This window comes from Diadema antillarum, unplaced genomic scaffold, assembly GCF_040938485.1.
Source record: "Diadema antillarum isolate AM-2024a unplaced genomic scaffold, OU_Dant_1.0 seq00000316_RagTag, whole genome shotgun sequence".
Classification (NCBI taxonomy): domain Eukaryota; kingdom Metazoa; phylum Echinodermata; class Echinoidea; order Diadematoida; family Diadematidae; genus Diadema; species Diadema antillarum.
The window spans coordinates 81,250-153,338 of NW_027271336.1; the positions used below are offsets into that span (position 1 = coordinate 81,250).

The 72,089-nt window shown below is 37.5% G+C and overlaps 1 protein-coding gene across 1 annotated transcript; it reads right to left on the reverse strand.

Moving 5' to 3' along the window:
* Positions 1–20,334: 20,334 nt before the first annotated feature.
* Positions 20,335–55,111, reverse strand: LOC139730483 (vesicular glutamate transporter 1-like). Its single transcript, XM_071641324.1, has 12 exons — positions 54,983–55,111; positions 32,856–33,204; positions 30,314–30,432; positions 29,458–29,572; positions 27,559–27,646; positions 26,085–26,171; positions 25,338–25,483; positions 24,190–24,339; positions 23,548–23,680; positions 22,775–22,885; positions 21,743–21,870; positions 20,335–20,893 (listed from the first exon to the last, which is right to left on the reverse strand). The coding sequence occupies exons 1-12, from the start codon at positions 55,006–55,008 to the stop codon at positions 20,543–20,545; spliced, it is 1,803 nt and encodes a 600-aa protein (XP_071497425.1). The 5' UTR covers positions 55,009–55,111; the 3' UTR covers positions 20,335–20,542.
* Between the last annotated feature and the right edge of the window lie 16,978 nt (positions 55,112–72,089).

Here is a 72,089-nt window from a genome sequence, read left to right on the forward strand (position 1 = left end):
GGCACAAGCGGAGCATGGAACTGATAACCCAAGCCGCAGTGTTCCTAATTACACACGCTACCTCACTGAAAAATCAAATGCTGCCATTAAATCTTAATATCAGGCCCGTAGCCAGGGGGGGGGGGGGGGTGCGTCGGGTGCGTACGCACCCCCCCCCCCCCCAAATTCTGAAAGGTCCACTTTTTCGTAATAACGGTTTTTAGCAATTCTCAAGATAACAATCCAAATAAATACGAGACATGAAACTCGTCACACTGACGAGTTAGGTGATACGCCTGGGGTCATCAGATGTCGGTCATCTGTGATCGACAAAGAAAAGAATGTGATATAGGCACCTTGAAGTTATATTGAGCGTGCATGCAAAACCGTTTCTCTAACCACTCGGCCACGGGACATCCCCGGAAATGGTAAGGCAAAAAAGAAATGTATGGATATTACAGGGGGAAAAAGTCAATGCCCACTCAACAATCGTGGCCGCGTGAACATGTATTGCATTGCTAGACGGAAAAGCGGCCTTCTAACGACTGAGGTCGCTATGCCATTTCTGGCAACTTGGGAAAAATACGTCCCGCAGACATAAAACCTATAATCGGCTGGTTTTGATACCTTGCCTTTAATCACAATTTTCAGTGTAATGACGTCATCAAATTACAAAACAATGACATCGTCTTGAAAGACAATTGTTCAAAGTACAACACCTCATTCGTCGTCATTACATACTATGATCGGTTTGACAAAGTCAACCTGCAAAATTTGCTGCAGTCGAAGCAATGTGGTCTCCAACACACAAAAAAGAGGGATATGGCGTGTGTGTGTGTCTGTGTGTGTGTATAGGTGCGTTTATATACGAACGTGATTTCTACATGGACGAATATGTAATACAAAATTGAAGAAAAAAACAGTGAAGTAGCTAAGTATTTTGTTTCGTGATCTTGTGGGGTTCGAACCCGCAACCTCACGTCTCTGAGACGTCGCCTTTAACTACTCGGCCACACGTCTCGACGAGAAAATATGAGAAAGTTATGGACTTGAAAGACAGTTGTTCAATGTATAACACATTCATCGTACGTTGTCAGTTTGCTCTTGACATGACAATCTATCACATGAATGTGAGGCAGGCATTAGTACCTGTATGAAATTATTATAGGCATGGTTATCAAATTGCCCTAAAATTTCCTTATAATTGCCTTATTTTTACACACAGTTATGCTATCCCTTTAAACTCGTCACAGTTTAATTAGAATCATTAACATCATACATTAGTACCATATTCAATTCCATAGCTGATAACGTTTGCTAATCAATTAAGATTAATTGTCTAGAATGTGTCATATGGCCAACCTGTATACACACGTATATATACACACACAATGCTAAATGTATGTATCAAACATCTGTAACACAACTTTGAACTAACTGTAGGAAGTATCGCTGCACTTATCATCCATACTTTTTATCACTATCTGAAACTCCACAAAAACCACTAATTGACAAATAATCATCAATACAGAAGACTGAATACCTTTTTTACAATGTATAGCTTGTTACATGTATAAATCAGCACAAAGTAACCACGACTACATTGTGTTACTGAATTGATATGAACAAATTTCATTTTGTTACAATATACTATATCAGTTTGAAAGCCCAGCCTGCAAAGTTTTGCAGCAGTCGAAGTAATGCAGTCTCCAACGCAAAACAAAGGTATACTGTGTGAGTGTGTGCGTATAGGTGTGTTTACATGCAAACGTGATTTCTACATGGACGAAGGTGTGGTACTCCATTGAAGAAAAAAAGTAAAAATAAAAATTATATTCTTTCGTGCTCTTGTGAGGATCGAACCCGTATGTGTGCAACCTCACGTTTCTAAGACGACGCCTCTAACCACTCGGCCATACGTCTCGACGAGATAATTAGAGGAACGTAAACTTATGTACGTGAAAGATGAATCAGGAATCGTTTGGTCCGCATTCCATTCTCATTTTCAGTTTTAAATTGCAAAATTGTCAACCTCATGAGGAGATTTCAAAGAATAAAGTGCATGATTACTGCAGCTTATTGTCACAGCTACAACATACTTAAGTTTCAAAGGAAATGAAGCAAAATCAGCTGAGATAAAGGTGCTTAAACGTTGTCAAGTCAATGCATGGTTTCTAAAAAAATCACCTCCCATAGACATAACACGTAAACTTGTCCGATTTTGCGTCTTTACCTTTAAACACAATTTAAAGCATGATGACGTCATCAAATTTCAAAACTATGACTTGGACTTGAAAGGCAAATGTTCAAAGTACAACATATCTGAATTTGGGATAATATTGAGCTTAAACAACAGAGATACGAGCAAATGAATCTCAGAAACAGTACCTTAAAAAAATTAATTCCACTTTTTTGATTTCAGATGACGATATGATGACGTCATAATGTTTTATGGAAATAATGATACTTGAAACGTTATGTCCAATTTATATGCTTTTGTAATATGCAATAAAAACATAGGGTAACCAGACGATTTAAAGAGCTATGGCAAAATAAACAAAGACATGTTTTTTCACTATATTTGCACATAGACGCGCAGGCGAAATTTGAACTTTGACGCAAGTGCAATGCTTTGTTATTTGTCAGAATCGATCAGAAATCAATGGATATTGTTACTCAAAGTATCAGGAATCCAAATCAGTCAAAAAAAGTGCATTTTCATGTTACTGACGCGCTGTGCGCGGGAAAACGCGCGGACGGACGCGCACACGCAAAATCGTTTGAAACGCTTAAAATTGTCTGAAACTTCGAGATTTCCCATTGGAAAGTTGTTTTGAGCCTTTTAAAAGTTTGACGCGCGCTTACGCGTCCTAGATGACGTCCTAGGTAATTAGGATCAGAGAAAGAAAGATAGAACGTGACCTGAACTTTATGTTCACCGAAAATGATACAGAAATGACCTTTAGTTGTGAAGTTATGATCGATCATGTAACATGGTCCGAAAATCACAAAATGGCGCCTAGATGACGTCATAGATATGTTACTGTCATGAAAACCTTATTGTGGCTAGATATTGTCATGAGACATGTTCCCTGAAAATGTCATGTTATTCCGTAATGTCATTCTTGAGATATTGATGACACAAAATTGTCCAGAAAGAAAGAAGAATAAAAAGAAACGAGATATGAAACTCGTCACGCTGACGAGTTAGGTGATACGCTTGGGGTCATCAGGTGTCGGTCATCTGTGATCGACAAAGAAAAGAATGTGATATAGGCACCTTGAAGTTATATTGAGCGTGCATGCAAAACCGTTTCTCTAACCACTCGGCCACGGGACATCCCCGGAAATGGTAAGGCAAAAAAGAAATGTATAGATATTACAGGGGGAAAAAGTCAATGCCCACTCAACAATCGCGGCCTTGTAACAACTGATGTCGCTATGCCATTTCTGGCAACTTGGGAAAAATACGCGCCGTAGACATAAAGCCTATAATCGGCTGGTTTTGATACCTTGCCTTTAATCACAATTTTCAGTGTGATGACGTCATCAAAGTACAAAACAATGACATGGTCTTGAAAGACAATTGTTCAAAGTACAACACCTCCGTCGTCGTCATTACATACTATGATCGGTTTGACAAAGTCAGCCTGCAAAATTTTGCAGCAGTCGAAGCAATGTGGTCTCCAACACAAAAAAGAGGGATATGGTGTGTGTCTGTGTGTCTGTGTGTGTATAGGTGCGTTTATATACGAACGTGATTTCTACATGGACGAATATGTAATACAAAATTGAAGAAAAAAAGTAAAATAGCTAAGTATTTTGTTTCGTGATCTTGTGGGGTTCGAACCCGCAACCTCACGTCTCTGAGACGTCGCCTTTAACCACTCGGCCATACGTCTCGGCGAGAAAATATGAGGAACGTAAACTTATGTATGTGAAAGCTGAATCGGGAATCGTTTTGTCCACATTCCATTCTCATTTTCAGTTTTAAACTGCAAAATTATCAACCTGATGATGAGATTTCAATAAATAAAATGCATGATTACTGAAGCTTATTGTCTCAGCTACAACATACTTAAGTTTCAGAGCAAATGAAGCAAGATCAGCTGAGATAAAGGTGCTTAAACGTTGTCAAGTCAATGCATGGTTTTAAAAAAAATCACCTCCCATAGACATAACACGTAAACTTGTCCGATTTTGCATCTTTACCTTTAATCACAATTTAAGGTATGATGACGTCATCAAATTTCAAAACCATGACTTGGACTTGAAAGGCAAATGTTCAAAGTACAACATATCTGAATTTGGGATAATATTGAGCTTAAACAACAGAGATACGAGCAAATAAATGTCAGAAACAGTACCTCAAAAAATTAATTCCACTTTTTTGATTTCAGATGATGATATGATGACGTCATAATGTATTTAGGGAAATATTGATACTTGAAACGTTATTTCCAAGTCATATGCTTTTGTAATATGCAATAAAAACATAGGGTCACCTGACGTTTTAAAGAGCTATGGCGAAATAAACAAAGACATGTTTTTCGCTATATTTCCACATAGACGCGCACACGAAATTTCAACTTTGACGCCAGCGCATTCCTTTGTTATAGGTCGAAATTGATCGGAAATCAATGGATATTGTTACTTAATGTATCAGGAATCCAAATCTGTCACAAAATGTGCATTTTCATGTTGCTTACGCGCACTGCGCGCGGAAATGCGCGGACGGACGCGAACGCGCGGAACGCTTAAAATTGTCTGAAACTTCGAGATTTCCCATTGGGAAGTCGTTTTAAGCATTTAAAAAGTTTGACGCGCGCTAATGCGCGCGTAATGATGTCCTAGGTAATTAGCATTAAAACGTAAGATAGAGCGTGACCTGAACTTTATGTCCAACGAAAATGATACAGAAACGACCTTTAGTTATGAAGTTATGATCGATCATGTAACATGTTCCGAAAATCACAAAATGGCGCCTAGATGACGTCATAGATATGTTACTGTCATGAAAACCTTATTGTGGCTAGATATTGTCATGAGACATGTTGACTGAAAATGTCATGTTATTCCGTCATGTCAATGTTGAGATATTCACGACACAAAATGTGCCAGAAAGAAAGAAGAATAAAAAGAAAGAAAGGAAGATTTTGACAAACACAATAGGTGATACGCTAAAAGCGTATCACCTAATAAAGAGAGATTTTGACAATCACAATAGGTGATACGCTGATAGCGTATCACCTAATAAAGACACATTATATGCTACGTAAATGTGGAAGAGTACATTTAACAATGTTAAAAATAATTGTACGAAACCCTTTTGTTGTATGAACCATCGGATCGTCCCCATGCACACAAACACAAATGTTATGTATCAATTTGTGCGAGCTATTATTATATTGGCACTGCATGCCATGGCCCTTGGCGCGTGTGACCGGTGTTTTTTTTTTTCCACTGGCCGCCCGAGTACGTGCGATTCGTGGATGACATTGAGGTTGACACTTGCATTTTTTCACAGGAACAGAGGTAAGTGGATGAAAATCTAATAGCCTCAAGTTTACATATATGATAAAAATTAAAGAAATTTCCTCGAAATTACTATAATCGAAAACCCTAGACATTTTATATCTACGTCTCACAAAGATATAGTACATGTATATATAAGTACATGTTGGCATGATAATGCCTGGGGATAGATTATTATGTCAACTATTTTCCATTATGAATGCATGCTCCAATCAAATTGTGAAAAGGTGGTCATGAATTAGCATTTCTTACGAACGATCAGGAGAGACAAAACAAAATGAAAGGCCTGTCTTAAAAACAAGACGTATTAGTACAAACGATTTCTTGAGCCTGCACCGTTTCAGGCTCTGTTCTGGATACGGCGGTAGAAACTCATTCTTTTTTGTTGTTTATTTTATCATTATGTACTAATCTCTTTTCTAACTTACAGGTAGCGGATTTCTTTGCAGGCCAAATTCGGAAATGTACTGTTGATTATTACTTATACATTTTCTCATGTTGTGACAGTTCTATTGGTTCTCATTTTAAAGTGAGCCAAAACCTAAGAACATTCTCACTTATAATTTCCAAAGAGTATTATGCAGGCACGCAAACTCATTTTAGTTGTATTTCATTTAAATGTAATGGGTAAGAGGGTATGAGAGAGAATGGAAAGTGCTGAGCTATGAAGTAAAATGGTAAAGTAAAAAGTTTGTCAGATAGTATTACAAAAGAAACTCATTCTTTTTTGTTTGTTTATTTTATCATTATTTACTTATCTCTCTTCTAACTTAAAGGTAGTGGATCTCTTTGCAGCCCAAATTCGAAAATGCCTAGAGACAGCTAGTAACCAAATATGCTACTATAATTTAATAAATAAGAAATAACCATTCCAGTATGTATCTTCGTGTGCACAGTAAGACAGATCAAATCAAATAGGAAAACATCTGAGCACTAAGCCTGAGGTCTGAATTTGCACTCAACTTCTTCCAATGGCTAACGGATGTTTGATTTTTGAATTTCACTGACCTCCAAATTTCACAAAGAAAACCTTCTTAGCATGATGGTTAATATGACATTTGACTGATATTGGAGATGTTTGCGAATCGGATCTACTACCTTTAATATTATTAAATCTAAAATGATTATTTGAAAGTTCGGAAATGCTGGAAATATCCTACCACAAGGAGGCAAAATATAAATGGTTCACATTTACAATTCATTTTGTTTTAAAAATTTTCTTATTTATTTTCGTTTTTGACAAACTCGCATACCAACGGCTGATATACTGTATAGTATAGTAAAATGAATGTTTCATCTTCCAAACAGCATCCAATGGGATGGAAAACTCCAACTGAAAGGTGGACACCGTGACCATACTCGCTAAAGAAACACGCGTAATAGGGGTCGTTTTTTTCTCACGGATTAGATGGAAAGTGTGATGTACGAGCGTATATGGGTGAGAATTTTGAACGATGTACAATTGCCAATTTTCGTACCTTATGACATTCTTTCCCTTTGAACACGCCAGGATGATCTAAGAAACCAGATTTTTTCATGTCATCTCAAAGATTGGTAAATTTCCTTTCAGGAAATATATGGTTTGGCTGACTTTTGCCTGATATTTTTCATTTCACAAGGACTTAAAGCGTAAAAATACGGTAAAAATGCTATTTTCACAATAATTTTTGTTTTTCAAACTAATGATGTGCATTTTTAATGGTACGTGGCATCTAATATCTGACCATGTTCTGGATTTAACATACCATGGGTATGTACCACAGAATTATAAGAACTTTATGAGCATGTGTAAAATTACAGAGAACAATTAAAATATCAAAGTCCTAAACAGACGAACGTCCGTGATGCTTTTATTTCTATCGCTGCTGCAAATTCTACTTTGTTGTCCCAACTGTAACGTATACGAAAATTTGGTGTTCCACCTAATGAACATATCCTGCAAAAATTGTACGTCTGCTGGCTGTACATGGGACGTAATATTCTTTTATGCAAAATTATACTCAGTTTTCGTCACGGACGTGCTTCCGCTATTTTCTAATAAAGATCGTAGCCCATGAAACGTTATTGGCGATATTGTTCTGAGTCGTAATCAGCTAAGATCTAGCAACAAGATAATATGTTTGTTTTGAGTTTCTGTCCATCCGTTGTCAAATAGGAACCGAAATTATATTTTTAGACGAACCTCCAAGAAAAAAAGAACGTCCGTGATGATTAAAACGTTTTCGAGTGGGACACCATCTTGCTTTGATGGCGAAGGTGCATTTTACCTTTGGCTCTCTAGCCGAGGAGCTGCATGCCATTTTTGGAGCGGACTGAGGTTCGTCCGCAGTTTTTGGACCATGCAATTCACCAAAAACCAAGCAAATAATTAATATTTTCTCTGAAAATTCACCTCCTGATCCCCCTCTGAGCAATACATATGTTGTAAGGATGTCAAATTTCTTATAATTTGCATTGACAATACCTTTTCAAATTTTTGAAAGAGTTAGGAAGGCTAGGTACTCTCTGCCGATTAGTTATCCGTCCTGGAACATGACCCTAGTAGTAGAACGAACGTCCGTGACAATTCCAGCGAACGTCCGTGACGTATGCAATCCCTCCGATAGGGATAACTTGTCTCGAAAGTGTCCTGTATTCTTTAAAACTTTTGGCTCGAATAGCGACAAATAAAGTTTTACAAAGTAAACAATGAGTTTAGAGCAGTAGTTTCAGAATTTTTAAGGCGGTATATGATTATGATGAACAAACAGCTCAAAATTTACTCGCAATTTTACGCTTGTTTTCCTTCTGATTATACAAAAAACAGCTAAACACTTAAAACAAAGTTATAGGAAAATGGAATTTTGCGTAATCTGTAATTTCTTTGCGTTTAAATTTCTTTCTAATGAGGTTCTGGAGACAATTTGTACTGTTACAGGTTCTGAAAGTTTCGCTCACGGACGTTCTGTCCGAGAAAGGAAATTTCTGACCATTACAAATATATCACTGCACATAAGATTAATGTTAGTTGAAAATATTACTAAATCACCGAGCCGCTCATACCCGAAAGTGAATAGCGTTCAGCACTCAATTTACCTGTAATAACGAACGGAAAACGTTTTATTCACGGATGTTCGTTGGTTGAATAAGTGAATGAATTACGTAGTAGGAGAAAGAAGAACAGTGCCACTTTTTAGTGACAGATGCTCCAAGTGTTTATCTTTTGAGTATGGTAGCTGCCGTCTCGAACAGAACACATCCAGTTTTGGTCTCCATAACGGACGTTCGCTGTAATTGTCATGATATCAAATGCCTTAATTCATTCTTATTTTTCTCTTCACGACGATTTTTCTCTCATTCCCTGAGTAGCCTGAACATGCTGCGACCAAACAGAAAACAAAAACAAAACAAAACAAAACAAAACAAATCCGAAAAGTGCTACGCAATCACATTCAGAATAATGACGGAAAAAGTCTGTAATGGGCATGCGTTGAAGAAGAAACGGAAATCGTTTCAAAAGGACGTGGAAGCAGTTGAATGAAAATGACTGAGAAATAGAGAAGGGATCGAGCTCCAACACACAGAGAAAAGAATTGCCAGTGCACTCTCGTTATACCAAATTTCTCTGGAGAAGTTTTTGTTTGTTTGTTTATGTTTTTTATTCATCGAAATGCCGTCACAAGCGAACAAAAATCATGCAGTATACAATTATTGTCTGATGAAAACACACACATCCTCCGCTTATCATCACATGGTGTTGTTTTATACTCATGAATGAAAAGCAATATTCATTTGTAATTTTTTCCAAGATTTTTTTTTCATTTTACATTTAAGAAACAGAGAGATCGTCAATTTGTTTGTGCTTTTGGGCTTACTTTGAAAACACATGTTAAAAAAGTACTGATTAAGAATAGGTTTGAGGTTGCACTTTGATACGTTCGCTCTTCCAAAGATTCGTTACTCTGATGTCCAAAGGTCTGTTATTCCAAAATGAAAAAAAAAATTGTAGTTAATTCAGGAAGTTTGTTATTACAAATGTTCTTCGAAAAATAGATATTAAGGATCATTATTTTTAGGTCCGTTCTTCTAAAAGTGGAATGGGCCTGATATTCGTTTAGGTGAAAACGGTTATTATGAGGTTTTGAAATTGGAGGATTTTAGTTGTTAACTTGTTTCTCCACATTTGGATAAGCGAACATAATTTTTCATGTTCCTATTAATAAGCCTTTCGGTTAACCTTCGGAGATTCCTATCATTTACCGAATAAATAAGCTTCATAATTATACGAACTCTATCAATTTTCGTATTGACAAACTGTATGAATAACGAGCCTCCGAAATGACGCGCTACAAAAGGTTTGTTATAACAAACCATATTGTGTAATATCGAAGTCACAAACATTCATCCAAGTTATATGGACTTATTGTGTCTTTTTATGACGAAACTTCGCAGTATCGAACCTATTATCATTTCTGACTAATATAATAACACAAATTCTCCTCGGTAACAGTGTGTAACACAAGGAGCAAACACAGAGGGATTTTTTTCCTGAACGTATTCGTTTGCCCTCCCCAGCTAAACTTCGTATTTCTATAACGGAGCACATTTCTGTTGTTTTTCTATATTAATTCTTTGTCATAATTTTAGCTGTGACCATGTTCGTTATATAAAAAGCAAATTTTGCATTGTAGACTTTATATAACAAGTATAGGACCTGAATATTTACTTCATGATAACGAAATTTTGATAAATATATTCGTTCTCAAGGATGGACTACGTCACTGAGATTACACGTACGTTTGTACGTTCATTTAGGAGAGATGGAAAATTGTTTTCTTTGATTCCTCAGTATGAGAAGATAAACAAGCTTATATAATTGAGAATTGGTAATATCTATTCAGGATTTTGCAGAGGAGTTTGTTCTCGACATGAAATTGCTGTTTGTTGTGAGTAGAATGCGTTTCCAACTCAAGAGAGCTGCATTGTTCAATATCTTGTTTGTTCCGAACGTCCGTGAGCTACATGCGAACCTCCGTGATGAAAACTATGCTATGTTTGTTGGGTTATAGAGACTGCCCAGATGAGATACATCTTAAAAAGGTATAATATTATTTGGGGGTGAGGATTAAAGTATGGGATAGTGAAATAAGAGGTGAAAATATTGAGTTTCTGTAAAATGCGCGTAAAGTGGAGAAAGTGTTTAGCGGAAGAGCAATATTTCCACAGAAATGACGAATTTAATTAAATCATCAGTTGTCTACCATTACGTACAGGTTAAGAGTACAAGCTTGATATTCTGCAATCACGTACACATGTCCCTTAAGATACTTCGTTAGGATTTTGAACTGAATCAGATTTTTGGAAACAATGTTAAATGGTATTCAAATGTATGTGCAGTACTATTCCTCACGGACGTTCGCTGCTCTGGACATGGTAAACTTCAGCGGTGAATAAAAACTTGTTCCTCTGGCAAAATCCTAGTATAATTGGGTTCATATTAAAGCTTGAGTTATACTCTTTCAGGTAAGATGAATGATTTGGAGAACTTCCTACTTTTTAAATTTTGCCTTGTTTTGGCTCAATTGTACATCGTTCAAAATTCCGACCCATATAATCAAAGGGTATCAAAAAGGCCGAAATTTGGGAAAATGGTATATTGTTCAATCATGATGAAGTACTTCTTTAGGGTGCAGGAAACATTTAAGGAATACTTGTTTTTAAGGCCCGAAAAAATCATATGATCATTACTCGTTTAGGGGCCATTTTGAAAGTCCATGTATGAGCATGGTGTCCACCTTTTAATTGTCGCTACCCCTCCCGGGACAGTATCAAAGGACCGTTTTGTTAATTAACGCAATCCCCCCTTCCTTTAAAAATCCTGGCTTCAGGCCTGCTAACGCGGGTATACAATAGAAAAAATAAAAGTTAAAACAACACCAGGAAAATCACTATTCTCAATTTTGCGGCGCGCTACGCGCGCAGAGTCTCGAACACAATTAAACTTTGCAACTTCCTGGCAAAATGAGTTTTTACTATTTTCTTGATGAAATACCGTAACGCGATTGCATGCAACAGACAAAAATACAAATTTCCTCGAGACTTTAAAACGTCATTAAAACAGTCAAAATTCACAATTTGCGGCGCGCTTCGCGTGCAAATTCTTATACAACTTTTGTAGTTTGGTCGTCCAAAGAATATATATATATATATATATATATATATATATATATATATATATAATTGTGTGTGTGTGTGTGTGTGTGTGTGTGTGTGTGTGTGTGTCATCATTGGTATTGGTACCGAAGGTCCGTTTTTTTAGTGACCGCACCCCCCCCTTGAAAAATCCTGGCTACGGGCCTGAATATTCAGTTGTCAGTTTCAGTTTTCAGATTTCAGTTCAGCAGAAAAAAAAAGTACAACAAAATAAAAACGAATACTATGCATTACTCCAACACATTTGATCAGTTTGGAAAATAGAATACAATGCAAGACAAATGGAAATACAATTTTCTTTAATACTTTTGGACATTTTTGTAATCCCTGACTGTAACATATGTAATTGATTCGCCTAAGCAAGCTTGCCAGGAATGAGACATCACAAGAACACGGTAGTCCAGAGGGACTGTATTACTTCAATGTATACACATTAAATGCTTACTTAAGCAACAAACAATCAAAAATTTGGGTGGTGTTTTTTGCATGAGCCATTCCCAGGCCCCCTCCCCACACCCCCATCAAGTGTAAAATCTAATGTGTAGTCTAAACTCTATGTTTGTTATGAACTTGGATACAGAGACAAGCACGCCACACTCTAGGTTTTGATCTTACTTTAAGTAAACATTCTTTCAACGTGTTGGATTTTTTTTGTCTTCTAATGTGTAGTGGTTTGTTACTTACAGTTGAACGACTTTTATCTGACGGACTGACGTCAAAGCACCGATCAAAATGGAGGGTGTACACTTGTTGTTATAAGGGTGTGGCCAAACCTGCAAAGTCTCCCGTCGTATTTCAACTAAGCAGCCAAAATTATTAGTAATTGCATGCAGTTTCTTTCAAATTTTTATTGCTATTTGCCGTAAAGGTTGTACAAGGGGTAGATAGCAGGGTAAACTTTGATTATGATAGGAACGCCAACAGTTAATAGATATGCCCCACCCCAATGATTCTCTCTCTCTCTCTCTCTCTCTCTCTTTCTTTCTCTCTCTCTCTCATTCCCCACGAGGTGATGCAGGGCACTTTTAGGACATAGATTTTAAAGGTCTGGTAACATGTGGATTAAAGGGTGGCCTGCATGTATGTACCTTCATTCGATGCCCACCGGGGCTCGTCAAAAAGGCAAACAACCAGACGTATGTGTACATTACAAATATACCAAGCATGAAAGGGTCTGGTTAAAACTATGGTCATGGGGTGACGTCAATATTTAGCACCATTTATTAAGGGGCACTGCCCGTAGAAAATTGTGCTATTGAAGCGACCGAATGAAGGCGCATAGTTTACCTCGAACAATGGTCTGGTATATGTTTGTTTTTATATCCCTCATAAATTATTTCAAGATTAACAGCAACAATGTAAGAGGGATTTACTCACTGAGAGACATATAAAAAGGGACAATCACGAAGCATATAAAGATATAAAGATCGTTTTTCTTACTAAAAGTTTTTGTTGAGATCCACACACATAGTTGCACTAATACTTACAACATATCATTCAGTAATTCAGTTCTTGTCATTGTAATCATTATAATTAATGATAACCTGTCTACTGATCTGCGTTTATTGAAATTCTAATGGTCTCACGTGGAATCATTATGTTATACTATGTGAACGTGCATCATAGAAATGAACAAAAAGTTGCACCCCTTGATTTTACGTGAGGGCTCAAAAAAGGTGAAATGGGTAAACCAAGTCAATCTTGAGTTTTTTTTTTTAATTTTCTGAAAGAGATGCTCTTCTTCTAAATAATTTTAAAGTTTGGGTTCATACAATGCATGTTAAAGTGTGTTTTCAGATTAAGCGCTTGAATAGACTTTGTAGTTCAGAGCTTCTTTTCTCGGTTCACACTCTTTTAGAGTGTGTGCCTTCTTTCCAATATTTAGATAGGTTAGAGGAGTCTATTCGTTATGAGTTATATATCATTTTTAAAGCTTAGAGTCTGCTCTTTCGGAATCTATCCTAAACAACAAAAAAAATCCATGTCTGACGAATTTTTGTTGATTCTGTGATGCAGGGTTTCATATTATCAAGTAACATTTTATCTAGAAACGATTTTAAGAAGACATACACATATTTCTTTATATTATTCATTCTCCTGGGAGCGGGAATTTGTATGAATGACTTCTAATTTCTTGATATTCCCATGTATGTCACTGATTTGTTACTTATTTGAGTATGTTGAATTATTCGTTTCACTTTGTTATTCTGTTGCAGAGCCCCAAGAGTACCAGTGTATAAAAGACTGATGAGGCTACCCTGGGTAAAGAATACTAAATGAATGATAAGTAAGTAAAGTAATCGCAGAATTCGTGTACTGTGGCAGTTCCGTGTTTGCATGAAAAGGAGACGTTCATGCATGTCATCAAATACAACGCCTCTCTTCCTCCATTCTTTCAAAACTTTGACGCATACAAGCGGGTGTTTGCGTTTTCCGATTTCGGGACGATTATGTGCATACATGCATTCATTCGTAGAATAAAGCAACAAAGGACCCCCTCCTGTATGGCGTAATAGATTCAGACATAATTCAGACAACTGTTAGACGTTATTGTTCCTCATGTAAAGTGCATCACACAAAGGCACACGACTATGAACCCCAGAACGAGGAGGTCGAAGTTCATCATAACTTTTGTGTATCGATGTAACAAAGGAAACGCTGAACGCTCTTCGACGAAGACGTGTTGTATTTACTTGACACACAATGCATGTTGAGTCTCCACTGTTTATAACTTCCCGGTATGTAGAGGGTAACCCTCAGATGACAAGTCAATGACAATGATGTAGTGGATTTAAGTCCAGATAACGGATATGAAATGAAAATCATGAGTGTGGTTCTTTTCTCTCTTGTGTGACAGTTCTTGTTAAGTGCAACAGTAAAATAACATCTGTTTTGTTTTGTTTTGTTTCTTTACTTAGTCTGCTTTAGGAAACTATGAGAACTTCTACTTTGCCATGATTAGGACTTTGGTGGTTCCATGGCATTTGCTCCTGAGACAGTTGCTCCTATGAAATATTTGCATGATAAGCCAAATAAATAAATTCTGCTCACAAACGTAAGCCTATAAGCCCTAATCCTAAAAGCGTCGCATCAAACGAAACCTAAAAATCTATCACTGAAACCCTAATGCTAACTCTAAGTCCTTGAAGAAAATAAGAGCGGAGCAATTGTCTTACGAGCAATGTCGTGTAACCGACTTTGAGGCAACGGTTCCTTCCTTGTTATGAAAAATTTTAACATACATGTATCTGAAGCAAGTTTGTATAATGATATGTAGTTCCGGATTTGAAGCATTGAGTGTGACATTCGTCACTCATAAATGTGTTAACTTCAACCACATGGAAACTGTGCGCGTTTTATAATATTAAACTGCTTTACTTCATACTGAGTCAGTTTTAGCAAGTTTAGTGCTACCCATTGGTATATTAAGCTTAATTATGGGCATAATGTAATATTTTGTGTATTACATTAATTAAATTGCATTCTAGACATCTAATCTTTTTGCAAGTTTCGTCATTTTTCTTCATTGAACAATATACTAGAGGCATATTTACTACTATAGAAAGCTTGCATCCTACACGCTTTTGCTTTTTGATAGGTTCCTCATATTACACGTTACTCACGTTTCCTTATCACATTTGTTTTAATTTCACCTCAAATTGACTGTCTTGTATTAGTCTTAATTTTCCGAATCAAAAAAGAGTGTATGATTCATACGAAAATGTTGGAATATGTAGAAATGAATTGATAAAGTACTTTAATATATAAATATTTAAATAATTTTGAATACATAGTATCCTGTTATGTTTATGACTGTCTAGGGGACTTGGATGGAGAAAACCAAATAATGAAATGAAATACTAACTGTAGATCAATGAAATACGAGATAGAGAAGAACGAAGTAACAGCATTGTATGTTCACGGCTAATTCATACTTCGTATGTTTAATAATCATCAATATGAACTTTCATATTTAATGCCAATATGGGTTTATATATGTATATACTTTATAGAGATATAGCATTGATACATACAATCACAATTATTCACAGATAGTGTAGGTAATCATAGTCACACACATGTTCCATATCATGTATGTACGTATACACATACACACATACATACATTCATACATCATACAATTTTATCTAAATATAATATTTACCGCTCTCTGAATAAATGCTAATGTTACTTCTATTTCAAAATACCAACTACGTCGTCATGAAAGAATCAAAATTACTGCTTTATCAAAGAAAATATACTATGATCTGGCGGGGAATACGTGAAATTACACTGCACTGTTCGACTAATTCAATAACATAAAATCTCTTACAAAACGCACTGAATTTTAGTCGTTGGGATACAGTCTCCTTTCATGATACGTCTAGTTCCAGTACTCATTTTTCGGAATGAACATTTTTTTTTTCAATATATGATATTTGTATATACATACATACATAATTTATGTATACATAAATCATGTATATGTATGTATATGTATATATAGATATGCATACATAATAAATGTATCACTGTTATCTCTTACCGCTTACGACTGTCAAGAGTAAGACCGAGAAAATCGGTAATTCAGGTAACTTGGCTGAACAAAATGGTACAGTTACACTCAAGATAGCAAGACTAGTGTCTCAGGTCTGAACTACATTATTTCCAAATTATAATGTCTCTTAGCGCTTTTAAATCAAATATTGGTACTCTGCCTTTGAATATGAAGCAGGGCTGTTTTTGTGTCAGCCAAATCATTTCATTGAAATACTTACACATGCATGTATCAATTCATCGCATGCATGCCTAAACGTATCTAAGCTTCAAGTCACAAGTTTCTCAAAATCATGCTTATTTGGTGACTGACCTTTTGTTTTGTCTTTCAGGGCATAACGTGCATGGGACAAATACGTGTCACCAAAGAGTTTCGAAATTTTCAATAACCCAACGATAACAGACATCATTGTTTCTATACCATTGTGACTATTCAGTTTACTCCATGCATTACATTATCGCCTAAACATGTATTTTAGTATTCTCCCCTCCCCTTCTTAAACAAAAAGAATACATAAAACCTGTTTATATGGCACAAGTAAAAAACGCAATAACTCTTCGTGGCAGAAGGCCTTTCCATAAAATCTTTACGATTTCCATTGATTACTCATAAAATTACATTGTACGACAAGTACGATGACAAATGTCGTGCATTGAGTCTGAAAAGCAAGTCAAACGACCTCGTAAAGTTCGTACTTCCCTTTGCAATCTTGATAATTTAGATTAGTGTCAGAATTACGATGATGTATTTGCAGAAGTATGTAATATTGACCTTTCCGCAGGAAAATGCAACAGAAAATTCCTTTATGATGAAGAGGGAAGCGATACTGTATGATTTCTAGTGAGCATATTCGGACCCCCCTTCCCCCCAAAAAAAATTAGATAAATACAAAATAAATAAAAAACAGATTAATGAATAAATGAAAAATACAACCTCTATTCCTGTTACAAAGGGGTAGCGCATTCCTGAGTGCCACGAAGTATTTTTTCCTTTTTTTTACAAAAACTCTAAGAAGTATTACCTTAAGATTTCATACATGATGTTGAGACACATTATCCTTCAACCACGCAAAGTTCTGTGACGTTTGCGAAAGGGATATATAAGAGCTATCTGGCTCAGGAATGCATGATCACACTTAACTTTGTTTCGTTGATCTACCCTTTAACTGTTTTCACTTTATCATCGTACCATGTAGCATACGATTGTGGTCTTTATCCGTACGGATGGACAGGCGACCAGACGGCGGCGTAGCCCTAAGAGAGGAGTCACACCAAAAACAAACAAACAAACAAACAAACAAACAAACAAAACAAAAACAAACAACTTTATTAATTACAGAAACTTACAAGAAAATATAATCCGAGGGTGAGATGCATACGCTTGACTGACATACAGGGGAAGGAATTAGCCGATTATACGAGGAAATATCACTTTCTAGAATACTTATACGTACGATTGCATTAACAAAACCGTCGACAGGAACGAACATTATATAGGGAATGTTATTCTGGATAGGTGAACAGGGGAACAGACGAGAAGGAGCATTACCATGTCAGACCAATAACAATCATTCGCAACAACATGACCAAATGATCGTGCTGGTTCTATAATGTTGTCACGGTGATTGGGTACGGAAAAAGGGGAAGCACAATACAATCATCGAGGCGTATACTATTCAAGAAGGCATACCCAAAAAAAGTCAAACATTATCAAAAGAGCAAGCAGTATGAGGCGACATGAATTGTGGGATATCTTCAAAAACGAAATCTCTGCCAATTCACACAAAAGGGAATCATTTTGATGTTTGGCACGACACTATTGATAAGGAAATTCTAAAATACCCACCTCAGCTCTGTTGTAAACAATATCCGACTCACGTTTACTAAAACATAATACAGCAAAACACATTTTTGTGGTCACTACTATAATTGTGGTCACGACGATAATCTGGATAATATAAGCTGTCTACTTCCTTGACGCACTATTATTAGGTAAAACCCTAAAAATTATGATCACCCGACAAAGAACAACGACTGCCTCACAATAAGGAAAACAGACTTAAAAGAAAGGTTGGGAAAGAAAAAGACAGATGAACAAGTAGGCAGATGGATAAATAGAGAAGGGGCGAGAGGTGTACTAACTATCGCATCTGCTTTGATGAAATGACCTTGCTTCCGGAATCTTACAAAATTCCTCGAGAAGATTGTCAGACTTTTGAATGTGAACCTCTATGAATAATTGGTTGAACTAGACACAGAGTTCAGAATTGACAGTGATTGGAGTGAGGATTATGACTGTTTTCAATCTTGATAACAAACTCTATTATGAACAAACGTGATGACGTATACTTAGTAATAGAAGCTTCACATAAAGAATACGCGATTGGATGCTCAAGGAAGCAGAACAAAAGAAGAAAGCATGCATACATTTTACACAGGTGAACTTGGCAAACAAGTAGCATTGTAATGGAATGACATTGCTACATTACTGGAACATCGTGAGCCTCTTATATCATAATATGTCATCACCTTGCTCAGTGTATTACGGTGTTTGTTTGTTGTTGTTTCAGACTATGGGTTTATGTGCTCAAGCACCACAATAAATTTCACAAATCTATACATGGCACTATTGATATATGTACTACATGACGTAGAATTATGTAAATCGTCTGGAATGCCCCTTAAACGACGAGTTTAAAGATAATCATTATTGAGGTAAGTTTGCATCCACCTATAAGGCCACCAAACACTATACGACATTCGATCGCACGACTCGCCGACTTTGGATCCGAAATAAATCACAATAGCCTCAAAATAAACACGCTTGTTTATTTCAGATCCAAAGGTGGTCAGTCGTAAGTCGTAGAGTGTAGGTGGCCTTAAGTTAACAACTCAGTCTGAGATTAAGTATAGACTAAACAGACTTTCTATGACTGGATGAAGTATGATCATTCACTACTTCTCAACTGTTATCGGTTGTTTTTTGTTTTGTTTTTTCTTTTAATGATAACGAGTATAGCTGTCCACTGTCTTTGGTGGCGAGCAAATGATATTGACTCAATCTAATCCGAGCAATTCCTTCTAGCAAGGAGAAAAATGAAAAAAAAATTGTCATTCGGCAGTCTAGATATGAAAAATACGTTAACTGGCTGTACCATCACTTCCGGTTGTCAGCATTATACTTACACTACTTATTGCGCTGGATACACTTCGATGTCATCAAACCTGTCGGCTATTTCAATGTTTATTGTCAACGAACAAGATAGTCTGTTCTACAACTTCGCTTCATTAAAATGTGAAACACTATCCACACCATTATTACTTTCAAACTTTCGATAATCTTCCCTTTGTCCTTTGCTGTTGATGTTGTTGTTTCTGTCAGGATGGTGATGATGGTGGTGATGGTGGTGTGTGTATATTTGTGTGTTTGGTGTGCTCAATAACATTGTTTGTTTTAATTATGGCAAAAGTTTAACGATGCCAAAAGCCTCTAAACCCGACCATCTATCAACAGTTATCAATGTTAACATTTTGGGGAGTTAATCTTTTTTTTTTTTTCTTGGGTGAGAAAGAAAGAAAAGGTGAGTTGGAGCGAGAAAACTTTGCAGACTGTTTTACCCTCTGCCTTGTCCAATAGAATCAATAACACTTTAGTCCTCCATTCCTCCTTTCGCTATGTCTTTTGTATCGGCTTTCACTCCCTCTTTTGTTTCATATTTTGTTTCATGTTTATCTTCGTCCTTTGCGTTATCCATAAGGGGTAGGGAAGCAGTTAATCCCTCAGTTTCGACAGACACGACAGATGTAAATATGATCAAGGAGTTACATACCAACTAACTCCATGCTTGGATCATGTGTAGTGCGCTGTTGTTTGGTTTTAATGATCAGTGTTAGCCAACACATAAGACATAACGACAGTCCAAAAACCCAGTTTATTTCTGTCTGTGTTTTTAATTCTTTCCTTCCCAACGAAGATTACCACCAACGCCGGGGCACGTCTGAAATACGTGTACCGATTTCCTATGTGTCGACACAATTCAACCACATCACGCTGCCATCACATTTTGTCAATGTTATCATCCTTGAACCGGTCTGTAATTAGCTTACACCAAAAACAAACTTGGGATTGGCTGAAGCAGGGGTGGAGTTATTGACAATATTTCATGTACAAGGTGAAAGCATACTTTTTTTTTCATTTGTTTTCTCTGGATTGTGTCACGTAGATACCTCTTATTGATACTGTTAACTGAGCACCCACATTAAGTAGACGTTACAAAACCTACGATGCTCCGCCTCCCTCGTCTAGCGTGCTCTCGTCACTACTGCTGCTCTTTCTGTAAGGGAGGGGCTGCACATACGATTCTTTTGTGGTTGGGTACATGGTGCTGTTTAATCCGTAGCCGCCGTTGGTAACGCTCGTCGGCATGCCCTGGCCGGTCTCCGTGAGGGCCCCGTAGCTCTTGACGCCGGGCGCCGCTCCATTGTCCGTAACCAGTCCGTCGGGGAGGGGCTGGTTGGGCGGCTCCGCCCACGGCTGCTTCTCTCCAGAGGCAAAGATTCCGTAAAAGAGAACGCCGGTGAAATGTATGATGGCCGCGACGAGGTAGACCTTCTCCCACTCATCAGCCGTCTGTGGAATACAAGTCATTTTGCCACATACGTTATCACACAAACTCCTAGCTCTCTTGTCCGCTGTCCGTTTTTGCGTTCACAGACACTGATGATTCGGGGTTTACAGCCAAACGAACTTGCTTCTTAAATGTAGGTCCCACCACACGTCTCTAATATATTTTGCACAGTCTGCATTGTGATATCGATATTGACCAGATATCATTACAGCTATTTTATATACTTTCATTCTCTCTTGTTCGATAACTATTGACAAAGTACAATCATTTGTGTTCATATCATTTTCAGTGTAACCTGATATGAGAATTATGAGATGAATTGAACTTGAACTGGAAAAATATCGAAGCTCTTGATATCATGAGCCAAACGCGATTCTTGCGAACCATAACAATGCCAATGATTATAGCTACAAGTCATGGCGAGCTATCCTTTGTCAGAGTGACGCTCCCTCGCAACTGTGCTTAAATTTGTAAGGAGGAAACCTATTCTAATCTAACGATTGCAATCTAAATTGTGAATTACACTTGATAGTCGAGCATTCTTTTCATGTAGTGAGTTAGTGTCAATGGTAACAATACGTTCATCGCAGTGACAGTAATAATCTTCAAAATGAAATGAAACTATTTCTCGCCCAAAACTGTTGTACTACTTATAACCTACAGATAAACTTTAAACATTTTCAAATGATTCAAATGATTCAAACTTACAAACTTAGTCTTACAAACTAAATTAGTTCTACAAACTAAATCCACGCATTCAATCTATACTGAAAACTATTTTGTAATTGTCGGGGGTTTGTTTTGTGTGTGTTTTTTTTTGCTTTTTATTTGTATGAGGGTGAGTTACTCACATGATCTTTCGTCAGAGAACCCGTGACTTCAGGACAGATGATCCCGGATAGTGTACCCACTGCGTTGGATATTCCCATTAAGATGCTGGCGTAACGGGGAGCGATATCTAGATGATTGACATTGAAACCTGGATGTGGAGGGAGTCGACAGAATTGAAATTGAAATTCCTTTAAAATTGGGATAAAACTGAATACATGAGCAATATTATTTCACCCCACGCCCCAACCCCTAAGAAAATGATAAGAAATAGATAGATATGTAGAAATGTATGACACCTTCCCCTCCCGAAAAAAAAAAGAAATGTCATGCCTGTACAATATTGAGCTATAACAAAGAAATTAACACTTTCTTCTTCTTCTTCTTCTTCTTCTTCTTCTTCTTCTTCTTTTTTTTCTTCTTCTCCTTCTTCTTCTCCTTTTTCTTTTTCTTCTTCTCCTTTTTCTTCTCCTTTTCCTACTACACAGTTCAAACCAACATTTTTCTTACAAGAATATACGGTGTTACCTAAGCGCAAATAATTTGAGATTGGTGTAAACTGAAGCACCGGAGCGAACATTGATGCAGGCACACAACATGTTTGTTGTTTGTTTGGTTTATTTCTGCATTTTCTTTCTCCGAATACAATTGCAAATGAAAACAAAATGATACAGATACATACAAATCAATACAAAGAAAAATCATTTGCGTAATAACATTCAGTCTGAAGTGGCATAATTATGAATCAAAATAACATATTAAGGCATACTGTATCTATTAACAAAGGAGAAATCAATACAGGGGACCGTCATCATAAGCAGAGCTTGACGTGGATGAGGCCCTATCTGAATATGTGATACCAATGTAATACAACACCAATTATATATGTACTCTTGTACTCATGTGCATGAAGGGTTTCGATGATAGGAAATCAGACTTGATCGCAGTACAAATCTCCATAATCAAGGGTCATTCAATTCAAGACTGACTAACTGTTAAGCTCTTATATAATTATTGCAACATTTTTATTCATATTTGGTTTTTTTTTTAATTACCTGATATAGCAAAACCACTGGATCCTACGGCTAGACAAAGTGACACTATAGCCAACATACGGCCTCTTGAATATGCAGTAACAAGCAGAAATATCGCCTCTCCACCAAATCCTGCAAAATAATTAAATGAATTAAAGAAAAAAGTATTACATGTAAAGAATAGACTGTGATGACCACTGAATCAGATCCAGGTACACCTGGCCATACTTGTTTTAGTATCATGTTTGTATACGATTACAAGAATCTTACACTCAAAAGTTCTCTCGATTTAGTAGGGAGTCCAGTAGGAACAATAATTATAATAGTGGTATAAATTTCCAATGTAATAATTTCGTAATTCAAATGATTGTTACATAATGCAGTGATGCGCAAATATAAAACTAAAAAAAAAAAAGAGTTATAATTTTGAGGCCATGAAGGCTGTGTCAACCCTTAGTGGATATACACCGACGACATCAACTTTCACTGTTGACCAATCACTCTTATAATTAGTAAAATTTCATTTGTTTTTGTTTTTTATTTGGATGTTACTTTCTTTAACATAGTTTCATACATGAGTTACATGTAAATTCCTTTTCAGTATAGTAACAGGAAACGTCAATGTAGGGATTACAATGTACAAGTTTTGAAGAAAGAAAATGATTTGAGACATTGAAAACATTAATACGATTATTCTACTTCGATTGCAAATAGTTAACAAAGAAATTATACAGAAGATGACCCGAATGTCTCGCCAAGACAGCAGAAAACAGCGAACGCGACGCAGAACTCACCACCGCAGTTGAAGACTTTCCTGACCATGGTGGTCGACATGTACCGACGCCTCCGGAGAAAATCGGCCAGCTGCCCGCCGAGTGGCACGATGATCGCCATGACCAGATGCGGTAGAGCCGAGATGAAACCCACCTGTTCGGGGGCAGTTGATAAAGTTAGAGAATGCATGATAATGACGACGATGATAATAGTGATAATGACAATTGTGAATGTTAGTGATAATTAAAGTGGTTATGCAGATAGTACCCATGTTAACAAAAATGATGATAAATGCAAAAAACAAATAACGATGGATATGATTTTCATCATTATGATTAGGCAGGAGGCTGTTCTAAGTCCTAAAAGTATATTGATGGATACAACATCTACAAAATGCCCCCATTAAAAAAGAATTGAACAATTAAGATATGTAAGGCAGTATAACGCAATTATAGGAACAAGCATAGGTGTAGTGTTGCACTACACCTCTCTGCCTATAGTGACCTTTTTCAGTGGTTACACAAAGTAAACATGCCACCGCGAAGATATTTGTTGAGGTAAATGTAGAAGGACATACATGATGATCAAGACAAAGCACCGCTCTTGAATCACAGTCTGTTATGAAAGTCAAATCCTTTGACGAGACTCTTTGGGAGCTATACCTTTGAAATGGCGTAGTCGAAAACCTGTTCGAAGTACGACGGTTGACTGGTGAGTAGGAGATAGAAGGTCCAGCTCCGACAAAAGTTTGCGACGATGATGGCGTAGACGGGCATTGAGGTGAAGAACTTCCTCCAAGGAACTGTGAAAACCTACATGGTGTGTAGAAAACGAAAGAAAAAAAAACATCTAAAAAGAAGAATCTGATATTCGTAGCGTGAAAAGTAGCTAATTCGCGACAGACTATCGTCTAAAAAGGGGACCAACACGTCCCCTTCCCCTCCCCAACCCCCCCCCCCTTCACCGTCCTCAAAGAGACAAAAATATTGTGAATGAATAATTTCAGGCTTTGAATACCACTTTAGCAATATAGACATCTACTTGAAATATATACGTATACGTGTAGTCACCCCATTATGACGGATAATCATATTTGAATCCGGTCTTCTGTGTCACTTTACTCCGGACACAACACAAAAAATTCCAAGTTCACATTATTTCATATCCATCATCTTTCCTTCAGGCATTCTCTGAAAGCACGAGTATAATCACTGGTCACGTTAAGGCTTGACAATTGAGTAAGGGTCGAAAAGAAGATGTAAAGTGTGTTCTTTCTTTGCAAATTTTAAGTCATATCCCCTCCCCCGCCCCCTTGCTAGAAACGACGTTCATTCGAAATAACCCGCTGCGTATAAAAGCGGTAAGAACAGGTAACAACATTTGTTGTACTAATGAAGTGGGGGACGATCATTGGCGATTAACGCATTCAAAGTCACCATCACAATAGTCATAATGCCATTAACCTTGTATGTATAGTATGTATATATATATATATATATATATATATATATATATATATACATATAAGTTGCCAATATCAGTAGAGCAGAGTTTAAAAAAGAAAAGAAAAGAAACAAACGGTGACCCGTAGAGCTATTAGCGTGAATGAGTAAAGTAATTACGTCTGAAGCAACAATCCCATAAGTTGACCGGTCATCGGGAGTCTTTTCATGGTTTATTAGAGAACAAAAACCGTTAGTGCTGCCAGTTTCACTAAGCCCTGGTATCTAAAGCAGACACACACACACACACACACACACATACACAAGCGCACATAAACACACATGCGGCTGCCCGATGTTAAACTCACCGTGATTCGTTGCTGAACGAGCCCCCTGGACTCCCCGATGCTCTCCTCGATGTAATTTCGCTCCTCCTTCGAAATCGTGGGGTGCTTTGCCGGCGTCTCGTGAACGATCCACATGAAGAATGCGTACCAAATGATTCCCATAGCGCCTACAGAAAACAACAGCAATGAAATATCACAGACAAACAAAATTAAACTAAAATGAAATATTAAAATCATAGTAAAGCTTGTTGGAACTACAGAACATCTTAATTTCGAGCGCAGGGTGGAGCTGCATGAGGCTGTAGTTAATTTCTCTACAAATTGTTCTCAAACATGACAGTTTGGCTGTACGCAAGAGGAACTTACAAACCCTGCGATCTTCTTAGTCCCGCAGCTACCCTACAGCTAAATGGTGTATGACGAAAACAAAAATAGTAAGAATCATGATGATTCAGGCAGTACAAAATAACATATATAACATAAGTTTACCAGTTCTGATGCCTTTAAATCCATGTAGGGCCTATTACCAAAAGGAAACGTAGTGATCACAATTAAAAAAAGAAGAAGATGAATTTGAGTTTGATAAGAGTGACAGTAGAAAAAAACGACACAAGTATTGTAGGTTTGAATGACTTTTTCATATGAATAGAATATTTTATCAAAGAAAAGACGTACACTCAAATAACCATTCACACATTAAAGACGAATAACGGATATGTATTGAAACGCTATCTAGGTTATAATATTAGTTAATGACGATCTACTCACCAAATACATAGAATACTGAGGGCCAACCAGCGTAGTCTGTGAGTATACCAGCTATCGGCATACCTATAACGGCTCCAGCATATGAACCTACGACAGAATAGTAGTAGAATAATGTCAGCACTGTTTAAATGAAATGACAACATAAATCTCTTTTACACTTACAGAAGGGAAGGAATACTTTGGAAACGTATTGTACGAAAATGTATTGAGGGGGTGGAGTGGAAAAATGAGCGATAAGGAGCAGATAGACAGATACATAGATATAGTGATAGATAGATAGATAGATAGATAGACAGATAGATAGATAAATAGATAGATTGATAGATAGATAGATAGATAGACAGATAGATAGATATAGTGATAGACAGATTGATAGATAGATAGATAGATAGATAGATAGATTGATTGATAGATAGATAGATAGATAGACAGATAGATAGATAGATAGATAGATTGATAGATAGATAGATAGATAGATAGATAGATATAGTGATAGATAGATAGATAATGATAATAATAATAATAATGATAATAATAATAATCCGTATTTGTATAGCGCATGTCACAAAAATAGATTCATGTCTCTATGCACATTGAAGGAAGGAACTAATAGAAATTGGGAAAATAGACATGAGATAGAGAGAGAGAGGAGACAAAACAAGACGAAAAGTGACAGAGCTGCGACAAGCATTGTATAGTGATAGATAGATAGATAGATAAATAGATCGATAATTTTGATTGATAAGTAGATAGATAGATTGATAAAGAGATTGATAGATAAATATAGATGGATTGACAGATTGATAATGTATAGATGGATAGATTGATTGATATATAGATATATTGATAGATTAATATATAGATATATAGACAGATTGATAGACTGATAGACATATCAATTTATTGATAGATTGATAGATTGATAGATAGATAGATAATCAGAAAACAGAAAGAGAAAAAAGATACTGTTTGTACATGTGTGTGTTTGGGAAAGTATTTATAATGATATTGTGCTGGTTGTTTTGTGTAGGAGAGACAGAGATAAGGAGATAGATATAGACATGAAACGAAACAAGGAAAACTTTTAAAAGCAGAAAGAAGCTGATAAAATTAAAAGAAGAAATGGTTTACATAAGAAGTAACTCTAACTTCTTATAAGTATATACTGCAGCAACCAAAATTGATAACAACAACTCCTTAATTGTCGCCTTTTATCTTTTACCACTACCTCCTACGGAAGTATCTTTTTTTTTTTTTTTTTCGTCTAACATTTTTCCGACGCCACTATTATGCCATCACAGTAACTTGTTTCTCTTCATTATGCTGGCAGTATCAAAATTATGTCCAGGTAAGAATTTTCCGATTCATATCGTTCTATTCTTCGAAGATCAGTTTCAGTTATCCTCTGGCTTGGAATTTTAACGACAAGAGTGTCTGAAAAGTCTTTTTAATTGGTATTGGATGGTATTCAAACCTGAAAACGCTATCGTGGCGAGTTTACTCCGCTCAAGTGGTGGCGCCCATTTACTCCACATCCCGTGGCATGCTGGGTATTCCACTCCCTGAAACATCAAAGAGAGAATTTATGTTGTCACCTTTTTATTGTATTTTATGTTTTGTGCTCAATCAAATACTTTGACTCTTGCAAAGCCTTGCTCGTTGATTGGCTAGTCCACCCGTGTCGGAGTGTTTTCCAATCAGAGCAGATGTCTGGGAACTAACTGTCAGCAAATCTACTTATAGTACGCCATCCCTTTTAATAACCGACTGATACCTAGGTTTACATCTGTTTTGTTTAGATGGTTTGAAAATCGGGGTCATTTGACCCATTGCTATCATTCTTGGAACTGTTGTACAACTTACTTCACAATGTGGCAATTATGACATCATGTCAGTCATTTAAGTGGATGTTCTTGTAATCATTATTTTCCTTCCCGTAATATCATAAGATGACGATTTCCATGAATAGCTTTACGTGTGCATTGTACAGAATTGTTCGTATATTATATGTTGAATCGGGCCTATAGTGTTGGAGACCACCTTTAATGCAATGAATGGGAAATTCTGTATGGATACCACAAATAAACAAATAAATAGATACACAAATAAATAGCTTAAACGATCTAACAATACCAGCTTTCCCAACAGCGAGGTTTGTTCAGTGATGGCAGCTTCAAATGACGTGGGACGATTTGGAGGTATTTACTAAACCGTGACGGCAATTTCGCTGTAATACTGAAGTTCACCGCCCTGACCCCAGCTGTATTGTCTGGCCTTTATTGGGGACTGTGGCGACAATTGTCGCAATGTATGGGTGGGTTATCCGATGTGAAGCACGATTTTTTTTTCTTTGGGAGTTGGTTTGTTTGTTTGATTGCTTTGAGGGAGGGGTTAACAAATACCAATATGACTGCGCAAAGGTTACAACTGATCCAGTGTAAGAGAACATAAAGGGTTACCAAGTTCGTTGCCTGTAAATATGACGCAGTCATTGCGTATTTCCATCGTTTTATTCTTATTTTCTTTTGCATTTCGAGGGAGAATCAACCTGGACACCAAAAATCTCGAAGGTAAACAAACAAACAAACAAACAGGAACAACAAAACGGAAATCATTTCAAACGTTGCCCAATAATGGCGTAACTGCACTAGTTTACAATTTGTGTCCCGTCACATGAAAACCTGCTAGAGTCACCGGAGACAATAATTCTGAGATGATATAATTATGTAGTACACTAGTGCTAATGAAAGTAATAATGACAATAATGAGAATATGATATATATATATATATATATATATATATATATATATTCTACAATTTTAGAAATAGTATAATGGTAATAGTAATAATAATAATGATAATGATAATAATGATAATAATAATAATAATAATAATAATAATAATAATAATAATGATAATAATAGAAATCATAATGGAGATATCATCTCCCCCTTGTTATTGACGACGTCACCATATTGTTCAGTTTTGTCTAAAACTTCATGTCTAAAACTTGATCAGGGTCATAAGATGACAAGGAGCATCTGTGTCGACTCTTTCTGTCTAATGTTCTATAAACATTCATATTTGATTAGGATATTCAGGATTTTTTCGCAAAATAGGATAAGCGCTAAATTCATAACATTTTAAAGTAAGTCCATTATCAGATAGAACAACAATAAATAAAACTTTTGCGGTGTACCCCACTAAAATATGAGAAATATTCTTGAATTATGACTAAAAATGTCCCATATATTATTTTGTTATCATTTCCGTTTTTTAAGCAAATTTAATCGCTTGAATCTCAACTTGACAATAATGGAGTTTTGCAATCAAACCATTTGTATCGATAGGATGATATGATTTTATACGAACCTCTACAAATCCTTGTAGCATTCTAATCGCAATGACCATCACCGGACTCACGTGACAGGCCAACGGAATAAAGAGATTTAGCGTGGACGAAATGAAGATAGCTGTTGCAAATATCCTGTGAAAGAAATAACATAATTACTCCACATAGCTAAGATAATATTGCTGTATTGATAGTGTTGCTGAATTATGCTCAGGCATCTGGAAAAATAGATAGTACCGTGACAATCGTACTCACTGGGGGACAACCATTTTAAAGGATATTTTCGGTTCAGCGACTATATTAAGCCTTCGCCGCCATGCGGCGTTATACGTGTTATCTCATTCATATTTATCAACTGGTTTAATTTGAATTTGCTATGTTTTTGTACAAAGGCTTCAGCTTACTCGCTGACTCTAAGACCACTGGAAGAGTAATGTCTCAAAGTGTTTCATTTTTCCAATGAAACGTTGTTAATGAGGAAAAGTAATCACATCCATGTTGGTCCGGGAGATACATCATATACATACGTTATATACTTTACGGGACAACGAACATTTCTGCCTTTAACCAGTCTTTTAATCTATGGCAACGTATCAGCAATACATTTCTGTTTCATTAGACCGCAATAAATTTAGACAAATTTCACGAGTGATCACATTTCACAAAAATTTGCGATGAAGGAAAAGAAATGGGCATTGCATGGCTAGAACAGGGTTACCAAGCGGATTATCTCAAATCAAATGATTTTCTAATTTGTCCCATTTGCCGACAGCAATGAGAAGCCGCATGAAGAAAACAAGAGAAGAAACAAGTTTATTCACATCGATCCATATTTCCTCCCTGCCGTAATCCCGTTAAATCAGGTATAAACTTTACCTGTTGGCGGGAAATCTTGCCGCCAGAAACCCCCCGGGAACTTGTGTCAGGATGTAGCCCCAGAAGAACGACCCGTGCATCATTCCAATCACCCGCACGCTCCAATCAAAGTCTGGTTCCTGTTGTAAAACAATTTGACACTAAACAATTAGAATTTAAATCATTACACTTTGCGAATTCGTGTCCATTCTTATGATAGTTGCTATTTTTTTTCCAAATATGTACTAAGTTAGCGTAGTCGATTACGTACGGTCTTGGTTAATAAATTCACCAGTAAAATCGATAAGATAAGATAATGTTACGTCTTTACCTATCTGAAAACTGCTGGACAGAGAATAGTACACACACGCACAAACACACACACACACACACACACACACACACACACACAAACATTCATTCATACAAACACACATACATACATACATACATACAAATGTCCTTCTTTACTGCATTGAGATCGAGAGTCAACCGACTGTATGATAAAAAGCGAAAATTTATGAAGAGAGTATAGACATAAAAGACCACATCCAGAAAATAGAACAAATAAGAAAATGATTCTATGCAGTGGATGTCATGTAAATTTCTTTCATGTAGGGAGATTCGACTTTCACAACAAAAACGCATATGAGGAGAGAAAAAAAAAAATCAGGGCGAATGTATTTTCACCCGCATCAAAATTGTGGTGTATTAGGCACGGATCATCGGTCATTACTCTCCCATGTTGTATATAATTCAACACTTGTTAAGAATTATAATATACGTGGAGATCTGCAAGACAAATCGTTGGGTTGCAATTGGTAAACATTTTCCGGATAAAATATCATACGGTCATGAATATTTTTTTGTGGCATAATGTAAGTAGGTTGTTTGTTTGTCATACCATGATTGTTTCTTTAATTCTTCAAACAAATTTTATACATGCCGAGTGGAAGAAATGTCTAATTACAGAACAGCATTATGCCCTTAAAACATACACTAAAGGACCAGAAAACAATCTAGGTGGGATAATGGTATCTAAGTTCACTTTTGTTACATGATTATACAGATCAGAAATGTACGCGTTTGGAACGAATTTAATCTATCGATCTGCACTTTATGGAAGCATTTTGGTCAAGAACTTTTAAAGGGATGGTATAGTCTTGTTTGAGATGGAGCTTCATGTTTCCAACTTTTTTTTTGTGAGATGAGAAACCCTTTATGAAAAGAGCGTACAATTCTGAAAGGACTTCAAAGATTATTTGATGAAAATTGGTTTTGAAATGTCTTAGATATCCAAAAACAAAGAGGTCCTTTTCATGACTTTGTTTTTGGATCGCTCATCTGTTCCAAAACCGATTTTCATCAAATAAACCTTGAATACCTCTCATAGTTACATGCTCTTTAATATTTTATAAGTCGTTTCTAATTATCTCGCAAAAAAAGAGTTAAAATCATAATCCCCACCTCAACCAAAAATGAACCATTGCTTTCAGCATGCAGAGGTGGATGTAAAGCTTGAAAGACGGTGAATAGTGCGTAGTGACGAAGAACTGTCCATGGACTTCCACATTCGCTTTACAATGTAATGAAACACTCCTTAAAAAATATCTGTTTAATTCTTAATTAAGAATGAACTATGGTTGTTATGGTTTGAGTTGTTTGGAAACATGTTACTGCATTTTTCGTTTATGCTTTCATATATGTTCTGAGATCAATTTCGTTAAGCATTTTGTTTGTTTTTGTATTAATTTGTTCTGATAAGTTAGTGTGGTTGATTATTGTATGGTTGTACTGTATTATGTACTGTTCATGCTGGTTATCAAACAGCGCCGTGAGCATCATTCTTCATGGACTTCAGCGCATTATATGAGGCCACAATTATCTATTATCATTATTATTATTATCATTATTACTACTATTAGTATTATTATTATTATTATTATTATTATTATTATTATTATTATTATTATTATCATTGATGTTTTTGTCATTATTATTATTTAAGTAGGGCCGACTAAATGCCTTGAATATCAATTACAATGAGATTAGTACAAGTTCGTGGAGACTCAGTTATGATCGGATTTCGGATCGGATTCATGACGGGGATTCTTTTTTTTTTCTTTTTCTTTTTTGTCAAAGCACAGCGTTAGGGAAATAGGACAAGTTAGATTATATGGTTGATTCAAGCTGTATACTACTGAATGCTCTGTGGTGTTTGCATTTAGTTATCATATTGTTAGAGATGATGATTATCGCAGCATCACACTTATACAGTGGAAGTGTGGAGAAGACTCTGGGATCAAATCCTCTCACTCTTTCTCTTTCTATCTCCCTTCTATCAATCAATCAATCAATCAATCAATCAATCAACCAATCAATCAATTAATCCACCAATCAAGTAATCAATCAATCAATATATCTATCTGTCTATCTATCTATCTATCTATCTATCTATCCATCTATCTATTTGTCTATCTATCTATCTATCTATCTATATTTGTCTGTCTGTCTGTCTATCTATCTATCTATCTATCTATCTATCTTCGTATCTGTTTCTTACGTGAATCTGCGCCTTCCCGCCTAAGTGCACGGTCTCATTGTTCACCATGTCGACGATGGCCACGCCCAGGTTGCACCGGATCCCGAAGGAGATGAGGAAGCCGATGCAGCTCATGATGGCCACGATGTACCGCTTCGGGATGGCGCAGCACGGGCAGCAGCCGCAGTTGGGCGGGCATCGCCGACTCGACCCGTAGCCGTAGGTGTTGTGGTGGAACTGGAAAGACGGCCGTGCATTCCCCTTCTCTCCGCCGTCCGAGTTCACCACGCCGCCATCCGACGTGAACTCGAAGGGACCGTTCGCCTCGTCTGCAATCAACGCTGTCTTGTCGTCTCTCTTTTGCGTAAGCCTGTGGGTAGGTTGAACGAAAAGAGAAAGAAGTAAAAGACACAATTTTGGCTAAAATGTATCGATTTAACATACATCCGGTCAATATAATTATAATGTATCATAGATTATATTTTTATCTTCAATAGAGAGGTTGAATGTAAAGAAAACAGATGAACGCCTTTTTCATACTTTTTTTTAAATATCTTAAATACACAATGTACTTAAGGACATCATCAATTAGAGAAATATAAAACATTTTAATTATAATGCTACCCTCGTATCACACGACATATATTTGAAGATAAAATTTTTGTAAAAAAAAAATCTTTGTTTCTTGAGCAGCTTTAATCTTAAAAAAATCTCAAAAAAAATCTCAAAATGTAAAGGTGGACGTTGTATATTTGTTTTGCATTTAAACTGTTCTTAACCAAGGAGACAGACATTTTAGGATCAGAAATGAAATATGTTATCTTTCCAGTCTTCGATAATCCAGTGGACTGCATTCATTTCTTTTTAGATGACCTGTCGTAACGAGCTACTCATGATTAACTGCTGCAGCTAATCAAAGTTAAGTGATTCATGAATGAGCAAAACAAATGAATAAAATTCTTCATAATTAAACGTTGACGTATTGTATTCATCCGTATTGTGTTAGTTTTGATAACCTTCCAATCACGGTAGCTCTCATTTCAGAATATCTTGCCCCTAAGAAGGTATACCTCAAATGCGCTTTGGAAAAAAAAAAAGATTGTGAAAGTGCACCCACACACTCAAAGATCAAAGAAATAAACAAATATAAGAAAATTTTCCCTTCTCTGCAATCTTAAATCGTTCAAAACTTGAGACTTTCAGTTTCAATTTCAGTAACGTTAAACGTGGAATATCTGAAAGTATTGTATAATCATCAAATTGAATATTACCTTATGTCACGATGTCTATAAAAATGCCACCAGGATTACTTCATGCATGGTGCACTTAACAAATTGTAATTATTGTACACCGAAAACTTGGACAGATAGTTACAGTAATCACAGACATTATCAAAAAGACCTGCTGTAATCGCTTTGAAATTCAACAGCGCCATCTGGGGTTCAATGATATACAAACTAAGGACAACTAACAGTTTATCATCCATTCGGGTTCGGAAAGGAAAGTTTTTTTATCATAGCGCTTCAAGGCTTGCATTCACCTGATACGCTTATTCGAGAGAGCGCTTCGTTACCTAAAGCAAATGAAAACAAGGGAAGGATAATAGAAAAGAGATCAAAAGATGCGATCAAGCAGGAGAAACTTTTTCGATATCTTTTTTTTTTTTAACTGTTACAAAAGCGATCGATCAAAACATGGTTTGCTGACAGACAGACAGACATGGGCACTACAGTATCGTCTTGTCTGCCTCTTGGTCCATTCAGTGTGTGTGTGTGTGTGTGTGTGTGTGTGTGTGCGAGCGCAGTTGTGCCCTTTTTCCACGGAATAGTCCCTTTTCAAGGAAGACTACAAAGTGCAGAAATTCCGAATGTACTTTTCTTTTTTCTTTTTTTTTTTTACTTACAGCATCTTCTTTGCCCCGCAACATTTTAATTACCAGATCATTAAGAGCATGTGAAAATATTCTTGATCATGCAAATCACTTATTCGACGTTTAAGGATGCATAACAGGATGTTTAAAATGTACGGTCAATCCACTATGGATCTCATATTAATGGGACATTAGGTTCGCTCCTGTAGCCTATAGAGGTGGGTAAAACCGGACTATAGCAACGCGTGCAACCGACTGAATAATTATGGACATACATGCATGACGTTGGGATCGCATGTCACGGAGAGACATTGTGATTTAAAAAGAAAAGAATAAAAAAAGAAGGGAGAAGCTTGCTTCGGTGCATAAATAATTCATAAACGATCCCGTCCTACATGTTGAGGGGAACATACCGACACTGAAGGTGGCAGTGCGCGGATGCCAGCCGACCGCAGCCGCCGGTCGTACCCGACGTTCATACCCTTATCTACATTTCCCATTTCTCCTAACGTGTCTGAAATGATCACAGCGTACATGCTTCGGCACCTCTGGGCAATAATCATGACTACGAGCGACCGGAAATGGATAGTCCCACGCAAATATCTATTACAAAAACCGATCTAACGCGCCTTTGTGATATCTAACAAAACATCGCTTCCTCGTTTGCTCGAGGGAGCGAAGCTAGACTTCGAACAAGACGATAATTTCTTCTTCGCTGCTTCAACCGATGATTATATTGTTGTCATAATTATTACGATTATCTTCATCATCATTATCATCTTCACCATTTGGCTAGTGTAACCGTTCTTTAATAGCATGGAAGTTTATATGCGATCGTGGATATCTGTTCGTTGCTGCCTTTTTATAATCACTAGCTGCGACGTAAGGTACTAACGCAACCTTGCCCTTTGAACGCCTTAGCACGTTCCGTGTCTGTGTGTGCATGTGAGTGTGTGTGTGTGTGTGTGTGTGTGTGTGTGTGTGTGTGTGTGTGTGTGTGCGTGTGTATGGGTGTATGTTCTTGTGTATATCTTGAATGAGGGCTGGAAAGAGATAAAGGTATAGAAGATCATATACAGAGAAATAACATAAGTACAGAAAAGATACAGGTTGTCTCAGAGAGAGAGAGAGAGAGAGAGAAAGGAAGAGACAGAAAGAACAAGAAAGAAGCAGTAAAGAGTGATTATACAAGAAACACGCGGCAAGAAAGGGAAGAAGAACTGGTGAAGGGGGCTGGGGGAGATTAAAAGTTTTGGGGGAAAAAAAAAAACCGGAGGTAGCTGAAGTTATGAAGATTCCGCTCACCAAAGTGTGACCTTTATGTCGTTAGATTAAGCAAAGCCTGCGCTGCAGCATATGGCAAATTTAAGCTTAATGACAACAACTCAAACACGTTCGTTTCGAGAAATAAGCCGCTAATTCTCTAATTGTCAGCAGTGTCTTTATAACACTCTTCGCAAACAAGTTCGCTGACTAGGAGTCACTCGCAGCAAGACCCCACGAAAATACGCAGCTTATAATAGCAACAGTGCAGTGTTACATCTTAAGGTCTACCAACATTAGGCGCACTAACCGCTTTGTCTGAATAAAGGGCACTGGGAAAGTAAAGCACACAATAAATATAATAATTTGAAATAATTTGGGGCGTCTTGAGGTTAGGCTAGATTAATCCTCGGCAAGGTACGTTGTATTGCCGGATTTCTCAATTTCGGAGATTTCCCAGCGGGAATGAAAATCGTGTTAAAACCACCCCTTCACTGGCAGAAAGCGGAGCGAAACGGTAGCTCTTGTCAAGATAGATGGGGAAAAAAAAACCGATTGAACAAAAAATGTTCTTGCATTTGTTCGCATTCTCATACAGATGTTCCGGTGTGCAAAATTGCAATGCTACCGGCAACGTCTTATTTGTAGGCTGACGATTATTCTTTTTTTTTACATCGTTTCCTTTTTCTCCAAAAAAAGACATGAAAATAAAATTCTCATAAGGCAAGCGCAAATACGTATTTCCTTTTTTTTTTCGTTAAAAAAGAGAATATTTAACTTTTGTTTTACTGTATGATGCTTGTATCTGCATATGGTAGTAAAACAAGATAAAACTCCTTGTATAACATTTTTTTTACTGTATGATGCTTGTATCTGCATATTGTAGTAAAACAAGATGAAACTCCTTGCATAACAATTCTAGTATTGGTCCTAATTAGCATCATTGTTATTACTATACTATTGTTATCATTATTATTTCTTGCATGGTATTGTTGTAAGTATCAACAGAAGTAGGAACAGGAGTAGTATTTGTGTTGATACAATTATCGCTGTTGTTACTATAATAATATCCATATTATATTGTAATATTAATACCATTGCAAATATTATGTATTGCTATCCATATTGTAACCAGAAAAATACAATCATCAATATACTATCACTGCAATGATTTTTCCTTTCACTAACTCTGAACTTGATAGTCAGAAGGGTCATTTGAGTTTATAATTCGAGTTATCTTGTAATACCCACTTTGACAGAACCTACGTTTTGATATCTTAAACGTTGCAGTATAAATGTGAAGATCAACATAATCATAGGACATAAAATATTATGTACATGGACATTCCCAGTCATTCTGATATAAGAGGAATGTCTAAATGACAAAGGAATCAACACAGCAGCACTACACTGCAAAAAGTCCGGTGTTAAATGTGACCCTGCACCTCAAAACAAACAAAAAGTCGCCAGACATGAATTTTTAGTTAAGACCATATGTGACCCTGCACCTCAAAACAAACAAAAAGTCGCCAGACATGAATTTTTAGTTAAGACCATATTCTGAAAGAGCAGACTGTAAGCTTTAGAATGATGTATAACTCAAATCAAATGGACTCTCCTAACCTATCGAAATATTGGAAAGAAAGCACAAACTCAGGAAAAGTGTGAACTGAGAAAAGAGGCTCTGAAGTACAGTGTCTATTCAAGCGCTTAATCTTTACCAAACCGTGCTGGCTGTGGGGTGAATGGGACAAAAAACAGGAAGTAAGCCACCAGAGTAACAACAATGAAGGGATTATCAAAGTAAATTGAAATTAAGCGTGCCTCATTAACACATTCTGTCCATAACTAATGTCAACTTTCAAAGTAGTAGCACTATCCTTTCAAAAGTTATTAGAGTTGAAAGTGAAGAGTGTGGACAAGGTTTTTCAGAAATGAAAAAGGGATTCTAAAGACACACCTAATCACACTATTCTACGAAAAATGTTCGAGATAAACTGCTAAAAAACACACTTTCCTGCCCGTTTTATGATACCAAATTTTAGCATAATGTAAAAGAAGACCCGCTCTTTCAGAAAATATGAAAAAGTCAAGTTTGGCTAGGTTGACCCATTTCACTTATTTTCAGTCCTCATGCGAAATCAGTGTGTGCGACTTTATGTTCGTTTTGAGGTGCACGGTCACATATTCTGAAAGAGCAGACTTTAAGCTTTAAAATGATGTATAACTGAAATCAAATGGACTCTCCTAACCTATCTAAATATGGAAAGAAAGCACAAACTCGGGAAAAGTGTGAACTGAGAAAAGAGGCTCTGAAGTACAGTGTCTATTCAAGCGCTTAATCTTTACCAAACCGTGCTGGCTGTGCGATGAATGGGACAAAAAACAGGAAGTAAACCACCAGAGTAACAACAATGAAGGGATTATCAGATTAAAATGAAATTAAGCAAGCCTCATTAACACATTCTGTCTATAATTAATGCCAACTTTCAAAGCAGTAGCACTATCCTTTCAAAAGTTATTAGAGTTGAAAGTGAAGAGTGTGGACAAGGTTTTTTAGAAATGAAAAAGGGATTCTAAAGACACACCTAATCACACTATTCTACCAAAAATGTTCAAGATAAACTGCTAAAAAAACACACTTTCCTGCCCGTTTTATGATACCAAATTTTAGCATAATGTAAAAGAAGACCCGCTTTTTCAGAAAATATGAAAAAGTCAAGTTCGGCTAGGTTGACCCATTTCACTTATTTTCAGTCCTCACGCAAAATCAGTGTGTGCGACTTAATGTTCGTTTTGAGGTGCACGGTCACAAATAGTGAACACCGAACTGGTGTTAAATTTTCGGTGCTCATTTATGGTGTTAAATTAACACCTCCGGGTGTCATTTCTAAATTTTAAACTGTTTTTTTAAGAGTTTCTTGGTAACTGCACTTCTTGATGATTTTTAGTTTAAACAAGACAATCAAGAATTTTATATTAAAATACTAGATTTTTGAAAAAATGTGAAAATAAATTTACACCAAAGTAACACCAGCTGGTGTGGTCTCTTATTGAAGCTGGACGGGTGTTAAACCACTGATATTAACACCAACAAATATCAAATCAACACCATGTGGTGTCATTTCTGAATTAACGCCAGTACAGTGTCAAAATAACACCAGGTACAGTGTCAAATTAACACCACGAAGTGTCAGGTGAACACTTTTCAACACCATCACAGTGCATTTTCAACACCTGTGGGTGTGGTCCTTTATTGAAGTTTGATCGGTGTTAGATTTAACACCCGTGGTGTTAAATCTAACACCGATGTTTCCACAGTGTAGTCCTGGGTTCATGCTCGTGTTGTTAGGATTACTGAGAATAGAAAAGAAAAGTAGGAAATTCCACAGGTATTACAGTAAATCTTCTCTTCACGGCGGTTGATCCAGAAGAGATCGAAGTGAGAATGAGGCTATCGCATAGTGGAGAACCACTCCAGAAAGAAAGAAATATACATGTATATATCGAGAAAAAGAGAAAAAAGAAAACTAGAACATGAGGAGGCGTAAACTCGAATCCCTCTGGGCGAATTTGAATTACTCTTTGCTTGATCTCGATCTGGAAATATGAAATGTCGTTGATGTCGCAGAACACGCACACAAAAAAACACCACTACAAACAAGCAAAACTAACCTAAGAAAACACAAAAACTGATGATAGATGGAGCACTCATGATTTTCAGACGTTAGGTGGCAGTGCCAATATCATATTTTCTCATTATTCTTATTTATACTTCGTGGTCGTGGCGATGAAAACTAATATGAAAGGACAACTGTGACATACTTCTCTGCCTTCATTCCCCACTTCACACCCGGTTGACGCAAACGTGCGACCGATTCTTAGGCAATAATCTGTCACCGAAAAAAAACTTTGTACGTTTTTTTCTCGTATAAAAGGAACATTCATCACTATGGATGTCAAAATCTCACATATTGTGTCATTTCGATTTCTCACTTCCCTATATTGCAATAAAAGGACGGCATACACGTGTTGACCACGTTAACAACCCTATACTGGAAAGAATACAGTGTGTTCACAGTGTGGTCACATAGTCGACTGTGTGAAAACGCTCGAATTTAACAGTGTGGAGATGATTTCACACTGTGGTTTGGTTTTCACAGAGTGTTCACATGTTAATGTTCTATGTCACACTGAGAATTGATGATTCACAATGTGTTCACCTGATAGAACGCTAGAATTTAACAGTGTGAAGATATTTCACACTGTGTTCACAATGTGTTCACACTGTGTTTCTCACACTGTGGGACACCGTGTTCTTTCCAGCAGGAAAAACAGTTATCTCTTCCCATCGATATGTTTTACTGTGTTTTTGTTCTATTTTATATGGGGAGTTTATGTATTTCTTTTTTTTTCATTGTTTTATCATTCACTTTGCGTAGATTAAGGTTGGATTGAATAATGTGTATAATTATCTGCACTGTGTGTCTGTGTGCACAGTAGATCCTACATGCATGCCCGTACTCCTATATCAACATACTCTATTATGTGTGTTTGTGTGTGTGTGTGTGTGTGTGTGAATCACACGAGTAAGAAATTAGAAATGTAAGGCACTCGATTTCAAAGTCAGCGAGATACATCGTAAACACCCTTAGTTTCACATGATGTAAGTCTGTATTGATATTATACATGATCCATATTTGTTCATGTATCTTTAGTTTGTTAGTGGCAAAAAAACCCAAAAAACAAACAAACACAAAACACCAGTAATTACATAATTTCTGCAAAAGATGTATGGTTGTGATAGTGATAGTACAAAACACCATAACATTTATCCCCTTCCGTACAAGATCTTAAGAGCTCTGTTAACTTTGAGCAGATTCTATCAATTTTCAATTCGCAGTAAGTTAAGCCGCTGGGCTGTGTGACAGTGAGTCATTACAGCTTAAACGTCGTCCCGGTGAAAATCGGGGATTAATCATCTGCACCGCGGCTCCCTTAGGAGAAGTCTCCTATGCCACCCCTTCCCTTTTCGCTCGGTGCAATCGACATCCGTATTCCATGATCCAAAACATAAATAGATGGGCGGTAAAGGTTGTTATTACCAGGAGAAATGGATTGGAACCGCGCGCCGAGTCGGTAGTTTTTGTTATTTCGTACATCTCATCCGGATGGGGTCCCCCCCCCCCCCCCCCAGATGGGTGCATCCTTGATGCTCTGCGCTCGCGACCAATGACGCTGAAAATGCTCTGCGATGGAACATGTAAATAATAGATGAGGGCTTGGAAGGGTTGGTTGAAGGGTATAGAACAGAACACAAAGTGGGACGATTCTGAGACAATGGATGCTGATTCGGAGGAGGCTGAGGGGATGCAAGGGTAGAAGTACTTGAATATGGTTACTTCCCCAGAATCTCTGCTATTACTTCTTGTGAAAGTAAACTGTTGCAATAGCAACTTTGTTTGGATGTGATTAAGCAGAATCGCACGTTGACGCTCAAATTTAAGTCATGCACCACTGAAGGTTTGCCGATGACTTCTATTTCTCATGAATCATAGAAAACGGGTATGGGGGCACTTTACCAGGGCTGAAGGTTGCGAAGATGAAGTAGAGATACGTGTATACATCTTTTCATCTCATTGACAGACATTCAGTTGTGTATACTTCATTTTGTGTATGTGATAGGATGGTTATATACGTTTGATATTATTTCACGCATAATTGTGAAGTATTCCTTACGCTTGTGCTGTATAAGTGTTTCACAAGTCTTATACCTTACAAGCATATAAATGATTCCACAAGGTATACGCATCATCCATTTTACGACCGTCTGTACTTTGGGCTTTGCTGCTAGTGCGTAGTCGGTATCTAACCATCGTGCAGCTACAGTCGATGCACGGGATACGCGTCAAATACCTACATACATGGAGAAACGAACCAACAGCAACAACAGCAACAAAAAACAGACACTTTTCTGTGCAAACAGAAAAAGGTACATACGTCAACAACTTGGTCTTCGAACTGGCTTAGCTGAAAAGACACGGAACAAAGCCGTTATCACCCACGAGATCAGTCAAAATGATATTCAGATATGCCACTCAAAAGTAAATGCACTTTTTTTCTGTCTTTCTTTTTGTTCACGTCAGAAACCCGCGTCTCCGGGGAACAAGATCAATATTTGCAGTGCGCCTTCACTTTTCTATTTTTTTTAATGGTTAGTTTCTTCTCTCGTTTCTATGTCCTCCCCTTACCAACTCTTTCCTTCCCATGTGCTCCTTCTGTGTTGTTCTTAGCCAAGAGTCAATCGGAGAAGGGGAGCTGAAGAGTCATTCTGCTCTCGAGTTCACCTCGGCTAAGTTGTTTGATTACTGGTATCAGCAAATAATAATCCCTCTCGTGCCCGTGATAGCACAAGAGGGGGAGGAGACCCGAAACTTGAATGTTTTCGGTTTCGGAAGGAAGAAAGAGAGGAAAGGGGAGCATTGGGGAGAGAAGAGAGAGATAGATAGGGGTGTGGATTGAGATGCGGGACTTTAGCCGTGGAATAAGGATAACTGATATTTGCAGACGGGAAACAAACAAAAAGAAGAAACAGTGGGTATTGTTCAATATCTTCAGCATCAGAAGCATAATTATGACTCCTAAGACTGAGATGAGGGACCAATCCAACATTGAATTGAAAATCTCAATCTGATACATTTAGAAACCAACTTATTTTCTCACTGTAATTTTGGATGTGTGTCCCTAACCACATTCTTTATAGAAAGATTTCCAATCTATGGAAGTTAGAGAATAATCCTGCTATAACTTTTATTATTTGAAATCAGTGTATTTACGTGTGTATCATTAGCCGTTGCTGTCATAATTGTGGGTGCTGTTGTTTCATTTGACTCTTGACCAAACTGTTGACCGTTATATATCATATTTGATCGCTTGTTTTATTGTATATCATTTTCTGATTATTGCGATATGATTGATGTATGGGGGCATTCTAAAAGAATATGAGAGAGGCAACTCTTTTTTGATCTACCTCCACTTCTACTAGTCGTCCTACTGATGTGACCATTGACACAAGTCACCATCACCATTACTATTCCAATGCACTTACCGCGATTATTACAATGTTTCATCTTATCAACCCGCCAAACTGCAACGTGCTCAAAATTCTGGAGCTGCCCATCTCCTTAGGGGAACATCTCGCTTTTCGAATATTACTTCAGCTTTCAAAAGTCCTCACTATAGCTACCAGTGGTTAAAGAATAGCATTTTAAATTTTACTCCATGCACGGAAAGCAGCGCATTCTATGGCTTGCGAAATCTCTTTTCAGAATACTAAACAATAGCATACAGTCCGAAGAACTATCTCAACTTCTTGTTTTTACCTCAAAAAGACAAGCAGAATATGTCACACTCCTGTAGTTTATATGCGCATATTGTCTCACTATGTAAGAAGTTAAATGTGCAAGAAAGAAATAAACTTTTTCGATACAGTAGAAACATCCACTCGCACCGTACATGACACTCAAATGATTAGTACCTACATAATCCAAAACCCTACACAGCAAATGTAGGCATCGTGAACCACTGGACCACGCCTTATCATGCTTTGCCCAACCCCTGACATCATGAACATTAATACTGTATTTTTCTCTCAAAGCTAGCAAAAACAAGCACATCCTAACGCAATACACTCAGTAGGATACATCTGCATAATTAACACAGTCATTTCTATATGCTGGTCTCAATCCTGTGGCATTATGGTATTGATATTGATTAATAATGAAATTATTGTACGGCGAAAGAACAAACATCTAATGCCCACATGCTACATGCTCATAGCACAACCTTGAATCTATCTCCCACCGCATAATAATTATACAATTGTAAAAATCTACATTTTGTGAGAGGCAAAAAAAAAAAAAATGAGCTGAATTCCCCAAGAGACCGTCAGCCAAGTCAAGCCATGCTTATGCTGACGGTCTCCTGCTTCCTAAATTACTGTTGAATCAAAATGTACTGCATGCCCTCTGTGATTTATACACCCATCAATGTTTTGTGATAATTGTACTGTGTAGAATCATTCAGAGATTATTTTTGTTTTCCTTTGCTTATTTGTAATTTGATTGTGTTTAATTCAACTCTTTCCAAAAATTTATGATATAGTTCCAATTTGTTTTGACTTGAGAAGCAGAATAAAATGCAAACAGACAACCAAACATACAACCTCATCTGATGTATTACAGGCTCTTTGACCGCAGGATCCGATCGGCGGAATCCGTACAACCATTTTAAGAGAATCTCAAGCCATACACGTTCACATTCTGAACAAATTGCTTAAAGACTAAAATCGATTCGTTATTTTTGATTCAGAAAAAGGCCCTGCGGATTACAAATCGTGCACATTTTTTGGATCACACTAATGAATTGTTTGTTTTAAGCAAATTGTTCAAAAATTTCTGATTTGTATTGTATCATGTTGGAATTGTTTTATGTATAAGTTGAATATCAAATATATTAAGTTTATTTTCCTCAATGTTTGTGAAAAACAGTGATATCCATACTTACCCTACAAGACACAGTGATGCCTATCATTATCCCCCGTTCGTACAGTTTTAGCCCGTAAGACAATTACTTCGACCAGCCCTTCTTTCTGGAATGAGTTACATTCTGTTCGGTTGCAATCAAGTTCTTAAGTTCCTTGAAGCAAAATCTTAAAGCCAATTTTCTAAAATCCTACGTTTAATTATTTTACCGTGATCACTTGAAAAATTTCTGCATGCTCAAAATGATGCCTCGCTCGGATGACTCCATTTGTTTGACCAATCTGCTATACTTTTCTTACCATTGATACCTTAAGTTTAATCATGAACATCATACAATCCTTGTACATTCCGTAAACTTTATAATATTCTCGACATGTTGTATTTTTGCATGTTACGTCATTTTTGTCATTGATATACTGTACTAAAAGCCTGTATCATATTTCTGGAACCTAAAACCTTCAAGCTTTTTAGTGGGTTCCTCATACACTTCAATTATATGTCCTTATATACATTGTGCAATTTCGTTTCAAACAGACTGTTGTGTTAAAAACTTTTTTTTAAATCAAAGGGAATATAAAACTTGTATTAAATGTGGATTTATGGGACATGAATACAAACAAATACTGGACAAATTAACAAGATACATGCCACATTAGTATTCATACATATCTGCAAAAATATCTACATTCTATACGGCAAAGGCAAAGAATACCCACACAAAAAATAGAGAGAAAATGGGGAAAAAACAGCAACAGTGAAGAATAGCAACAATGGAAGTTATTTATCGAATCATTACTGAATACGTCACGCCGACGCATTCGTATCATGCTGCCTGTGACGTTGGGGGAGTCCTATATAATCCTCTTGGAAAGAATAAAAGAGTGTTCGGTTATGCGATTGTGGGCGTTGTTTGACTAGGATGTACTTGATCGTAGCGGGGGAAAAAAAATCCATCTCGGTCTGTTCTTCTTGTTGACTGACAAACAAGTGAAGAGACGAGACGAATAAGAAAAGGAGAAATATGCGGATAGCGAAGACACACATGCTGGTTAGGCGAAAACAGCGGAGCTGAGATTAAAATCGATTCTCGTGGTCATCGTGAAGAGACAAGGCGGGACGAAGAGAAAAGGGGATAGAAAAGAGAGAAAGAGATTAAAATGCATGCGAGACAGTATGTGTGTGGGGTCTGTGCGTGTGTGTGTATGTGTGTGTGTGTGTGTGTTTGCGTGTGTGCGTTTTGTATGAAAAAGTAAGAGAGAGGGGAGGGGGTGGGGTGGAGAAAGGTAGAGGGGGAGAACTCGAGTGTTTGATCTCGCGATGAAATTGAAATGGGGGATGTAGTTCCTCTTTCGGATTGTTTTTTTTTTTTGTTCGAGGCTCAACGCCCAATGAAAGCTACACTCATGCGCTGAAATTACAATTTAATTCGCTTAAAAGCCAAACTAATCCATACGATTGTATGTAATGCATGTAAAGCCGCCTCGAGCAAGGCATATCTATTTACTTTCGGATCTTGATGACGTGGATATAAACGGAGACAAACATTGTCGGTTCTTTTTTTTTTATTATCATTTGCAAACTGTTTCCAGTGCGACAACAATATGCCATATCAGTAAGATTTGCAAACTGCTAAGGTTTGTTCGTTGCGAATATCATACAATATTTTGTGAGGGATGAGGTGCTTGAAGATTTTTCCCTTATTTACATCATGTTCTATATTGCAGTTTTCATATTCATTTCCAACAATCTTGTTTCAGAGTGCATACAGCCTCGTTTTAAGATCTTTCCGAACATCAACTCAGTTCGCCATAGGTGCAGCGACGATTTATCAAGGGCGCAGAAGTTTGGATGACAGCGACAAGTATGTACCATTAACACGTGAAGTGAAAGGGCATTTCATGACGTTTCACATTTCGACCTATTCCACTTCAGTTCCTAGTCAGTTCTCAACTAGACTTCTGAAACCACGGACTTTACAAAACATGGAATGATCTTCTAGAAGAGCATTTAAGGAGCAGCCAAACAGAAAGTGAACGGTAATTGACATGTCAGTGCTGCATGGAAGTCTTTAGTTGATTTGGTTGAAATGAATACTAGTTCGCCTGTACATTCCAATATGTACCAGGTTCATGCATGACTATTTACAACAGAGTTTTCGTGAAGAACTATTCTGTTTTTAAATACCTCGGTTACAAGTCAATTTACAGAGATTGTCTTCAATGACCTTGGATCTGAACATGCTCAGATTGTAAATTCGAAATTCAATTTCAATTTCAATTCATTTTCATATTTCTTGATGAAAAAATACATCAAATATAACAAAATTAAATAAAATACATGGTATCCAGCTAGGAGACATACATAGTATATTGCAAATATAAAAACATATAGTGGTCGATCTATGAAAGTTGGAATCTGAGAATTAATGCTAAAGAAATATGTAGGAACCTACAGCAAGCAAGCTTATTTATCCCAGTATAGGTCCCAGTAAATGGCCTATAACAGATGGTCTATATGGTCGCAATGTTACACATCACCTTTTCAAAATAATTGCAAAAACAAGAACAAGCATTTCCACTTCAAGTTCGACAATCCTTTGCCGTCCGTTACTCTATATTGAGCTAATTAGGTTCGAATATTTCCCTTATATCTACAATAAGTCCTCAAGGAATTCAAATGTGACCTTCAACTGAAATCTTCTATGCACGTGTTCCTCCAGCACAGAGGGTCGAATCTCTGGTTCGCGTATCCGGGCAATTACCCCCAGAGGGCAATTATTCCCCCCCCCCCCCCCCCCCGCGGCTAAATACTGGTTAGTGGTAAGGTTAGAGTTAAGATTAGGGTCAGGATGAGGTTTAGGGCTAGGAGTTTGGGTTAGGGTTAGGATTACGTTCAGGATTAGGATTAGGATTAGGATTAGGGCCAGGGGAAGGGTCGGGGTAATTGCCCAGGGGGTAATTCCCCTAGACCCCTGGTTCGACACACTTCCAACTCGTCTGAAAATCCGCCACATTACGTGTGCAGGTTAGCAAACTCAACTAACTGCACTTTTTCATTTTTGCTTTTATGAAAAAGGAATACCTGTAAAGAAGCCTAAGTCTAACTGTGACCAACAGTGACCAACACAACTAGTTTAAGCTTCTCCCCCCCCCCCCTCTCTATCTCTCTCTCTCTCTCTTAAAATAATATGCATCATGACCATGTTATCATGTCCAAACATTCATTCCAGCTCTAACAACGAAAACATTTTTTGTTTTCAGCATTTGGTTCTTGTTCAAACAAGATGATGCTAGATAATCATCTCAAATTTCTCGCTAAGGGTAGCCGCGCAGTCCTGGAACTGGAGAACAGACAACGCCCCCTATTGACCAATGCAGTCCATTGATCATGGAGAGCAAGTAAAATACACACTCCTGTGACTATTACCAATGTAACATCGTAGAGGCTAATACGACCGTGAACAGCAATGGGTTAATGTGTACCATGCCAACTAATGCGGGCATTGTACGTATCCACGCTCATATTCTACAAGGTTTCTGGCAAATGGCAAAAAAAAAAAATAATAATAATATTCAGAAATGAGATGGAGTCAGGTTTGGAATGTTGTGTTTTTCCGAGTATTACTCCGTCATTTTATTGACGCACAATTTTACACAGACGTGCATACTTCACGGAAGTGTAAAGAAGGTACAAGTGTGATAACAACCACGCTATATACCTCCCTTCTTAATCAACATCGTGTTTAACGGATAGGAGCTATCGAACAGATTCTTTGACTTTTTGGAAAAGTGATCCCAGCAGAACATCCATAACAGCAACGACAAACACTCAATCAAACCAACAAGCGAAAATGTTAAGCGACCATCCTAACACCCACAGAACCGACCAATCAACCAAGTGAAGGGGATGACATTTTCTTCATGTCCAATTCTTTTGAAAATCCAGGTCACAGATATTCGACAATGTTCAACTTTCATACGCCGTACTCTGCATGTTTGAGAAGTGCAGAGCCGTGCATGAACTCGCCGTGTCATGCGTCTGTATACATTGTTTCGCCCCAAAGAGCAGGAGAAGAAAACGCGAAAACTCGCAGTAGGAACGTGACATTCACGGATAATCTAATTTAAGTCAAATCACAAATATCACAGTCGTATCAAAGTGCCCCTTTTCTCTTCCCTTCTTTACATTCGCAGCGATCGTCGTGCTGTGGCTCAGATGAGATGGGTGTCGAAATGCGTGCGCTCGAGCGCGCCGAAGACGAATTCGGCCATAATTAAATTGTGATCCGACCTGGACAAATAGAAAAAAAAAAGGATGAGGGCTAGAAAGAAAAAAAAGAAAGAAAGAAAGAAAGGGAGGGTGGGAAGGAGAATAAAGGCGTGTTTGGAGAAGAGAAAGTAATATCTTAAGTCCTCTTTTTGGTCACGTGTCCTAGAAAGTTGATCCCCTCGACGCATCGCTCGAAATATTGGCACAATGCAGACACTTGGTGCAGAGTCCAGGCGCTTCCCTCTCCCTCCCGCGTGGCGGACACAAGATCGTTCGTACGCACCTTTTTGTGATGATGGAGTTTAAGTTTGATCAGATAATATCTTCTCAAAGGGTTACGTCCACCAATTAAAATTCAAGTGTACGAAATCATCATCCTTCTTCCTGCCCGTCCCTTGCCTCGTCTGGAGGTACCATCAAGTGAATTGCACTTCAATCAAGTAATGCAGTTAGTGTGTCTCCCGAAACGTGTAAGAAAAAGAAAGAAAGAAAAAGAAATCACGAAATGTTCGCTAGAACCCTACAGGCTCCCGATTACAGTCTCATATGGCTTGCAGATTAGTAGGGATTGCAAAATAAGGATTAAAAAACATGCGCAGCAGTCGTTATAATCAAGTACTTCAAACGGCCGCATAATTAAAGAAAATGCAGACGTCGATAGCACGTCAAGCAGAACAAGCAAAACAAGCAAAAAAAAGTTTCCAATTGGTGTGGTTCACAGAGAATAGAAAAACAGCAACAACAACAACAACAACAAATCGAAGCGATATAACTTTAATAAACTGAGCCAAACATGCCATAAAAAAGTAATCTAAAGTTATCAAGAAACGGCTAGTCCTGTTTCTACTGTACGATCATGCAAAATATTCCGACCGGGACATGCATGGCCATCATGCGATCCATGAAAGTGGGATTCTGCACTATACTTTCTCTCATGTCTGTGTGTTTTTCAATGTGACAAAAAACAGGTTTTGTTTTCTCTCAACAAGTGTTAAAACAACATCGTCACCCTCGCAGCCAGACAGACATCATGTAAATTATACATCCCGTCGCATCGCGAGGTGTTTCTTCTCAAACCGGTAATATGGTAATATCGGTAATATGTTGCCTTTTTGTCTGAAACAAATCCTTGCAATTTCCAGGTAATGCTCGACAAGATACGAACCTTTTTGTGCGGTTTTGTCTACTTTCCTGTCATAAGCATCTGAATTCAATAAAACACACAAACATTTTCTGGGTTATGACGCAAAATGGTGTTCCGAATGGAATTTGAAAACACAGTGAAAATGAGATCAAAACATAAAAAGAGAAAGGGAAAGAGAGAGAGAGGACAGAGGTAGGGAGGATGAGAGCAGTCAACGACGGATGTATTATTCCACTTAGACCCGTGTGATAGTACAATTTTGTCATGATATATCAATCCTTCGCACTGCGAAACGAAAATATGGTACTGTGAGTACACACGTCATGTTTAACGGAACTGGACAATGACACCACGCGGCCATAATGGGCATTAGGCATACACCCCTAAGGATATGCTTCTTCTGCAGTGCATTAGCGTCACAATTCCAGAGACAGTCCTATGCAGAAAGTGCCAGAATTGTTATCAACGATGATGATAGGGTGGTTGGCCTACTGACAAAATTAACTCCATCAAGCCCCCCAAAGCCAAACTATCCATGGTTTGGTGCTGTTTCTTTGTGTCGTCATTTTTACTCTCTATTGTTAGTTTAGCATGAGGTAGTGTGAAACATCCTCTTTCATCTGAGTGCTTATCAGGCATTTCCATGATGAAGCAGCTTGTGAACATGCAGTGAGAGCTCTCATCACCTCAAGAATAGATTATGCAAACTCCAAGCCATGCTCAATATCGAGCAGCAAAGTTGCTTTTTCTGGCCAAGAAGCGTGACCATGCTCTCCTCTCTTCCGACAATTACAGTGGCTCCCTGTCCGAAAGCGAATCACATAACAAAATCCGATCATTCATCTGCAAATGTCTTCAGAATCATACTCCAACTTACCTTAAGAAACTAATCCCTCGCTCTCATAAGTTTCAAAGGCAAGGAGTGTCACAGTGGTCTGCCAAAGACCCACTCGGTTATCTTTACCCAGGACTCTCTTACTCGGATAGAAGACAAATCCACGGCTGCTGCCCCACGGCTATGGAGTCAGCACCCCCTGAGTATCCGCGAACCATCATCTCTGACAGTTTGTCATTTGTAATTCTCCCTTACCCCCTGAATATATGTTTGATTTCATTTTGTGAAGACCTGTGATATAATATTCACTCGTCGTTCGAGCGTACCAACCCTGTATTGCAGTGTATTGTGTTGCAATGTGTTGTATTATTGATTGTATTGTATCCTAATTTGTTCATAAACACTTACTGTATAATCATAATCTCCTCAGTACTACTTTAAACGTATTTTCTTTCCAATACATCTTATCCGTGTTACCAGACCGAGTTAGCACAGCAGTGTCGCTATATCCCACTGAGCTGAGGATCAAGAAATTCACAGTATCGGATTCTCTTTAAAGGATTAATCACTTATGCAAATTACCTCTTTCACGTAGTACTGAGTGTATATCTAAGTGGGTATAACAATGGCGAGACTGGTCATTCTTGATATCTTGTAAAGATCTATTCATGCTATCCTAACACTTTTTGATACCTTCAATTCTTCTAGAGTGTTTTCACGTTACATGCTACAGTCTTTTATAGGTATATATTTTTTTTCATACATAAGGTATACTCTTCTTAATAGAATCTTAAAATGTTATCCGCATCCCTTAGTAATCCGTAATGTCAGATTTATACATCCCGTATTATCGAGGTTGTATTACTCCTTGTTTTATTACTTGTTGTGGCTTCAGTCGTAAATTAGCAAGGAAAATTTACTAATGTTCTGTCATTGTTAAAAAAATTGTTTTTATTTTTAATTCTGTGCTATATCAAACAATGCCAGTGTCACGCATACATAAAGTCGAACAAAGGCATCAGGAAAAATGTAATAACATCAAAGAGACTGTCCTGCTGAAAATTTTCACGCTTACCCTATAATGCAGGATATCAGCCTATTCTTTTGAGAGAGAGAGAGAGAGAGAGAGAGAGAGAGAGAGAGAGAGAGAGAGATTTGCGATTTATCGTTACTTAAAAGAAAATGATACTAATGTTGATGAATGGAGTAATGAGATGTAACGTCGCGTCAAATTCATTCACGCTTTTGTCATGAACAGGGCCCAACTGTACAAACCGTTTTCTTTTCTTTCTTTCTTGTTGTCCATCTACATGTCATATTCTCCATAGGTCATATTCGTACATTGTCCCTTTTGGTCATTACTGTCACGCAAGTGAGATTGTAGATGTGTTGCGTGATACTTTTGAAGTACATCGCAAAGCGCAAATTTCCATATATAGGAAAAAGATAATGCCCGAATGAATGGGAATTGGGTTACCGTTTACCAGCTGTAATCTGCCAATAGGTACGATTGATGAGCAAACTAACAGAGAGAGATAGATGGAGAGGGGAAGAGAGAAAAAAGAGTAAATGTAGAAATAAACAAAGAAAAGATATCCATTAAAAAAGGGAGAGGAAGAGAGAGCAAGATAAGATTAGAAACAATAAATGTTACCTGGCTAAACCGCCAAAATGATTTTGAAACTTCTTTTAATATGTGACAGTAGTCTACGATGATGAAACATAAGGCAGTTCGACTTTAACAGTAATTCTTTAGAGATCAATTAGGAAAACTTTTTAATTGTTTCAGTTTCATGTCTTTTTCTCCACAAGTCGTCCTCCTCCTTGCTTTTGTCTACTTCTTCGTTGCTTACTTTTTTTTTTCTTCCGTTTTCTCTTCATTTTTTTGTACTCTTTTCCTTCTGGTTTCTCCTTAGCCACATTATTCTGTTCTGGGCTTAGGATGTTGCCCCTCCTTTCATTCTTATTGTTCATATGTTGTCAACCAATGTGCCTGGGGCCATCACTTGCCTATCAGTACCAGTCCTTTCGTCTCATGCCCACCCCTTTGTTTCTACCCCGCCCTTCCCGTATATTGACACCCAGCCTGCCCTTTTTGTTCTCACTTTCTGTGTCCCTCGCCCCTCCTTTAGATGGTAAATGTTGTATTGTAGCATGTTTGTGGTACATATGCGTCCTTTCTATGTTTGTCATTTTACCTCTCACGAAGATTCTGCAAGGATTGAAGCCTCAGTCATGTTTTGATTAAATAATTTCCCTTCTTCTTTCTCTCGTCTTAATCTTTTCTCTCTTTTTTTTTTTTTGGAGGGGGGGGGGGGTGGCAGGTTTTAATTTGGTGTTTGCCTTCTTTTTTCTTTCATCTTAATTTATCTATGATAAAGATGCAACGTTTGATTTTTAAGGGGGGAGGGAAAGTAAAAACACAAGAAGATGGCGAAACTTGAATATCGATCAACAGATGTCAGCGAATGCTGGACGTCGAATGTCGATCTTCACGTTGTCTCATCGAGAGATATATTTGTCCTTTTATCTTGTCATCTGCACTTCTCAGCGGAAATCGTGGGCTGTATTGAAAGTGACAAGGGAGCTAGGCGGAATGCACACTCCCCGCATCTCCGGGCAAGCGAGTCTGGGCCGATGAGTGCAAACACATTCGTTACGAAGATACTGGGATATACAAATATATATACAAGTACATGTATCTAAACATTACTCATATTGGTTGACAGTGGATGGTGAGATGACCAAAAGGAATCAAGAAAGAGAAAACAAGAATAAAATCAGAAAGTAAGTTTACCCTTGTGGGTGATATCCTAGATATATTGCCACCTGCTGAAGGCAAGAGATATTATTCCTTTTTTTGACTGTGATTGTACAAAACAGAAGATGTGAATTTCAATCTAGGTCGAAAGTACAGACACATCAGTCAAGTCATGTATCCTGTCTAGACATGATGTAGGTATACGTATCTTGTGTCAAAATGGGAACCCGCGAAATCGCTCAACACACGCTGCAAGAGGATTTGCTTTTTTAACTTGAAAATCGTCACTCATCAAAGTTAGATCAATTTAAAGCGTTTACATTTATTATGCCAAATCAAACGAGTAGGAAAGCGTGTTTTGAGAAAAAAGAGGGGCGGGGGGGGGGGGGGGTTAATGTCTTCGCTCGCTTCAAATAAACTGAATCATTCTTAACTGCTCAAGGAAAAAAAGTGAGGAAATATAAAAAGCCATGGCAACAAGTGTGACGGGATCATCAGACTTGTCCAAAACTTGGAAAACTCATTATCAGTATATCAGAGACGGCCCTGTCGAATTTTAACTCGCATGCTTACTGTTTTTTTTTTTTGTGTGTGTGTTTTTTTTTTTTTTTTTGGGGGGGGGGGGGGGGTTTCCTTGCACAGCCATATATGCTTCGTATAGTTGAAAGATAAAGGTAACCAAATCGAGACAGGAAAATACCTTTAAAACCTTCAAGAATGCTGCCCATAATTAAGCTTGTGCTTCCAAACCATTGAAAATAGCTAATAAACCGCTTTTGTTGTTCTTTCTCTAGTGACAATATTATGTAAGACACCTAAGTACGTGAGATTAAGTGTCACTTAATGATCAATTTGACCTCACAGTTCCCACTGCGAAAATGAATTGCAAATTTGTCCTCCAGTTATATCCCAGTGTGTAGTCTACTTTTTTTTTCTTGATTTCCTTTTCATGTAAATTGCAAAAAGATTTCCTCGATCACATTTGAGACCATGCTGTGACTGACGATTGAACAATTTTTTTGAAGTCAGTGAATAAAAGTACAATACTTTATGAGATATTCTTTTATGATACACGTCTTGGGTGTTCAGTTGATCTTATCATGTGGCGCCCAATGACTTCATTTTACAATATGGCGCCCTTTGGCCCGTCATGCTCCTGACTGCGGCCGGAATGGCAGGGCTAAAAAATGATCTCGCCGTAATGATAGTGATGATAACATCGAAATGAAAACGGTAACCGGATTCCAAGTCTATCACGTCTAAAGGTGTTCTTTCTGAACGCTTGTCATTATTGCCCGCAGAGAACTGGGTCATCAAAAAATTTCCACATAATATAGGATATAAACCAAATCCCTCTTGGTGCTGTAATGGGAATTCCGACCTTCACAAAACACGGCAAATATATCTATGTGTCGTTATTTCCTGAATACGGAATATGACAACGAACATTTCATTATTCTCACCTCGCCGGCTCCCCTCGCTCTTCCATTAATACTGAATGAACTTGATGTGTTCAGTTTCCAGTTACCCACGTCGACACTTCCACAGAGCTCATCCCGCCCGATGCTGTCGGCGAAGTCATCAGGCAACTACGGAAGGTGTCAACAGCACTTGCTCCATTGATTGAGGGATGATTCATGAAGGGGGAACAGACGACTGGAAACAACATGAAGTTCTGAAGCCTGGTAGCAGCTTTGCATCACACTGCCATGTTCGCCGGCACAATGACATTTACTGTATATGGCTCACAATCTTGGGCAGATATTTGCGTTTTTGAGCGCGCGACAGCTCTCATATACCACCGCAGCTCTGCACTACAGTCTTGAAAATGCACTGGCGCAAATTTGTAGATGTTACCTGTAAAATTGATTTGTTTTCGGCATCAGTGTAAGAGATTCTCTTCGGCTGCAACTGATGGACTGGGGAGTCGCGTTGTACTTTTTGGATGTTGCCCTCATCAGTCTGATTTGTAATGGCATCATGTGTGACCTAAGAGTGCAACACATCAATACAAATTTACACAACACCATAAGGGGGTTTATCGCAATGTAACACATTTTTGCGGATAATGTGGTGATCAATTCTAAAGACGCCCCCAACGAGGAAATCTCATTCCAAAAACCTACTTACTGAATACTTAAACATGAAGATGACATAGTGCCCGCCGAAGTTCATTAATGAGCCGTGTTTAAGAGCCAATGAGTTTCATTTTACTTTAACAAGATTGCTTTTTGTGGGGGTTATGTTCTTATTAATCTAAATTGCTTTTATTCTATTTTAGAACATATCGATAAAATGTTTGAAAGGAGACAACAAGGGACAACTTTACGTAATCAAGCATGTTAAGGCACAAATTGTGATCCTACATCACAAAAATACCACCATAAAATAAACGAAAAAGGCATGGGGTGATCATCCAGTTGGCCTGGAATTAAAATTCTGTGTCAATTCGGCCGATTTTGGCTTTCAATATTTTCTGACAGAGTAACCCCCTTTTATACATAAATTCGATTTTTTTTTTCAGAACAAAACCTTCACCACGAGTAATAAAATTGTCAAGTGTTTGTCATTTCAATCGTAATAATGTAAACTATAGAAGTGTTGTGTATGCACAGATAAATACTGCATGGCGAAAACATGGCTTTCAGTTTCAGCAATTTCCAAGTAAATTTCATCCGCAGAAGCTTACTGCGTTCAAATTCTAGATTTAACATTGTCAATTTTTCATTAATTCAAGGTTTTTTTTCGATCAAATAAAAAAATAAGCATTTTAATTTGTAAATTGTCACTGAAATTCGTCTCAGTCACTCAGCGAGTTCGGTATGCTGGAATCAAACTCTACATTTTGTTTTCAAGACAAATTTATTATTATTGTCACTCAAATTCATCAAGTGTTAAATGGGTTATATGGAAGGTAAACCAGACCTATTAACCATTATTCTTCAGATGTATTTTGAAACATGTTATCGCAACTACTGTATGATATTGTCATATGTTTTATATTTATGGAGATTTCTTTTTACTAGTGGAAAAATGAGCACAGAAAATGGGATTCTATCGAGATTCGAACCAAAGACCTCCGGATTGCTAACCCGACTGAACTACAGAAAGTTCTAGTACAGTGTTCGTCCCAGAAACCCTAAATTCTCAATGCTCGGATAGTCAGAAGCTACAGCAGTGTGTTTGTATGTGACACACACGCACACACTTAAATCTGGCATAAACCCGAAGGATAATTTAACTTGGGGATAAATGCGAGGGATCACCGAAGTGATGCAGCTGTTTGAGTACTAGTATGTAACAAACGCAAACAGAAGAAAACTGACCCAGAAATGAATATAATTTATTAGTGGAAAAATGAGCAAAGAAAATGGGATTCCATTGGGATTCGAACCCGATACTTTCGGATTGCTAGCCCAGTGCTCTACCGACTGAGCTATCGCTGGTTTGCGTTTGTTACTTTTTTTTAACCTGACATTGAATGTTCGAAAGTCCGTATCTTATGTATCTATTTGACCTGGGAATATTAACCATTACTTTCTCTTATTACGTTGCTTCAACTTCATTATTGCATCACGTATGTTTGTGGGAGCATATTTCTGTGTCTAAATAGTGGGTAAGTGTGAGTAAGTGAACGTGTGTTGTGAAAGAAAAATGTGTTTCAGGTACGATGAAATGTGATGAGCTAACGATTCGATTTAGACAGTAGTTACAGTCCTATATACCTAATATTTGGAGAGGCGAATTTGACAAAACTTTGACAGAAATTAATGCAAATAGATGAAATTGATTGTGTTAACTTATGCTCAGCTACTACTAGAATGTCCGACGAATTTGAATTGCAACTGACGAAAACGGGTGACGAACACAACATCGAATGACTGTGTTTCAAAATTGATCGACAAAAGACGAAATTGAAACAAGCATCTGCACATTCAAGAGCGCGTCCAGAGAGAAATTGAAAACACATTTCAGAAAAAAAGAATGTATGCAATGATGACGAAAATGGAAATGAGAAACTTGGAAGTCAAAGATATTGGTTTTCAAAACCACCAACACATCGTATCATGAACTGGATTATCATGCAGAGTTTTATGCCAACCAGCAGACGCTGGTCGCCAAGGTGTTCCCGCACACATATTTGTCGAGGCATTCAAGGACCCATGGCGGATAAACCCGAGACTTTCTTGTCAGTTCGCGTCCCACGTGGCCGCCCTTGACAAGTGTCGTCTGTAAGTGCATCCAGTTTTCTCCGGGTCGGGTCTGCTGGAGTCACAGCAGCAGCTGAGCCAATGAATAAATGATCAACATGGTAATTATTCCACGGTCTATTTCCTTCCTTCCCAACCTACATCCCCCTTTTCATAGATCTATTACAGAGCGGATTGTATGTTGCCCTCCGTGTAGACTGTGGCTGTATGCCGCGGTCCCCGTCATCGGAGCATTAAGGGGAAAACTTTTCTCGCGACGGGTTCAAACAGTGCTCCTTGGCGTCATGATTTATTGCTCCGTTCAGGCCTCTTGCTTTTCGAGTCGATGTCATGGATTACTTGGGTTCCTCATCTCAATACGTCTGTCTGCTGCTGTTTCCATATTATTAGGCCATCCAGCTTTAAAGTACTTTCGATTATAACACGAATATGTGTACATTCTCGTCACAACGACTATATCTATATAAATGATGATAAAGAAACTCAAACCCAGTGTAGTAGCAGTTTTCTAACTGAAGATCAAAAAATAACATGAAATAAAATGAAGCCAAGTCTTTCTGAAATGAAGATTATGTCTTCATAATCCTGGCCATGAGTCCTGTATTTCTAGCTTACTTTGTAACTGATGATTAAGCACTGTCTGTTATATAAAACTAGAATGCATTTTCTAGAAGGAAGAGGAATTTATTTCCAGAAAACTATTAAGCTTCCTGACTGTAATTGTTGACAGAGTGTTGGTTATCCTTGTGCAGCACCAGTAGTGTACAACATCTGTTTCGCCAAATTCCAATCTGATAATGGTAAGAATCATACATTAAAAAATAAGCTTGTACGTCATTGTGTATTTCTGTATTGTGACGCGTTAATCAATCTTGTCTAAACAAAAGGCGGATACAAGAACAAAAGCAAATGAATAAACAGCAAGCAAGCGGACAAACGAAACAACACCTCGGATCATTAATCGACGCATCTGAGCAAACAACACCCACCGCCCTCGACTTCCAGTGATAAATGTATCGACTCCACATCCTGAAGTAAACACACTTCATGCCCATATTTCCCGAGCCCGTCCCCGCGAGTTTAGACGGCGGTTTCTGTAATTATTTTCCCTGATGTGGCTATTGCGATCCATCATACTTGACAATGCCGAGAATTCATCATGCCGGAGGGGTATTTTTTTTTTTGTCTTCTTCTTCTTTTCAACCCCTTTTTGTTTTACGGATAAAGAAGAGAGAAGAGTCGCTTATCTCTTTTTTCTCCATTCTGCTCTCTCTACTGTTAGGAAGAGTTTCGCCTCCCTGGCCCCCGATACAGAGCCCGTGTCTATACATATTTTAGCACCCCTGTGACATAAGAAAATATCAATCTTCAGCGTCTGGGAATTTGTTCGTCATCATCGGATGTCTCCCACGGCTGCTGTCCATCCGATTTCTTTCTTCTTCTTTTTTTCTTTCTCTTCCTTTTCCTTTCTAGCTCTTTCTTTTTCTTCTTCTTCTGTCTTTCTCTTCGTGCCCTCATACAAATCTGCCCTTTCGTGATGCTGTTCTTCTTTTCTTAAGTCCTATTAGAATTGTACTTATTCCTCTCCTCTTCTTCTAGGAGATCATTTTCTTTCACCAAGGTCATTTTGCAAGTCCCGTATGAGGCATTTTCCTCTTTTCTATCGTCAAGTCTTTTCTCTTGCGTGTACTTCTTTGCTTCTCATACTTCTCTTGCTTTTTTTTCCACCTGGTATTTATATTTGGAGGTTATCACTCCATTCATCACGAAGCGACTGTCTCATAACATATTCCAATCCCTATACGTGATACATCAATATTCTGATTTGATTTGGTGCTATCTATCAACTTCCGGACCATCATCAGCACAGCTTTGATCACAAGAGTTACAGTTCTTCGTTTAGACTCTAGCAGTGTTCAAGAAACTCTTCGTGGAAAATACTGCAAGGCAAAAAAAAAAAAAAAAATGAAGTGGAGGTGCATGTTCGAAACATGTTCAAACGTCGTCATACAAGTAGCCTGCTCAAGTTGGCCAATGAAGGGGGAGTGTGTGCAAGAAGAATAGGAAGAAGAAGAAGCAGATAGTGAGATTATGAACAATGCTACTTTTCTATCACCAATCTTGTAGTCATGAATCTTATTGCCACATAAGATCATTATCTCGTTGTGAGGATGGTAAACACAACGTAAAGAAATCAGGATATCTGACTTCTACTAGATCTTGTCATTGCACAATCTATGACATTTAAAATGCTATTGTCAATCTTGTGTTAGGTTGAATAAAATGCTTGTATTTTTTTAACATTAACAAAAACATATGTCTGAAGATGAATCTCAACCTAATACTTAGACTTTCTTTTTTCCCTCTCCTTCTCTCTCTCTCTCTCTCTCTCTCTCTCCATCTCCTTAGCTCTCTTTCTCCTGGGTTTTCCTTTTTTATTGTCTCCAATTACCAGTTACAACCGCCTCAATATCGCTTGCTTTAAAACGAAGAAAAAAAATCGGCTCCATTTTACTTTCTATCTCCCTACCTGTCTGTCATGATCAGTGATAATATCTAAGCCCAGGATTCAACTCCATCCGAACCCTCCTTTTCAGAGAGAGGGGTGGTGGCGTTCACAGAACGAGTTGTCCTCCGTGTTTCATCTTCAGCAATGCGCTCTACAGACACTCCCCGAATTCTGTGCTCGTTACGGCGTGGATATCGTTGATTATTAGACCGGCGGTCAGTGATTGACACAAACAAATAAACATTTTACCCGTTTGTCAAACAAAAATAAATTGCCGCTTTATGCGCAGATTTTCCCCTCCCTCGGAAATAAAAGGGAAATAAGGAAATCGTTTATATCTTGCAGCATCTTCCTTCTTGGACAAATGCCTTTGATTACTTGTAGAGGAAATACATTTCTTTCACGTTTAGATGGACCCTAAACATATAACAATGGCGAACCTAACGGTGCAGTCTTGACTGCGAGTAAGATCTCTGTTTTAGTCTTTGCGCATGAAACAAATTGCTGTACACTTGTTTCTTCACATTGTCATAAATGTCTTTTCTTTTTTATAAACCTTTCTAGGTCACAGTCGTGGTTCACCTTTAGCTTACATTGCATGTAAATAGATTTTATGTCAATTTCTAATTTTGGTATCATTTTTAGATCTGCTCCGAAATTGGTCTATCATGCAGGTCCTACCCTTGCAGTATAAAAATATCATACACGTCTACGGTCCTACCTGTTTAATGGTCACATTACATTGTTTGTCCTGAACCCATTTCCAAGCGATTCTGCAGCTGTAGAACATTTCTGGGTGTCGGAATTTTACAGGGACTGGTAAAGCAACAATTCCTATGTATTCAGAACATAACACTGTGTCATAGTATCATGAATCATGAGTATCATGAGTCGTTGTTTTTGTTTAACTTAGTGAATCTTTATCCCTTTATCAGTGTTTATACTGATCTGTTTTGGTATGTCTTTCAGCACTGAGGGAAGTAAGGGGCTGATGAGTTCTTTGCAGGGTAATTTCATTGTCAAGTGACGTGAAGATCTCCGTTCAATAACCCATTCATTTAGTTCATGTGAACCTTTCTGTTTTCTCATTGGCTTGGGCGTTTCACTCGTTTGCATAATTATAGCAACATAATGCATAGGCTCGCCCGACGTGATAATTTGTTTGAATTCATCAGTTATATTCAAATAAAGAATGAAATAACTACGTAGACCAATTGACCGGAATGGTCCATCACATGGGATACATGGGAGGGCATCCAATTCATAATTTTGAATTGAATGCTTTAACTATTTTTTTTTCTATGCTGCCAAATCACCACTTTTTTATGTCAGATGAATTTGCTGGCAAGCACCATTTATAAGGACTGCTTGGAATAATCATGACGTCACTATGCTCATCTCGGTGAATTTAAAAACCAACATGCATGTTGTTTCAAATGACGTTTTCCTGCTCATGCGCAAAGTGGAACCCCAAACTGGCTTATTATCATGTGCCACAACAACGCCCTCTTGTGTTCGACACACACGTGCAGACGGATGCAGCAGCATAGAAAAGAGTCAATCTCATGACGTTCGTTTGCGCGCATAACTAATCACCTTTGCTTCATTTAACAGTTTGTGACCCTTTTACTCACCCATTCCCCCTTCTTACATAAAAAAACAAACGCACACGTACACATACAGCAATGTGTTCCAGTTCTCTCTCTTTCTTTCTCTCTCTCTCTCTCTCTCTCTCTCTCTCAGATTTAGAATAGTTTTGCCTGGGAAGATTGAAAAGCTGTGGAGATCATTATTCGCTTTATATTTTGCATTATTTTCATTACAATACTATGGCAAGCCTTTTTTACATTTAAAGTTAATTTCTGATATCACAAATTCCATTTTGTGATATCAAAAAATCAAATTTTTGATATCAAGAATTCAATTTGTGATATCAAGAATTCAATTTGTGATATCACAAATTCCCGTAAGTGTAGCACATGAACTTAATTTGTGATATCAAGAAATCGAATTTGTGATATCACAAAATCCATTCTTGATATCACAAATTCAATTTGTGATATCAGAAATTCGAATTTGTGATATCTAAAATTCAATTTGAGATATCACTAAATGAATTTGTGATATCAGAAATTCGAATTTTTGATATCAAAAATAGGTTTCACGTGAAAAACCAATGGTAATTCGTGATATCACAAAATGATTTTTTGATATCACAAATTCGAATTTGTGATATCACGAAATAAATTTGTGATATCACTAATTTCAATTTGTGATATCAAGAATTCTTATTTGTGATATCACAAATGCGAATTTCTGATATCACAAATTCCATTTTGTGATATCACGAATTGAATTATTGATATCACAAAATCGAATTTGTGATATCAGTAATTCACAGGGAATTCGAGCGTTAGTTTTGCGCTGAAATTCAACTGTGAATTCGAGCGTTAGTTGAGCGCAGAAATACACGGGGATTTCGAGCGTTAGTTCAGTGCAGTAAATCCCTGTGAATTCGAGCATTAGTTGAGCGCAGAAATACAAAGTGAATTCGAGCGTTAGTTTTGCGCTGAAAATCAACTGTGAATTCGAGCGTTAGTTGAGCGCAGAAATACACAGGGAATTCGAGCGTTAGTTCAGTGCAGTAAATCCCTGTGAATTCGAGCGTTAGTTGAGCGCAGAAATACAAAGTGAATTCGAGCGTTAGTTTTGCGCTGAAATTCAACTGTGAATTCGAGCGTTAGTTGAGCGCAGAAATACACAGGGATTTCGAGCGTTAGTTCAGTGCAGTAAATCCCTGTGAATTCGAGCGTTAGTTGAGCGCAGAAATACAAAGTGAATTCGAACATTAGTTTTGCGCTGAAATTCAACTGTGAATTCGAGCGTTAGTTGAGCGCAGAAATACACAGGGATTTCGAGCGTTAGTTCAGTGCAGAAAATCGCTGTGAATTCGAGCATTAGTTTAGCGCAGAAATACAAAGTGAATTCGAGCGTTAGTTGAGCGCTGAAATACACAGGGAGTTCGAGCGTCAGTTTAGTGCAGAAAATCGCTGTGAATTCGAGCATTAGTTTAGCGCAGAAATACAAAGGGAATTCGAGCGTTAGTTTTGCCCTGGAATTCAACTGTGAATTCGAGCGGTTTTGTTTGTTGTGTTTTTTTAGCGCAGAAATACACAGGGAATTGGAACATTACTTTTGAGCTGATATTCAGATGGAAGGTATACTACTGCTAACTTTTTTTTGAACAATGTTCAAAATACCAATAACTATATTATTATGAGAGATTTACACATCCATCATTCCGTAAATGATCATCAAGGTATATTCGATGAATTATTGATACAAATCAATTGTTTTGCAACATGTTATCATGAATTCAATGATACTATGTTCACTAAGGGCTTACATTTAATTCATCGTTTTGGTCCTCAAATTGTCATCTATTACTATACATTATTGTTAATTATGATACATTTTTCATGTGGTAATCCCCTTTACAGTAGACTCTTCCACCAAATCGATATTATGTGTGGTGGTATGTGTATGTGTGTTATAAAAGCATATACTATGTGTTGTATTGCGGAGGACCGACCGAGGGCAATCAACCCTCTGGTCTGTGTATGTCAGCAGCGGAGAATAAGAGAGAGAGAGAGAGAGAGAGAGAGAGAGAGAGAGACTGTGAGTCATGCGGGGTGCGAGAGGGAGTCGTAAACTTGCCAATTTAATGTCCACCACTGGTGTCGGCTGGTGGTCACATAAAGCAACGTGTTTCTTTTAAAGACATTTTCTCACTCCTCAAAATCAGTCCTCCAGAACAAAGGGGTGTATCCATTAAGACCAATTGTGTTGGGTGTACAGTTTGCCTGCCCCAGTATGTTTATGATTTTGTAAAATGATTTAAAGTGTAATCATATAGGCAAGTTTATTCAAGAACCAAAACCGGGGAGAACAAAACTGGAACGCACAAGCCCAAAAGTCTTCAGACCAGATCAAGAAGAGTGAAGATATCCAGATCTTATGAGGAGTTTATGCAGCAGTATGAATGGCAAACAAACAGTTATAATTTGTAGTAGGAAAAAAAGTCAACCAGTCTCTGCCAAATCAGTGGCGAGAAATGGAGGGGAAAAAAAGAGAATATAATAATGACTTTGAAGTAATTGACAACATATAAATAATGGCATTTTAGATATGTTGCTAAACGATTTATTTTCATCGATTCTTTTAAAACCAATTCCTAATCACTTTAAATGAAGACGAGTTGCCAAAACTCTTCATTTAGGTGTTTTTTTTTGTAACTATCGTTATATACAGCCTGTACTATGTAAAGATAACACCTGAAATTCCATAGGAATATCTGCGCTAAACTAATGCTCAAAATTCACTGTGTATTTCTGCACTGAACTAACGCTCGAATTCACAACTGAATTTCAGCGCAAAACTAATGCTCGAATTCCCTGTGTATTTCTGCGCTCAACTAACGCTCGAATTCACCGTTGAATTTCAGCGCAAAACTAATGCTCGAATTCCTTGTGTATTTCTGCTCTCAACTAACGCTCGAATTCACAGCTGAATTTCAGCGCAAAACGAATGCTCGAATTCCCTATGTATTTCTGCGCTCAACTAACGCTCAAATTCCCGTTGGTTTTCTGCACTGAACTAAAGCTCGAATTCCCTGTGTATTTCTGCGCTCAACAAACGCTAGAATTTACGGTTGAATTTCAGCGCAAAACTAATGCTCGAAATCAAATCATTTCTTTGCGAAAGATATGTGCTGAAATTCCATGTAAATTAATGATATCACAAATTGGAATTAGTGATATCACAAAATGTATTTCTTGATATCAAGAATGTGAATTCGTGATATCTCGAATTGAATTCGTGATATCACGAATTGAATTTGTGATATCACTAATTCGATTTCGTGATATCAAAAATTGGTTTTACGTGATAAACCAATGGGTATTTGTGATATCAAAAATTGAATTTGTGATATCAGAAATTCGAATTTTTGATATCACGAAAGGGAATTCGTGATATCAGAAAATCTTTTTAAAAAGCAATATGGCTTGCCATACGAGGGCAGGATCTCCGCGTAGCCAGGCAGTGGCTGATCACGAGAGACTCTGGGTTGATGAATTGGGGATCGCATCACAACTGAGCTTTTGATGAAATCACCGCCGAGACTTCAAAGGAAATCTGCGTCCAAAGAAACAGTTCTGGCCCCAAATTTTCACCACTTCATTCGCCAGGGTGGCAGATATGTATAAGATACGTCACGGGCCGAATTCCATCTCCTTTGTTTGGCGAGGGTGTTTCTTACCAGCGCGATCGCGGGGTGATTTAAGTGTCAACAGATATTTCATCTCGTCTCGGCCCCCGCCATTTCCCCGTTCAGAAATGATGTTATTTGCGATCCTTTTAAGAGCAGAGCGTCTACATTTCACACTTGTTGTGCGAAGTTATATGCATAGAGTTGTTATCATTAGCACGCGATGCGACTAAACAGCGAGACGATATCGACTCCTTACCATTCAAAGAGACACTGTGTGAAGACGGAAGAGCAGCAAAATGGTTTGCTTTATGGCCAGGATAGGTTTATCAATATGTGTATCGCCAACACGCTGCGGCAATGAAAGGTATTATGAAAACATTATACGTGTAATGGTAAGTCTGTGCATGTGTGTGTGTGTGGGGGGGGGGGGGACTAAAGGTAAGGTATAGTTTTCCAATTCGTGTGTGTGTGTGTTTGTGTGTGTGCGTATGTGTGTGTGTTTCTGAGATAATGAGAAACCTCTTATGAAGTATGAAGGAACATGCAATTCATAGAGGGTTTTACCGTTTTTTTTTATGGAAATTGGCCTTAAAATGGCTGAGACATTCCAAAAAAGGATCCTAATAAATTGCGAGAGGCCATGTCTTTTACTAGGATTTCTTTGTTTTACCTTTTTTTTGGATAACTCAGTCATTTCAAAACCGATTTTCATCCCAACGAAATTTCAATTCCCTTTAGAATTGTATGTTCGTTGACATTTCATAGAGTGGTTTCCAAATATCTCGCAAAACGTTAAAAGCTTAATACTCACCTAAATAAGTATTATACCATCCATTAACGTGTGATGAAAGTGTGTGTGTGTGTGTGTGTGTGAGTGTGTGTGTGTGTGTGTGTGAGTGAGTGAACGAGAGAGAGAGAGTGTGCGTGTATGTGTGCGCGTGTGTCTGTGTGTCTGTGTGAGTGTGTGTTTCTATAATACGCTACACTGAAAGGTAGGAGGAACACAGGAGCATAATGGATTGCTTTATTCCATCAAGATCTGTGCAGTGTATAAGCTGACCGGCATTAAAATGACAACAGTGTTCTGGACAGGTCAGCGGGTAAAAGATTGTGTGTGTCGATGTCATTGTATGAATATAAGTGTTTATGGTATAGTGTATATGGTAATCTAAGACTTCTCCTCATTCATAGGTATGATCGCAAAACGAAAGTTACTGAAATATGTTATGATATGCCCACATGAGTGAAGTGAACGGACGGCGTATTACACGTGAAGTGGTTCGCTCAAAGTACTACACACAACTGAACCCCATCGTGGAAGACCGCCTAGTGCAGCTGAATATGGGTTATCCAGCCATCTTGTCTGATGGAAAATAAAAAAAACACACACAATCAAACAAACAAACAAACAAACATGGGGCCTATTGATCAACAAACAAGTAAACAAACAAGCAAACGCTACTACCAAAAAAGGCGTGTTATCTTAGGTAGATATGAAAGTAAACCTGCAGGTTTTACATTGATCGAAAAATCTACAAATTCGATTGTATCTGGTTGTATTCATCATTTTCTTTTCCAACACTGTTGTTGTTGTTTTTGTGCTCAACGATTTAAATTTAGACATGTTGCGCCCCCCCCCCCCCCCGCAAGCCATCCTCGCGATCCTTGTGTGGGTGTATATCATAATTAATTCAGAGTCTCCAGCGACACCATTAGAAATATTCCCCAAACTATAGTCCCCGACTTTTACCGTCTCAGAGAGCGATCTTAGGCTCTGACTTTGAGGGTTCGGATCAAATTAATTGTTACTTTGGAGCGAAGGAAAAAAGAAATAAAATGATGTAATCTGCTCCAAGGGAGATGAGCATTCATCAAAGCTAGCGTGGGAAGAAAGATGGTGTCACGCGAGCAATGACTGCGAGCCTGCTGCTGGTTTATTTAGGAATAGTAACTGATATAATTGTTATTGCAAAGATTACAAAAACAAACTTAGCATGATAGTTCTTTCCCGTACCATTTTATCTTTTTCTTTCTCGGCGTAGAACACCTCTTCTCTCTCTCTCTCTCTCTCTCTCTTGTTCCTCTTTCTGTATAAGCATACTTGTTTATTGAAATTATTTGCAAATATATGTATATATATATATATATATATATATATATGTATATATATATATATATATATATATATATATGTGTGTGTGTGTGTGTGTGTGTGTGTGTGTGTGTGTGTATCGATGATAACCTTTCTTCGATCGAATCATTCTCAAAATCCCATTATCTAATGTAGCGACTGAGTCAGATATTTCCCCGACTGTGATAGGATTTACATAATATACTTGATACGCTAATATAGCGAAAAACTATGCTAGTTACAACATTAACGGGACTGTACAGTACTGGACAGGTGAGGATTCAGCTTGTAACGTTTTGCGAAATATTTAGAAACCACTCTATGAAATATTAAAGAGCATACAATAACCTATTCTAAGGGGAATCAAAAGTTTTGTATGATGAAAATCTGTTTTGAAATGAGTAAGATATCTAAAAAGAATGTAAAACAAACAAATCCTGATAAAAGTCGTGGCCTGTCAATTTCATTATGATCGCTTTTTTGGATAACTCTCCCATTTCAAGGCCTGTTTTCATCAAATAAACAATGAATCCTTCTTGAAATTACTTGCTTTTTCATATTTCATAGAAGGTTTCTCACTATCTCACCAAAAATGTGATAAACCTGAATCCTCACCTCACCAGTACTGTGCAGTTCCTTTAGTAATCACCATCATGTACGTTGAATATCATAATAGCTTACCTGTTCATGTACAAACACAAGCTCTATAATTATTATCACTTGTTATCTCTATATATCTCTTTCTCTCTCCGTCTATATATCTCTCTATATATTTCGTCCTATACTCTGTCGCACTCTCCCTATTCCTCTCTCCCTCTCTCTCTTTACTCTCGCTTTTTTTCTCTCTTCCTTTCTCCCTCTTTAATCTCTCTCTCTTCTTCTTTCATTTAATCTATCCTTATCCCTCCCTGCCCTTCCCACCTTCTCTCTCTCCCTCTCTCGCTATCTCTTCCTTTCATTGACCATCTCTATATATATCTCTCTCTCTCTTATCATATCTTCCCTTCTTCCCCTTTCTATTTTACCTTCTTCTTTATATCCTCCAGATATCCTCTTTCCAGTGTCACATTATATCTGTTTACAATATGATTTATCCCATAACCTAGCATCAAATTTTCCCTCCAGCTTTATGTTTGCATTCATTTGATACATATGAAAAGTTTAAATGCAGAAACTGATCAATCAACTTTTATTAGTGGCCCTTTGATATTTGAGACTAACGCTGCTGAAAAACACAGAAAGTAGGTAAGATGTGAAATGATGATTTTGATAACATTTGCATATTTTCTTGTTATGTAACGAGTGCAGTACCGCTGACTAGATTTAATTTTCTCTATTTAAAGATGACCTTCCGTAGAAATCTTTTAAAATGCCGTGTATTTCTTTTTTATTCAAATTGTTCATATACATAAACTTTACTCAAAATATTGACATAAATCCCAATGGTTAATAAAGAACGTCCTGCATTCCTTGCATTTCCTTTATTTTTAAAGAGTAATCAAAGTCAAGCAAACGCAGAAATGATCAAGGAGACAACTTCGTATAGACATGTAACCGACTTCTCTCGGTGTGGAGCAATAGCTCTTTCTCCTAATGAATACGTCCTGAAACTAAATCCAACCAACTCACTTTGCTGAAAATGCTATAAAAAGTATAAAAAGCCGGCTTCGAGAGATAGAGCGTGTGTGTGTGGAGGTTACTGCCAGTCGTAGGGAGTTTATATATCATCCGGCACGCGACTTCGCCATCGCACCTCGGGGCCCGCGAACGACGCTAGACGAAGCGTGATTTTCCATTAGGCCTGCTTTTTTCGCCCGAGGGCTCCTTATCGATTCCCCGAGGTATCGATTCCATTTCTAATGTGTGTACACACATGTTCGACCCCAAGGGGTCGATCGATTAATCGCCATGTAATGCCATGGCCTGACTGCGCTATCGATTTCATAATGTTCGAGGGAAGCGGGGCGGTGGGAAGTGCGTTTTTAGAGCCTATCACACGCGGGGCGTGACAAATAAATCAGTTACCGATCCCTTTCTGTGAGGGAATGCCTCTATAGGGCTTCACTTACGCCTGTTACTTATATTTCATGGGCAAATGGTAATGTATGAACAGAAAGCCTGCACTAATCGTCAATAAAGGTTTGAAGCTCGACACTTGCGTAGGCGCGCTTAAGTATAGCCCCGAAGTCATATTATGCGCTAAGGTGGAATAATGCAGTACTGGGGTGTTGTGTGTGCTTTTTTTTTTCATCTACCTTCGATTCATTTTGCTATGGGGAAATTATCAAGTCGTTCACAAGTTCCCATCTTAAAACGAAATAATAGATTGGAGTAGTTATGATGACAATCGTAATTATGATAATCAAAAAGATCAAAAAGTAAGATGATGAATACTAATGAAGTGTTAGATCACAAAACGTCTTCAGCGCCATTTTGTATTAATAAGTCCATCACCGGAAAGAGCGAAATAAGACTATTGTAAAGAGTCCTCTCCTTTCAAGTAACAAGGAATATTCTAGAAGTTATGATTAAAAATGTATAATATTTTCAAGTTATTTCCTTTCTTTTTTAAAGGTGTTAATCACAAATATCATTTGCTATCAAACTCTTCAGAGACGAAAGACACAAGAAGCAAATGACACTGAAAATATTCACAGCAAATAAAGAATCATGATATCATAACAAATTAAAAGGAAGCTATGTACGTCTGCAACAGTGCTACAGTTGAGGTAAGATGAGTTGAATATACTAAAGTTTACCTTTTGATTACTTTGTATCCAAAGTCACTTTTTTTTTCAAATGAAATGAACGAGCAGAGAAAAATTGGGTTGCGCATACGAGTGAAATGCAAAAACAGCTATATTTACCAAGGTATTACATAAGCATTTCACGAATCTCGAGAAAAGTACTTCATTTGTCAAACCTTTTGAACAAGACTGAATAGTTACGTAAAGAATGAAAGTAGTGGACCTATTTCAAAAGCAAGACCTGGAAAAGCAGTATATCTTGTTCAAATCACCCACCAAAGCAAAAAGATTGTTTTATGTCCAAAATGAATGAATGGAGATATATATATATATATGTATATATATATATATATATATATATATATATATATATATATATATATATATATCCCGCCACAAGACAGCCACAAGACATCCAGGCAACGCAAACGTCTGCTTAGCAGGTAATTATATCATCTATTTATTTATGATATATGTTTGATAACTTTTATTGTATGATATGTTTGTATGCTATGTATACTCACTATACACTCATTTACAGTTATACATTGTTGAATGTGTTGCAAAGTGCCAAAAAAATATTGCCATGTATGTCATGTAACTATTAACTCATGCTCAACTTATATCTAATATATTGTGTTTATGAATTCAGATTTGTTATGCTCAAAAACATATATTTCGTTTCACAAACGGACATTAAAGCTGAGGAAGACCACGGTCGAAAGCTTCACAACTCTGCCGGTTTCATGCGACATCTTCTGTTATCTACATTGTCTCAACTATATATATATATATATATATATATATATATATATATATATATATATATAACATTTCTCTACTCTCACGTATTAACAATATCGGGGGTACTCGCAGGCGTGTAATAACATCTCTATTCATTTCCGTTTTGGACGAATTCGGACATAGTCTGGTCTTTCTTGTTTTGATTCAATTTCCGTCATTTAATCGATTTCAGCACTGACCTCGAGACGGCGTAATATTTGTTTTATCAATCTATTATTTTTTGTTCCCAACCTATAATCATCTGTCACTTTTCGATTTCTATATTGTATCAACTGACCCCATTCCATCGAGCATCAACACACCAATCCTATGAATTCATTCAATTAGATGATTGGCCTGCTGCCTATTGTCATGTTCCCATTTCATTTCCTGCGAGCATAATAGGTTTATTTTCTCTCTTTTTTTCATACTAAGGTCACTTTCTTTATTTTCGAATATTCCAGCGACGTATACAAGCGCTAGATGGATATAAAAGAGCGACAGTTCTGTTCTTTTTAAAGAAAGCTGTTATCTGACGTGTCACATTCCACTGATTTTAATAACGGTAGTAATATAACATCTTTAAACATATCTTATGCACATATGCGTGTTTCTACACTTTACTTTTTTTTAAAGAAATGCAGTGAGAAATGATTTCATATGCCTTAAAGTAAATGATTTCTGATCCATACATGAAAAGGCTCAGCAAAAGTTAGTGTAACAAAAAAAAAAGTTGTCAACTTGAACTTTATCAATATTGAGATTACATCAAAGCCTCTACCCTATCAATTCTCTGCCGATCCTAATATTCTCAAAAAAAAAAATAAAACATTTGGTTCACGTACTACATTCTTTCATTCTCGACTTTCAGCTGAAAATGAAAAAAAAAATTGTGATGGTGAGATTTGCAGGCATGG

What these genes read in the sequence shown, in the direction of transcription:
- LOC139730483 (XM_071641324.1), bottom strand. Translation starts at nt 55,008, where the DNA reads ATGGAAGAGCGAGGGGAGCCGGCGAG. An exon ending in CGCCACGATAGCGTTTTCAG is followed by an intron (nt 26,172 to 27,558) that starts GTTTGAATACCA and finishes ATTCTGTCGTAG; the next exon opens with GTTCATATGCTGGAGCCGTT. An exon ending in GAAAGTCTTCAACTGCGGTG is followed by an intron (nt 22,886 to 23,547) that starts GTGAGTTCTGCG and finishes ATTATTTTGCAG; the next exon opens with GATTTGGTGGAGAGGCGATA.